The following is a 72089-nucleotide window of genomic DNA, read 5'->3' on the forward strand; positions in this document are numbered from 1 at the left end:
GTGTGTGTGTGTGTGTGTGTGTGTGTGTGTGTGTGCGTGCGTGCGCGTGCGTGCGTGCGTGCGTTGCTAAAATGAAGCTGAAAGTGACTTGGAAGGAAGGAATGACAGGCCTAATATTATTAATGCATTTTGGCTACAGTACGTGCAATAATGCAACTGCAGACATTATATTGCCTTTTGTTAGGCTATTCAGTATTTTTTTTATTTTTTTTTTATTAATATTCATTTAATTTACAATAATTCAACTGTATGGCATGCTAATGTTTTGGGACATATTGTCTTTTATTACTACAAAATAGCAAATAAATAATTCCACAGAATAAATAAATATAAGTAAATATAATATAATAAATAACTGATCTCAATATGGACCCATAGTGATTACAAGTTTTGCCATAATCATGTAGCTCTACAACAGAGGCACAGCCATGACAGCAACGGAACAAAAACATGTTTAAAAATGTATATAATCAACGACGAAAAATTGTTTTCTGCAGTTTCCGGTTGAGTGCTTGTAGATCGGCTATTTTCAAATAGCGGATGTATATAGGTTTGAAGTGCTCGTGTGGCCTCTATAGTCGCTTCTTTTGGGCTTGTTTTCATAGACCTGTTGCTTATTCCTCTCACAAACTCTGGCAACACTGATCACATGGCTTTGAAGATGAGCAGATCTACAAGCTCTCAACATGTCATGCTGCAAATCGTTGTGGGTTTGTAGATCGGCTATTTTGATTAAAATGAAACATATAGTGTGAAAAGAAAACACTAATAGTCTTAATTTTTTTTTTCACCTTCAAATCCCATGCCATCGAACTAAGCTTCGAAACTCCAAACTACTTCAGCTCTAAATATGTTTTTAAATGGCCTTCCCTATTCCCTAAATAAAAAAATATATAAAAAGAAACACTTAACGGCCACATTATAGTTTCTCTATTTTTTGCTTTATGTTAGTCAACCAATTAAACATATCCATCTCGTCCATATGAGCAAATCTTTACACGGACAAGTAACTTTAGTGCCCGAACAAGTGAATGGGAAATTTACTTCAAAAAGTTAATCTTGAGAAGGTGTCACAAAACCTCACCGACAAAACTGCTTTTCATCCCAAACAATTATGTGGCCAATTGAACAAACTGAAATCAGAGTTTATTCGTATTTTGTTCCTAATATTTATAATTCTAATATGTTTTTTGTAATATTTAGGCATTGATTATAAAACTACCAGTGTTTATTCTTATTTAAACTACTAGTCTTTGTGTGGATGTATGCACATGCATATATCTAAATATGTAAGTAACTAAATATTGAATCAAGCGCAGACAAGTTAGAGTAGACGTGAAAATGACCCCAGAAGTGTTTTAAAGTGAAACACCCCTTTATGGAGTGCCATATTTTGGGGGGACTTCCGTCTCCTATAACTCGGGCCAGGAACCAGGGGTGTTTTTTCCTGGGGGCAAGGTTAGGCGACCACCTGGGGCCTCAACAGTCAGGGGGCCTCATGAGATTTACCCAAATTACTTTTTTACCCAAATTACTTTTTCAGGCCCCTGGCGAGAACGTCACGTCACAGTCTAGGAAATAAGTGCACTGCTGGTGTGTGTAGTTGTAGAGTGGAGTGCGGAGTGGAGGGGGCCAGGGGGGCTCATTAGCTGTCCTTTTGTTATTTATGCTCTTTCAATGTCTGACTCATCACAGGTAAATAGGCCATTCACCTGACGATCAGTGTTGGAAAGTAACTAAAGTAATATCATAATATGTAACTTAAAGTAATATTATTACTTTTTTTCCAGTAACTAGTAAAGTAACAAATTACTTTCACGTTTTGAGTAAGAATATTACTTTACTTTTTTCCAAAAGTAAGTTATTACTTTTTTCACAAGCCTTGGTGGTACTCTGGGCTTGAGTGTGTTTATTTGATCCTGTGTTGTTTTTGGTCCATTGATATAATGGTAGACTGGTTGGGATCAAGTTGCTTTGCAGGCTGCTGATCCGGTCTGAGTCTACACTCTAGAGCGGATACGGAAACGTTGCGCACTTGTCTGTGTGTGAATTAGCAGCTGCGGAAGGGCGGGCCTTAAACTTTTTCAAATATTATTTGGGGTTAGGGTTAGGGTTTCATATTTCAATATACAGTAAGGCGTGTGTGACAAAATCACAAAAATTCACCTACTTCTTCCATCAGTGTCACAGCGGTGTTACGTTTAAAATGGCCCCAACTCAGTGACCAGCTTAATACAGGCCTAGATTTGAAGGCTCATAGTTGGGCTATTAAAAATTACGTTCAAATAAAATTACGTTCAAATAAAACAGAATAGCCACACCGTACCTGGTGTGGCTATTCTGATGGCAGACCCATGACCAGTGTTGGTACCAAGTTTGGTGCGGATCGGAGCAACGCTGTGCCTCGCAGGTCCGCATGTTACGTTTGTGATGTCCACCGTCCGTCGATTGACCCACTAGGCAATTTTAATATAGGATATAATATGCAGTAAAACTTAATTCAACTACCGCAGAAGTCTATTTTTTCTATATATCCACCGGCTGCAGTTGGTGCCGAGAAACACACTCTCTATTGAGATCAAATGAATGATTCAAACTCATTTTATTCTACTAGACTAGAGGTTCGGGCCGCAATGCGGCCCTCACACCAGCGATGCACCGCCGATCCGACCAAAATGAGTCATAGTGTCGGTAGCTTTGTCAGAGTACTTGTTGTACCATTCTGTCTGTGTCCCTTTTGTGCCCATTTATGGAGATGTCTTTTTCTGTTTGTCTACCTGTGACCCTTGGCCTTTTTTGCCCATATATGGATACAGGGGAGAACAGGGTAAGATGAGACACTTTTCCCTTAAGTTGTCCTGGAAGCAAGAACATTTTTATGCCAGTAAAATCTAAACTTCTACCCTTATTTCAGGATGTCTTCTATCAATTGAAATTATGAGGGAGCATCTATGACAAAGGGCCATAAAGCTTTTATGGCCCTTTGTCATAGATACTTACTAGGATCCTACTGGCCAATCTGGACTGAGGGGGCACAAAGTCTAATCAAGGTGGGTATTCCCCCCCAATGCCCCCCCCCCCCCCCCCCCCCCCATGTTGAGCCGACGCTATGACTTTAAAAAAAAAAGTGGTGATGTGGCTCAAATTGCCCCAGGCTAGGGGTAAGTTGATCCAAGTCAAGGGGTAAATTGACCCACATGATATTTTGAGTTTAAACAAATAATTGATTCACTTATCAAAAATAATTTAATAACAAATTTCCCTTTTGCAAATAGTTTATTTTCTTAACGGTTATTTAAGCAATATAAAACCAATCAAATAAAGTTTGTTATTCAGAACCTTTTAATATTCGTGTTAATACAATATTGAAAACTTCTCTTAAATTAGTGTATTCATCCAAATGAAACGTCATACAGCATAATTCGAGTAGCAAAGACATCAATCACTATTCATATATTTGCCAGACCCAGGGGGTCGGCCTACATGAGGCTTTGTCGGTCGGTCGGTCGGTCTGTCCCTCTTTTCCTCTGCACACACGTCATGCGAAGTCCGGCCATTCAGATTTCAACCACTAGGGGTCTGGCACTACCCTTGTGGTTCCCTTGTTTTATTATATTTAGGATAATTGTCTCAATTTAGCCCGGGGCATTTGGTTAATTTTACCCCACAGCCACAATTTTAGACAAAATTGTCTAGAATAATACTTCAGACAATATATGTTTTGTTTACAAGATTTAAGGTCACTTGACAACACAGTCTTCTAGTTTTCTAGATAAAGGGGTTGGTTCAACGTACCCACTGGCTCATCTTACCCCGTTCTCCCCTACTTGATATCATCAGTATGCCCATATATTGGAATGGCCATATAGGGGAGTATTGGTTGGATCGGTGGTTCTGGACAACTGGATATCAGAACGAGGCTACTCGACGGCGGGCACCGCACTCCCTCTCTATCTGTCAGTAGAGAGGGAGTGGCTTCATGCCTGATGCCATGACGACACATTGAGGTTAGACAGCACACTCCATATTTGGGCGTAGCTGTATTGGCACTACCAAATGAATCAGCCGTTTCAGCTTAACCTACGTTATCATTTTAAAGTGACGTTTTGTGATTAAATGCGTGTGCTTTCTAGTCCCGAGCAGGTCGGGTTACTGTGTGTGTCTGCGGTGTAAAGTCTGTGTGTTGTGTTTACAGCGAGGCAGCCGGTTTATCCTTTGTTGTGTCCCGTGGCAAACACAGCTGATCTACAAGCCCACAACGCGTTGCATCAGTGACGCATAGTGGATTTGTAGATCCGCTTTCGTTTGCACACGACACAGTCGTACAAATAAGTATAAACTGCTGCTTGCAGTTACAGAACTGCAAGCAGCTGTAAGGGTCCTGTAAGGGTCCATTTGGTACCCCCTCAAGCAACCCTGAGGGTCCCTGGACCTCACTTTGAGAACTAATGATCTATTTGGTAAAGATGCACCAAAGATTCAGGATAAAAGGAACAGGAAAAGTGAATCATTCTGGACAACCAGATCTCCATATATGCCTATATATGGGCGTATCGGTCGGATCGGTGATCATGGACAACCACCTATCCGTCCAAACACACCGGGCACGGCACTCCCTCGGGTCGTCTGTAACACGTGTGCAGACTTTGAGGTCAGTTTGTTGAACAGTGGTACGGCCCGACAAGCTCAATGCTTCTACTTATACCTTTTTCTGGCACTTGAACAATGTTGCAGTAGCAGCATGTGAATCACTGTCAATTAACCAAATGTAATTATGTTAGTGTCCAAAAATCTAAAGGTTTAGAGGCAATGAAGCCTGGGCATATGTTTTGTGCTGGTTACTGGACTAAAACAACGAAATGAGATCTTCTTTTTATATGTACATTATATCTTGTTCTTTGTATAACTCTGTGTACTGTAAGTAGGTGTATGTACTATGGATGTACCCATGCTACTTTGATGTTTTTCGGCACAAAAAATAATGTTAAAAGCTATGATAATAAATTATTTAAAAAAATGGTGTAGATTAGTAGAAAAGGTTTTAAGGAGAGTAGTGAGAAACTGTATTGCTAAGTTGGTGGTATATATTTATTGTCAATAGCAGCTGTAGGTGCATACGTTATTTTAACAGAAATATACAGTAATACATTTCTTTCTTCATCTTTTTTTCAGTGTGTGCATAGAGTAGGCTTTTCATTGTCTGGGTTCTATGTTAACAGCAAAACTATGGCAGAAAGACATTAAACTGTATACTTAAATATTTGTTTACTTATTGCGACTCATAACATCATCACAATATATAACAATTTTATGGCATATCACGGTTTTCCTGATTAAAGCAAAAATAAATAGTCATGACTGAAATATTTTGGTAGGCCAAGTCCTAATCGTGTGATTTGTGAAACAGCGAGACAGAAGGACAGCCACGCCACACAACACACACGCACACGCGCACACGCACACGCACACGCACACGCACACACACACACACACACACACACACACACACACACACACACACACACACACACACACACACAATCTAGAATTATGTTGTTTAGGTATTATCGTTCTAAACCTATGTTCTTGCTGTTCTACATACAGCCACACAGTTGGGAAAAAACACTGTTTTTAACCTTTGCTTTTATGAAATATCCCAGACCATTAGGGTTTAATGGAAGATGCTTCTGAACATGTATCGCTAGTTTGACCACTTCAAATACTCTTTAATCTTAAAATAACTATGGAAGCTCAACACACTTCCATAGAAGACATGCTGACTTCTATAGCATCCAAATTACTGAAATTGGTCGTGGCGACTGAGAGCTTTAATAGATGCTGTTTTCCTAATTATTGTTCAGCCCTAATAGTTACACATGCTGCCTTTCAAACTGTTTCATTACTTGAGCCCTGTTTCATACAGTACTTTCACAAATATAAAAAAAAACACCACCAGACAGACAGAGGCTCAAACTCAATGTCCAAATTCACAGACACATTGATACACATTCCCTATAAATCTGTGAAAGCTTAGACATAGTGGTCAGACAGACTGTATTGGTTTCTCTTCAGGTTCTTGGGTTTGTTGTTGTTCTTCTGTCTTTTTCAGTTGGTTCCTCTTCTGCTTGACTTGGTTCATTCCTTGTTGAACTTGTTCCACAGCCTCCTCGTCTCCTGCAGCCTGAGCCAGAGACATCGCCTCCTTATAAACACTGACCGACTCGTCTAGACGATCTGGGAACACATTAATAGCATGAATATTCATTATTACATTATCATTACAAACACTGACTCGTCTAGACCAGTGGTTCTCAACCAGTGGTCCGGGCACCACCAGTGGTCCTTGACGGGGTTCCAGGTGGTCCCCAGCTAAATGATGGAGAGTTGGTAACTTAAAGGGACCCTTACAGATCTTTAACTCTTGAGAGCGTAAAATGAAACCAAATGGACCCTTATGGGTCCATTAGGTTTCATTTTACACTCTCAAGAGTTAAATTATTGTTAAACATCTGCAATACTTAATTTACAAGAAGTCTACACAATTAGAGAATGTTGAATAATTGTTATTTTGATCAACGTTTGGCTGTTATCTCTCCTATGGCACCAACATCAATACAGCATGGAATTGTGGACAAGATATCATCCAACGACAACAAAATATTCTAAGTTTTGGGTCATCAAATGGTGGTTCCGTGGCTCAAATGCCAAATAAATAATGGACCTTGATATGAAAAAGGTTGAAAACCACTGGTCTAGACGACCTGGAAATACATTAAAAACATGAATATTCATTGTTACATTATCATTATGAACACTGACTCCTCTAGACCAGTGGTTCTCAACCTGTGGGTTGCTTTTGGGGGGGTCCCCAGGTGACAGTAAAGTGACAAATATAGGACTTAATAGACCATTTTAACCCCCCACCCCCCCCACAAAAAAAAAACTGCATCAAAATAGTAAACAAACTAGAAACTGGTCAAACATTGGTCAAATTGTAAAATAAATATAAAAAAGAGGCTAAATTTGTTAAAATTTGACGTGGGGTTTGACCAACGGGGCCAAATTGCCCATGTCAGACTATGTCCAGCGGCTACACATCAAATAGAGTAGTACCGTCTGAATACCCAAACAGCAAATAGAGTTGGGTGCGGCATGTTGTGCGGTAAGTACTGGGAGCTGATGGTAGGTGTGGCGCCCCACCTCAGCAATCCATCTGCCAGGGGTCTAGCGTATTGTGACGGGATAGAATCCTGCGTTCTCGCCTGATAAGCCTCCTACCTACTTACTTACTTATACGAACAAAATTGCCCGTGTTTGGGGGAGGGAAGCTAGACGGGGAGGGTGATAATTGTTACTGCATGTAATCCTACGGGTTAGGGTTAGGAGAAAAAAATCTATAAACACTAGATTGCCTCAGGTTCTCAGAGTAACCATTGTACCCGTTTGTCTGTCTTTCTTTCATGCCCATACAGTATATGGAGTTCTGTGTCAGACAAGCCCAAATAGGGAGACTCGGCCAGCCTAAGACGTCGTATTGATGACATCAGCATGCTCCATATATGGGCAGGTTTATCAATATTTATTTTAGATCCTCTGTTCCGTCGAGTTTGGTGTCGGTCGGTGCCATATATGGGCATGCCCATAAATGAGTTTAGGGATCGGATTGTCGGGTTGTGGACAACCACATTGACAAAAATGCCTATATATGGGCATTTTGGTCGGATCAGCACCTATCTGAACGAATCGACGCCGGGCATGGCACTCCTTTGGGTTGTCTGCGACACTCACCTCGAGATACGTGAACCACAGTTGTACACACAAGACGGACAGCTTTAGATTTTGCACATTTATAGTAGGCTTAGAAGGGCAATTCCTAAACGTATACTTGTGGTACAATGTGACGGGATGTACTTGTAAGATGATGGTCAGATATTATATTTTTTTCAATATTACATCAATTCTTCCAAAAATGTCAAACCTGTACAAATGAAAGCTGGTCCCTACTCCTCTATGTGTTGTTTGTTTGGTAGGAGAGGACACAGAACTTAGTATGTTAGTTTCATGTAAAGGTTTGGGCAACTTGTCATGTTTCAGTTCAATGTCGAATCTACAGTGAAATTGTCAAATCTACAGTGAAATTGTCAAACACCATGTTGGGTCTCAACACCCTACAGAGGAAGATATGTGTAAATGTAATACTAACAATAGAAAAACTGTCCATCTTTAAAACTTGGATGAGAAACAAAGATGACTACTAAAGCAGGCGCGCGGGAAGTACTTAATAGCCAGGGGGGCTGAGCGTCGGGGGGAATCCGCTTGACGCATGCACGCGCGCGCAGGTTTTATAAAACGGACAGGGTGTCTGTTTTTCTTTCAGAGTTAAAGCTACAATTTTAAATGGATCTTCTGGTTCATGAAATTAATGGAAATGACACCTGGGCAGATATTTTGTGGTTACTGGACTAAAACACCCAAATTGAAATATACGGTATTTTAAAATGAAGATTCTTTGTATATATGTATATATTTTTATTTGTATAACTTGTGTGTGTGTATTGTATGTACCATGGATATACCCCATTCTACTTTTATGTTTTTGGCATGTTTAAAAATAAATGGTATGTTGTAATGTAAAAATAGAATAAAAGAATGTCTGCATGTTTTTGTAAAGACTTTGATGTAGGCCTATGGGCTTAAAAACACAACATTTAATAATGTATAAATAAACTGAGTGCCAAGTGTTTAAAAAAAAAAAAAAAAAGAATACACTGGACAACGTGCTAAACAAGTAACATAACAATTCATGGGTACAGTAAATGGAACCTGTTACAACTCATCTGATGGTTAGGTCCATAGGATCTGATCTGATGCTATAGTCTGGATGGACGAGGTAACATTCTGAGTTCATCATTCAGAATAGACAACATAGTTATCATTGGTGGATGTATTATTGTCTCCGCCAGGTCGAAGGCATGGCGAGAGAGTATGTTGTGCACCTGATAAGGAATTTTACGTATGAAGTGACGAGAAGACCCACATCACATTGGCCACATCACACCCTGTCTGTCTGTCCGTCCGTCCTTCTGTCTGTGAACAGCTAATCTCCGGCACCGTTGGCCTGATCGCAGCGAAACTTTGCACATACACTCCCTGATGCCAATTCCGAACCTCTTCCCCAAATCTTTCACAACAGGTGGCCGATTCTACCTGACCTGGCGGAGACCTGTGCTCCGAGGAGCACTTTTTCTAGTTTACTCTGTTGCTGTCATGGCTGCCAGTTCCCACCTGATGTCGTGTGGGAGTTCTGACTGCTCCAGACCGTACTGAATAACTGCTAGCTTACATAACATCTTCAAACCAGGATTCAAGTCTAGCATGTACAGGACACTGGGTTTGTCTCTGAATCCTCTAAAAAGGATGATACGATCTCCCACCATGCAACAGGACATACGTCTCCTCTGAAATGGGCGTTTCCCCTTGGGCTCAACCTTCTTTCAGGAGAAGGTCTCTGGATTATATTTCCACAGATCGTTGAATCTCTGCCTCAAATGACAGTTGTATCCACCAAATATGTACAGCTCTCCATTGTAGGTAAAGGCTGAATGATTCTCGCGTCCTTCTGGAAGAAGCTGTGCAGAAGGCATGTTCAGCCAGCAGTTGGTCTCTGTGTCAAACACTCTGATGTTGTTGTCCTGGTCCAGACAGCCCCCAAATACAAACATCTTTGTCCCAATGATGGTGGCAGAGTGACGTGATGAAACAGGTGGTGGAGTGCCTGTGGTGTTAATTAAAGCCCAGACCATTGTGGTGGTGTCCAACTTGTAGATGTCATTAGTGTCTCCAGTCAGATGGTTGTATCCTCCATAGATATACATGACCTTCCCCAACACACGGGCTGAATGGTTCCTCCTCCCCTCTGGAACTGTCCCAGAAACACTGGGCTTTAACCATCTGTGGGTGTCGACATCAAATGCATAAAGCATGTTGGAGTCGTGCCCCTGGACATGTATTAAGTTGTCACGCTTCTCTATCTGAAAATTCACTACACCCCCCCAGATGTAGACGATATCTTCTATGAGCACAGCTGTGTGATCCACACAGTTGGAGGGAACCTCAGGTGGATGTTCTCCTCTTCCAGTTGTCACAGGAGGCAACTGAATCCATCTCAAAGATACTGTATTGAAGACGTGCACTGCAATCTGGTCCCTGTCATTCAAGTCACAGTACCCTCCAAAGGAGTACAGATTGTGTTCCACTGCTACAGCAGCATCATAGGATCTCTTTGTTCCTCTGTTCAGATCCAAGGTCCAGTGCAACATGTTGGACAGCAACAACAAAGTGGATGAAAGCGAAGTCTTGAAGCCTCTGTAAAACAATGCAGTGCTGTTCCTCATGCTAACACTTATATTGGTACAGCCACACAAACACGACTCTATATTTGGGCAAAACTATCATCATATTGCTGACATCAGTGTGAACAACATATTTGGACAGGACTGGGATCAGACGTACTCTGATTTGATCTCATATACCGCATGTAAGGAGTGTCTGCGGTAAGGTTGGGCGATATGCCAAAATAATCCTATCGGCCATCGTCATCCCAAAAATCGCTTAACAATATATTCGCGCTAGAAAAGCAATAATGTGAGAATATCTCCCCAGTTCTTTATGCTTGAGTTATACTCCGCCGTACAGCGGGTCGCGTGTCAAATTAGCAGAACTACAAGCTCACAACGTGTCACGGACACTCCCCTGAAAACAACTGTTTTACATTACATTTCCTGAATGGGACTAAAGCCCTCAGCTACATCTTTTTCATGTATTTTCTTTTGGTCCGTGTAAAGCAAGAAAATGTCCCCCAATATACGGTAGTTTGTTTACTTTTTTATGGCTGGGGACACTGCAGCGATGGCAGGGCAGGACAGAATTCCAAAGGTTATCATATGCAGTGCAACAGGCCACCTACTGGCCAAAATGTGAGGCAGAAAACATAATTTGATAGGTGACCATATGCGGTGCAACAGGCCACCTACTGGCCAAAAAGTGGGACAGGTAACACAATTCAATAGGTAACCAAATGCGGTGCAACAGGCTGCCTAATGGCCAAAATGTGGGGCAAAGAAAAACATTTAAAAGGTAAACTGTATAAAGTGTAAGTATATACAATGTGGGGAAAGAAGCCATTCCAATAGCCAGACCACTGAGCAGTATTTGTGATAAATTTGGACCCAGTTGGACAACCATGCACACCATGGCTAGGGGAACACACACACACACACACGCACACGCACACGCACACGCACACGCACACGCACACGCACACGCACACCTCTAATATGAGATAAGAAACAATAAATGTGTAAAATCTCTGTCCGTCCGTCCGTGTGTCTGTTGTTCACATATCTCGAGAACCGTCCGATCGGCGCACGTATTACGACGCTCCGAGGCTATATTTCTATAATAATAATAAAAAAATGATAATAACAATAATAATAACCTTGGTGTAATAATATTCCAGCCATATTTCCCAGAAGGACGTGCAGGTCAGGATGGCCTGCGGTTCGACTCAGTTCCACCGCCTGCGTCACCAACGGCAACGCGTCGTCATGGCGACCCTGCATGTCCAAGATGGTTGCCAGGTCGCTCATCAGCACCAAGGTCTGATGGGAAATAAACAACACAGGGTTACTATGGTAACCACTGACTCCACATCCCTGTCTAAACTGTTGATGTCAATCTGGCCCTGGAATAACTAACCACATAACCTAAACCAGGGGTTCTCTCACTTCATATCAAGGACCCCCAAATTGGTATTTGGCCACAGACCCCCATCTGAAAATGCTTTGTGCCAGGGACCCCCAGAAGAGAAGATTTGTGTTTTAAAAATAAATCTAAATTAATTATAAAAAAAAAAAAATAGCAGATGTACGAGCTTGCATTGTGTGCTTGTAAACAAAAAACATGCATTAACCACTTCAGCCCTGTATAAGCTATTTGAAAATAGTGGATCTACAAGCTCACAACGTGTCACTAAATCTGCCATTTTCAAAGGATTTTCTTTTACATTTCATACATATGAAAACTTGTGAATTAGGACATGCTGCGTAATGACTACTTTTACTTTGGGTACTTTAAGTATACTTTGACGCCAACACTTTTGTACTTTTACACAAGTACATTTTGAACACCGAACTTTTACTTGTAACTGCACTATTTCTACTAATGTGGTATTGCTACTTTTTCTCTAGTAAAAAACATATTGAGTACTTCTTCCACCGCAGGTTATCAGTACCTGGGGGGGTGTGTCCTAGTCAAATCTAATTCTGATCACTTCTGTAGACACAGTACTGTATTATTAACTAAATCTGATCACTTCTGTAGACACAGTAGTGTATTATTAACTAAATCTGATCACTTCTGTAGACACAGTACTGTATTACCGGACAATTACTATCACAAAATTGACAAAATTCGGTATGGGGCAAAATCATGACTCTATTCCTAACATGACATGACATGACCCCATTTCAGCTTTGTTGATGGGAGTAAAAAAAAAGGGGAATGAGCCTTTACTCACAAGTAAAACCCTGACATCCATAGTTTGGGCAAATCATGTTGTCCAAATAAAAAAAATCACAATTAAAAAAAAAGTTAATTTAGTTTTCAAATAGTTAAAATATCAGATCTACATGCTACTGTTGATGTCAATCTGGCCCTGGAATAACTAACCACATAACCTAAACCAGGGGTTCTCTCAGTTCTTCATCTCAAGGACCCCCAAATTGGTATTTGGCCACAGACCCCCCATCTGAATATGTTTAGTTTTCAAATAAAGTTAAAATATCAGATCTACATGCTCACAACGCGTCGTGATGCGACATGTTTCGAGCTTGAAGATCGGCTATTTGTAGTACGATGATGGATGATGACCGCTGGTCATCAGTACCTGGGGGTGTGTGTGTCCTTGCTCCTGGTCACAGATGAGCAGAGCCTGCTGGTAGTCCAGGGTAGCGTTGTACAGCTGCTGGGTGGAGGCGCGGTAGCGCGCACGAGAGTCCAAACACAACCCCAACAGCAGCCTGGTCTCCTTCCTGAGCGCTTCAGCCTCCTCTAGTGGACGTGACAGGACACAACAACACCCGATCAATTGAAACCAGTGGTTCTCAAGCTTTTACATGTCAACGACGCGTTATTATGGATTCCACCAACGTTATAGGATAGACCCGCCTTTACCTGTGTCTGATTGGCTTCCTGGTAGGCATAGTTAGGGTTAAGGTTATATTTGAGCATAGTTACTTAGGATAGGCTTAAGGTTAGGTCTAAGCATAGTTTTACTGAGGTTAGGGTTAGGGTTAGGTTTAGGCATAGTTTTACTGAGGTTAGGGTTAAGGTTAAGCCATGTTTTACGGAGGTTAGGGTTAAGTTTAGATTTAGGCATAGTTTTACTGAGGTTAGGATTAGGGTTAAGGTTAAGGCATAGTTTTACGGCGGTTAAGGTTAAGTTTAGATTCAGGCATAGTTTTACTGAGGTTAGGGTTATAGGTTAAGCCATAGTTTTACTGAGTTTAGGGTTAGGATAAGGATTAAGGTTAGGTTTAAGTATAGTTGCAAAAAGGCTAGGAAGGGAGAACTGTCAATCACAGCGACTACTGGCCAATCACATCGGGCCTCCCTAGAAAAGCGGTGATATCCAGAAGCACGCGTCAAAATATGTATTATGTATTTGACCTCCCGATCTGAGAATGGTTTGTGCCAGGGACCCCAATACAAGATTTATGTTGTTAAAATGTTTCAAAAACATCATTTAAAAAACAATATTTAATTTCAAGACAATGCGATGCGTTGTAGTTCTGCTATTTTCAAATAGCCGATGCACATAGGGGTTAAAGTGGTTAAAACAGATTTGAAAGCTATATTAGCCATTTTTGGACCGCCTGAAACAGTGGTTCCCAAACGTTTTAGCTCAACACCCAAAAGAGAAATTAGACCCAGGACCCCGGGACCCAAACTAGTGAAAATAGCAGAGTTGTGAGCTCTGCTATTTTCACTTTTTTTATTTGAAATGTTTTTCCTTCCTACTTCCGGTTAGTCAGATTGCCTTGAAACCTCACCCACACACTGTCTGAGGGGTGTGGAGTTCAATGGTGCAACCCGGAAGTGGATCTGTCCACCTCCGGTTTTACCAGGAAGTGGTCATGGACCCCTACCTCCCGAACACAAGGTCGCACAGGTACGACTGTGGACCTGGTTGATACAAGTGCATCGCTGCTCGTCCAGCAGTGTTGTAGCAGTGTTTAACACTTCAAATGGCATACTTCGGTGACCATTGTTCTTATCAGCGCAACATAGGACTAGGTTTGAAGGCCGCCTAGTGGCCTGAAAATCTAGTTTTATATTAATAATAATAATTGATAGTTTTGAATGGATTGAACCTATGTGTTTTTTTTAAAGGAATATTTGAACGTAAGTATTAATAGCCCAACTATGATCAGATCTAGGCCCGTATTAAGCTGATCAGTGCAATGGTCACCGAGTTAGGGCCATTTGAAGTTTTAACATTGCTGTGACACTGCTGGAGCAACGGTGTGCTTGTGGCCCCAGGGGGCCCCAGAGGGGCACACGTGGTCCCTGGTATGACTATTGTCACGGTAGACCCCTGAACACTTTGTCACATCACAGGTTTACAGGTGTAAAGAAGTAGGTGACATTTGTATTGTACGAGCTCCATCGTTTTTGTCAGACACGCCTTCCATCCATCATATGACATAAGACCAGTAAGAGTACATCTGATCCCAGTCTTTCCCAAATATGTATTTCCACGCTGATGTCATCAATATGATGTTAGTTTTGCCCAATTATGGAGTTGTGTTTGTGTGGCTGTACCAATATAAGTGTTAGCATGTGGAACATCACTGCATTGTTTTACAGACACTTGAAGACTTCTCTTTCAACCACTTTGTTGTTGCTGTCCAACATGTGGCACTGGACCTTGGATCTGAACAGAGGAACAAAGAGATCCTTAGATGCTGCTGTAGCGGTGGAACACAATCTGTACTCCTTTGGAGGGTACTGTAACTTGAATGACAGGGACCAGATTGCAGTGCATGTCTTCAATACAGTATCTTTGAGATGGATTCAGTTGCCTCCTGTGAGAACTGGAAGAGGAGAACATCCACCTGAGGTTCCCTCCAACTGTGTGAAACACACAGCTGTGCTCATAGAAGATATCGTCTACATCTGGGGGGGTGTAGTGAACTTTCAGATAGAGGAGCGTGCCGGCTTTATACGTGTCCATGGGCACGACTCCAACATTCTTTATGCATTTGATGTCAACACCCACAGATGGTTAAAGCCCAGTGTTTCTGGGACAGTTCCAGAGGGGAGGAGTAACCATTCAGCCTGTGTCTTGGGGAAGGTCATGTATATCTATGGAGGATACAACAAGCTGACTGGAGACACTAATGACATCTACAAGTTGGACACCACCACAATGGTCTGGTCTTTAATTAACACCACAGGCACTCCAGCACCTGTTTCATCACGTCACTCTGCTACCATCATTGGGACAAAGATGTTTGTATTTGGGGGATATCCGGACCACAACAACATCAGAGTGTTTGACACAGAGACCGACTGCTGGCTGAACACGCCTTCTGCACAGCTTCTTCCAGAAGGACGACGCTGGAATCATTCAGCCTTTACCTACAATGGAGAGCTGTACATATTGGGTGGATACAATAGTAATTTGAAGAAGAAATTCAACGCTCTTTGGAAATTTAATCCAGAGACCTTCTCCTGGAAGAAGGTTGAGCCCAAGGGGAAACGCCCATTTCGGATGAGTTGTATGTCCTGTTGCATGGTGGGAGATCGTATCATCCTCTTTAGAGGATACAGAGACAAACCCAATAATCTGTTCATCTTAGACTTGAGTCCAGGTCTGAAGACATTATGTAAGCTAGCAGTTATTCAGTATGGTCTGGAGCAGTCAGAACTCCCACACGACATCAGGTGGGAACTGGCAGCCATGACAGAAACAGAATAAATAATACAAGGACACAAGGTGTTGTCTTTTGTGAATTTTAAACTCAGACCATCACACTGTCCATCCAGACTATATGTCCTACGGGCTGGGGGGGGGGAGCCTGTCAGCAGGGAGTGTTGGGCGGGAGGAGTAGGACCAAGGCTCTACGTCCTCCTGGTGGGGCCTCCTCACTGGCAGGTGAGTCAGTAGGATACAACACAGAAATGTGTGTGGGGAGGAATTCATTGACATAAATACTAAATTGGGGAGAAAAGTTGTGAAAAATAAACACTAAATAGAAAACAAATAAAGATATCCGGCGCGCGCGCACACGCACACACACACACACACACACACACACACACACACGTCAAAATAAATGTGATTTTGCGACCTGTGACAGGCCAAAGTGTGAAGCGGCCTCTCATAGAACCACTGGAAGGGATTCACCCTGCCAGTGCCCTGGAATTCAGGTGCTCCAGGGCACTGGAACACCTTCATAGCACTATGAGCTTGTAGATCTGCTTTTTTTTTTAATAGCCAAAGAAATCTATAAAATGACACAGATGCGTTCCCGGTCTTAATGGATTAAAGGAGAGTTTTTCCGTTGCTGCTGTCGTCAAACCTCGCTAAATGTCAGGTCTCTGCTCTATATGTAAAGTGTCTTAAGACAACCTGTTTATATTTGGCACTACAATAGTGTCTTCCTTGCCCCATGACCAACCTTTTCACAATGTTTCATCCACATCTGATCACTTCTGTAGACACAGTACTATATTACCTAAATCTGATCACTTCTGTAGACACAGTACTGTATTACCTAACGGACAAATACTGTATCACAAAATCATGACTATTCTAAACATGCCATGACCCCATTCCAGCTTTGTTGATGGCAGTAAAAAAGGGGAATGAGCCTTTAATCACAAGTAAAACCCTGACACCCCTCGTTTGGACAAATCTTTTTACCCAAACAACATTTTCACAAGTTAAACAAAATGTTTTTTGTTTTTTTTAAATAACGTGAAAATATCAGATCTACATGCTGCCAACGCAACATGTTTTGCGCTTTGGCTATTTTCGCTATTTGTAGTACGATGATGGATAAAGGGCTGAAGTGGATAAGGTAGATAGTGTAGGTCAGTGGTTCACAACCTGTGGGTCGGGACTCAGATGACAGTGAAGTAACAATTTAAGGACTTTTTTGGTATTTTTAATACCAAGAAAGGAAGAAAACAAAAATATCATTACTGTATAAAAAGTAATCAACAAACTATACTATAAAAACAGGTTAAACATTGGCCAAATTGTCCAATAATATAAGAAAGAGGCAAAAAATTGAACATAGCAGCATAGATCTGTAGAGATACACCGATTGAAAAATCCTTGGCCGATACCGATTACCGATTTTTTAAAAGTCGGACCTGCCTATACCGGTTTTAACGATATTCTGTCTAAGAACTAAACAACTAACTAGAATTTGTTCAGGCCGAGTACAAGTACTTAATTTTGTGTATTTGCCAATATAGAGTACCAATACGATTAAACCAGGAAAAGAACACTAATGCCATATCATAATAGTACAATATCCACAATCACATACGATATCCAGTCTAATATCATGATGGCTATAATATTGATGCCGTAACTATACAACGAAAGGCCTAAAGTCAAAAACCTCCCGACCTGACGCAGATCGGCCTTTGATCGGCGAGATAATGCTCTGTGTGTGTGAAAGGCTCTGCGACCCGATGTGGCCGCGATTCTCCGCTCTGCGACGGCTTTCCGACCGTTTTCAGATATCTAAATTGTTAGATATTCATCTCTGTCTGGGACAGGACAACAGACAATATCATACACTATGAACGGGGCTGCGAGCACCTTGCGAGGAGATGCACGCTACAGCCAATGAGAGCACATTACAGCCACCGTGGCTAGGGGAGCGTCGCTGGACCTGACCACAACAAACAGTCCCTACCGCAATATTACTGTCCAGTCCTGTAATAAGTTAACATTATAAAACAAAATGAGAAAGTGAGCGAGCCTGGTGGGCTGTTTATTTTCCACACAGATCTTGAATGGGGGTCTATGTGTTGTGTTTGTGTATGTTTTCAGAAGGGGAGGTCTGCGCCTCTGTGGACAATTCATTATTATTATTAATTTGGGGGTCCTTGCCATGAAAATGTTTGAGAACAACTGGTTCAAACAACATTAGGAAACAAGGCCAAAAAAACAACTACACTTTCAAGCAACTTTACAGAAAAACAATCCCAAAGTCGCTTATAATAAGCGGACATGGCGACCCTGTCACTGACCGCTTCTGCGCTCTTGACGTGCGAGCGAGAGAGAGAGAGAGAGCGAGAGAGGGAGAGGGAGAGGGAGAGAGGCATATCACGGGATACGTCGATTAAAATGAATTGGAATAAACACAAATGTATGTATTGGGTCTGACTCTGGAGATAGCATCCTAGTGAACTATCCTACAGTGTGTCAGCCCTTGTCGGGAATCAATCGTGTTGTGAAGACCACAACGATATTATGACAGCCGATTTCAAGAAATAAACTCCTGCAGTGTGTTATGCTTAACGATCAGATGACCCCCCGACCACTTTAAGGTCCTGCAGTGTGTACCTGCCCTTACTGCCTTTAAACTCTCAGTGATGGACCGACCGACAGTCACGGCATTGACTAGGCTATAACTGCGCGCAGCATTGTGGAATATATAATATATTCCATATATTCGATATATGTATCCTTATATTTCAAAGGTAATCAGCACCATCTGTAGGCTGTCTCTTCTTGTTAATGTTTACAGAGTCGACTCGCACGATTTCATCAGCTGTTGCTGCGCAGCATGCAGTATCAATTTGACCGGCATAAAATCGTAATTTATGAGTGACCGGCCGAGCACCGATCCAGCCGGTTTGACCTAAAACCGGCTTTTTTAATCGACGGCCGATTAATCGGTGCATCTCTATAGATCTAATCTGAGTTCCCAGAAGTTTTCGCCGGCTCGGCGAGGAACTTCTGGGCCAGAGCCCTGGGATTTGTGGGCGGGATGTAATTTACGCTCTGAATCTGAGCGGACACGCCTCTTACCGGTCTGGAGCTGTACAACTCGTGTAAAAAGTCCGACAAGAGGCAAACAGCAGTACACAACAATGGCGGCCGAAATTTCTCAAGGGGAAATTGCTTCCCGTCGATCCTATTTAGATGCAACACCCACTGCATTTGGATCCCGCCCCCTTTTCTTCATTGGCTGTTGATTTGAATCACAACGCAGTGGCCGCGCCCCCGCTGTCCAACCTCCGAGGCAATGCCTCCCAGACTACTATAGATCTGCTAATTTCACAATATTTATCTGTGGAACCGAGTCAAACTAAATGTAATGCCTCAACTCATACATTCAAAGTGCTTATTGAGGTGGTGGGGGGGGGGGGTCCCAGTTCAAATATGATTACTTTGGGGGGTTGTGTCCTGAAAAGGTTGAGAACCACTGGTGTAAGTGATATAGAAGCTAGTGGAGATGAACAGTTACCAACCTGTCAGCTGGTCCTCAGGCAGGTCTTTGTGCTTCAGTAGTTTAGCTTCCAGAGAGTCGATACAGAAACTGTAACCAATGTCTGCTAGCTCCCTCCTGACAGACAGACAGACAGACAGACAGACAGAGAGAGACACACAATTATAAAGTTACATGTTTAAGCAATAACAATCATCCTTCCATAAATGTATAGACTCAGGGGGGTCACTACAGAAAGAGCAGTATGCAGAAACTCAATGTGGCTTATAATGATGGCATGAGACTGCTCCTTAAAGTGCCACGATGCAGCAGTGCAAGCCAAATGTTTGCACCCATTTCGGAGGCTGTCAATGCACTGAACATTAGCATGTTTAATCAGACTATTGATGGGTCTAAGTAGGTGAGATACTGACCTACCCCATTTAATCAGACTATTGATTGGTGAGATTACACTGACCTACCGACGGATCGATCAATCAATCAATCAATCAATCAATCAATCAATCAATCAATCGATTATCGGTATCAATGAAAACTCACTTTTAAAGGTTTTAAAGACAACACCGTCTTTTTCCCCCTACATATTCTTTTTATATATTGTTTGTTATATAATCAATAACATCTTAAAGGTAGACTAAGTGATATTTTTGGGTATTTTTTTTGTTTTGTTAAAAGTATTATATTCGTTAAAGTATTATATTGTGATAGTAATCATTGCTACAGAGCGTTTGTTCGGTCACAGGGATCTCACCAGCTCTTTAGTAGACAGAATATAAATACATTTTCAGGTAGGTGACAACATTTAAGCCAATCAGGAAGAGAGCACTGAATCAGAAAATATAGCTATTTAACACTTATTTTAACCAAGGTAATTACTTAACCTACCTTTAGAATTATTTGGGGACCCACTTGCAATGTCCTCGCGGCCCACAGGTTGAGAACCTCTGTACTAAATGACCAAATTGTAAACTGGACTCTGTACAGACAGCAGGACTTACTTGTTCTGACCTGCGTAGATAGTGGCCAGTTTCAGAGAGATTTCTACGACGCCGTTGTCATCCTTTAGAACAAGAGACAAACACACCATGAGTCCTCAAGTACTGCTGGTTCTATCTCCTACCAGGACCTCTAGTACTGCTGGTTTTATCTCCTACCAGGACCTCTAGTACTGCTGGTTTTATCTCCTACCAGGACCTCTAGTACTGCTGGTTCTATCTCCTACCAGGACCTCTAGTACTGCTGGTTTTATCTCCTACCGGGACCTCTAGTACTGCTGGTTTTATCTCCTACCAGGACCTCTAGTACTGCTGGTTTTATCTCCTACCGGGACCTCTAGTATGGCTGCTTTTATCTCCTACCAGGACCTCTAGTACTGCTGGTTTTATCTCCTACCAGGACCTCTAGTACTGCTGGTTTTATCTCCTACCAGGACCTCTAGTACTGCTGGTTGTATCTCCTACCAGGACCTCTAGTACTGCTGGTTTTATCTCCTACCAGGACCTCTAGTACTGCTGGTTTTATCTCCTACCGGGACCTCTAGTATGGCTGCTTTTATCTCCTACCAGGACATCTAGTACTGCTGGTTTTATCTCCTACCAGGACCTCTAGTATGGCTGCTTTTATCTCCTACCAGGACCTCTAGTACTGCTGGTTGTATCTCCTACCAGGACCTCTAGTACTGCTGGTTGTATCTTCTACCAGGACCTCTAGTACTGCTGGTTTTATCTCCTACCGGGACCTCTAGTATGGCTGCTTTTATCTCCTACCAGGACATCTAGTACTGCTGGTTTTATCTCCTACCAGGACCTCTAGTATGGCTGCTTTTATCTCCTACCAGGACCTCTAGTACTGCTGGTTGTATCTCCTACCAGGACCTCTAGTACTGCTGGTTTTATCTCCTACCAGAACACACACGGACACACACCTACCTGTGGTGTTCCTCCAGCCAACATGAAGCTCATGGCTGCCTTGAAGAGTTTCTCTGCCTGAGGAGAGAACAGATTAGAACTGATGATCTGCAGTGTGATAAACACCTCTCTCTCTCTCTCTCTCTCTCTCTCTCTCTCTCTCTCTCTCTCTCTCTCTCTCTCTCTCTCTCTCTCTCTCTCTCTCTCTCTCTCTCTCTCTCTCTCTCTCTCTCTCTCTCTCTCTCTCTCTCTCTCTCTCTCTCTCTCTCTCTCTCTCTCTCTCTCTCTCTCTCTCTCTCTCTCTCTCTCTCTCTCTCTCTCTCTCTCTCTCTCTCTCTCTCAATCATTTCAACTAAATGATCTTACTTGGTCCAGTTGTCCCTGCACATACGCCAGGTTAGCCATCTGCAGATATGACACAATACATTCATCAGTCATACATAACACAGTATTTATCACACATGCATTAATCAATCGTATAATAGTCATCGCTCATCACATATTTATAATATATTTATTACACATGACTCAATACTCATACTATGTACAATACATTTACCAGACAGTATGTATACATATATATACGTGATATACACGTACGCACACACATGTGTGTGCGTGTGTGTAAATGATAATGTATTTATTTAGGACAAAACATCATATTGTACCTTTATTCTACCCCCCCCCCCCCTTTTCTTTTTGCTATTTTGTTAGTATTTTGTCCATGCACTTTTATGTTATAAAATCAATACAACATTGCTCACAGAAAACATATATATTTATGATATTTATGTAACTATGAATATATCATAATAGATGGATATATTTACCAGACTGTAGAAATAAATGATAATACATTTTATATATTTACCAGGCTGTATGTATAGATGATAGCTTGGTTGTTGTGTGTCCGGTGCGCTAGCGCCACCGCCTGGTGAAGAAAGTCTGATGCTACCTTGAGCTGACCTCTGTACATACTCAACTACACACACGCGCACACACGCACACACACACACACACACACACACACACACACACACACACACACACACACACACACACACACACAACAATTACTTTAGCTTTCTTCAGCAGCAGTCTGATCTCATCAATATATGAATACTTTAAAGGAGTAGTTCACCCAAAAAAATTATTATTTTCTATCAATAACACACCCCATGAATTCATGGAGATTTTTTCGTTCCTGTCACATTCCTAAGCCAATAATTGTATTACCGGCGGAAAGATGCTAATGTATCCGGTAGGAGACTCAAAGGAGTCTCTTTGAGTCTCCTACCGGAAATGCTCCCAGTCATCAAATTATTGGCTCAGGAATAAGTCAAAAACTAAAAGATGGCCATGGATTCAAGGCGTCATGGGGGGTGTAATTGATAGAAAATAAGTAATTTTCTGGGTGAACTATGCTTTTAACATCATATAACATATCATTAATAATTCATACTTTAGCTTTCTTCAGCAGTAGTACAATCTCTTCCTCCTGCTTTTCAGCATCGGTCCGTTTGTCTTCCTCCTCAAACAAGTTGAACAGAGAGAACGCTGGAATAAGAAAAGAAAATGCAATTCATTAGAAGGACTCAGTCACCAGAAGCAGAAAGTGTGTTTTCAATGAGTCTAACATTCATTAGAAGGACAATATCAGTCACCAGAAGCAGGGACGTGTGTTTTCAATGAGTCTAACATTCATTAGAAGGACAATATCAGTCACCAGAAGCAGAGACGTGTGTCTTAATGAGTCTAACATTCATTAGAAGGACAATATCAGTCACCAGAAGCAGAGACGTGTGTCTTAATGAGTCTAACATTCATTAGAAGGACAATATCAGTCACCAGAAGCAGAGACGTGTGTTTTCAAGGAGTGTGACATTCATTAGAAGGACACTATCATATCAGTCACCAGCAGGGACGTGTCTTCAATGAATGTCTAACATGGTTACAATGGAGCTTAAATGGGTTTATATAGGAGGGGGGCGTGTCAATAGGAGGAGATCTGCTATTTTCAAAAGATTTGTATCCATTTGAAAACTTGTGTAATGACATTCTGCACAATGAGTATGTTTTGCTTTAGGTACTTTACTTTAATTGATACCAATACTTTTGTACTTTTACTCCAGTAAATTTAGAATTCCGGACTTTTCCGGAGTGTCTTCTACATTGCTAAATTGATACTTTTACTTAAGCAAAAAATGTGAGTACTTTTCCCCCACCACTGGCCATTACTAGGAACGGCAGGCTGAACGAGAACCTGGAAGTGAGCTTCAATTTCCAGGGAAGGGGGTTTGCCCCCTGGCATATTAACTCACCCATGGCTCCCAGTCCAGCACTGGTCCACTTGGTTTGGTTAGACTGGTTTCTGCTGCCAGAATAAACCACGCAACACTCTGTCCTTCTGGAAGCATCTTCTTCCCAGTTGTGCCGGTCATTGTTTAAACTGCTCACCGGACTCCTGTCCGCACTATTAAATAATGTGCGCGTGAGTGTGCGTGTGAGAGTCGTCCTGGGAGATTTAAGGACGCGACGCAGCGCACCGGACAACATGGACGTCGCCATGTTGGAATGGGCGGGAGTCGGGTCACGTGACGTGTTGTATGTTACACAAATGCGTGCGTTGACTTTCAAAATAAAAGCTCGTCATACTTTTTTATTTCTCTTTCTTTATACATTTATTTCTGTCCAATTTGAGCACACATGTGCTTGATTAATACAAGATGTATTTTTCTTGTATTTATGCTACAAGAATTCCTGTACACATTATACAGTGGCAATACAATAAGGGGGGGGGGGAGACGTTGTAAACACTATTTGATATTGTTGCCGAAACTTAAATACATTTTTTTGTTTATGTATTTATTCATCTATTCTGTTTGTTTATTTATTTCATATAGTTATAATTTATTTACTTACTTACTTAATTACTTACTTACTTGCCTACCTACCATTTTCTTTCTGGGCCCAATTTGGGGAATAATGAATGCGAACATTTTCAAACTTATTTACCACTTAAATACTTATTTAAGTGGTTAAAGTAGCAAAAGTAAAATACTCAGTCATTATGCAGAATGTCCATTTCAATATCATGTTTATTGTACTATAATTATTGGTCATTCATGTTTTCATCACTACTGGTAAAGGTGGAGTTCATGTTAATGACTTCATTGGCTGCATACCGCATACCGCTGTGTAACTTTACTGAAAATGTGATGCAGATGTATGCATTAATAATAGAGTAACTTGTAACCAAGCTGTCAGATAAATGTAGTGGAATAAAGGGTATATTTCCCTATGAAAATAAAGTAGCATGAAATGGATAAGCATACTTTAGTACAGGACTTCAGTATGTAACATGATTTTAAAAGCTTCACGTTTAATCTTGCTAAATGAGAAACTATGCCACCTGCTGTTGTCAAATGTCCCTGCATTAAGCAGAAATTTCTTTATTTAAATGTAGGGTAAGTGATTTTCTTTTGTTAAAATAAGTGTTAAATAGCTCTATATTCTAATAGAACTCATTGCTATAGAGTGTTTGTTCAGTAACAGGAGTCTCCATGTCTCTCCAGCTCTTTATTAAACAGAAAATGCATTTTCAGGTTAGGATACCAATGTTATCCAATCAGGATAGAGAACTCAGGTAGGAAACAGATTAAACAAGTGAAATTAAAATCGATGACACAAAGACTGAACAAATTGGAACTGGTATAGAAATAAAGCTGATAATTGGGTACTCTGTCCTCCTGATTGGCTGATATTGTGTCACCTACCTGAAAATGTATTTTCTGTTTATTACAGAGCTGGAGAGACAGGGAGACTCCTGTTACTGAACAAACACTCCATAGCAATGATTACTATCGCAATATAGTGCTATAACCTTTTTGTTTTAACCAAATAAATGCAGACTGTTACAATGATGATTGTGGTGGAATCTCTTGAGGAGTAAGGCACTTTGAGCAAAAGATGACAGACCAGTCTGCATGTTCAGTATTTATTCAACACAAAGTAGGCTACATCATTTACAACATTGGTTCTAGGCAGAGGTGGAAAGTAACTAAGTACATGTACTCAAGTAGGCCTAGCCTACTCATTTTATTTAGGCAAATATTATGCTTTTACTCCACTACAATTATTTGAAAACTTTAGTTACTAGTTAGTTACTTTGTAGATTTGGATTATTATGACAAAGCATACATTACCCACTTCAACCCTATATACATTTCGGCCATTTGAAAATAGCAGATCTACAAGCTCACAATGCGTAGCGGTGCGACGCATTGTGAGCTGGTAGATCTGCTATTTTCAAAAGATTTTTGTATACGTTTGAAAACTTGAAATGGGACATTCTGCATAAGGAGTACTTTTACTTTTGACACTTTAAGTACATTTTGATGCCAATACTTTTGTACTTTTACTCAAGTACATTTTGAACGCCGGACTTTTACTTGTAACAGAGTATTTCTACATTGCAGTATTGATACTTTTACTTAAGTAAAAACAAAGACTTTTTCCACCACTGGTTCTAGGTCTAATCTGCAAGCACAAGAGCAGGTGGTGGAAGCAGCTCCCATGTAGTTCCTGGGTAACCTCGCGTCACCAGTCTTTCCACCTCGGAGGAAAAGTTCCTGGGTGCTCATATACCATCTTTCTTTCCCTATAAGGCAGACATAATCAGATCTATTCTTACCAACCAATCACAGGGTGTTTTAATCCAATGAGCATCCTGCATTCAGCATCCATGTTTCTGTCCTAGTATATCCTATCTCCTTCTCATCTGTATTTAAACAGTGACCAGTTACACACATGTGTCCAGTAGCTGGTCAGTGTGACCCTTCTAGATATCATGTGTGACGTCATGTTTCATCATTCTTAATATAGCACTTAAAGCAGACAATGATGACGCAATCTACCAGTGGTGTAAAGTAACTAAGTACATTTACTCAAGTACTGTACAGTCAGCATGACCACATGACATATTCGGGTGTAGCTGCAGTGGAAGAAGAGGCTTCATGGGGTGTGTAATTGATAGAAAACAAGTACTTGTTTGGGTGTACTACTTTAAATAAACAGTGATGATTTTACAGTGTAGATTGGGGTCCCAGAGATCAAAATCATATCAAACCTAGGGGTGCTTCATATGAAAAAGCAGACATTGCCGGGTATACGTTTTATTCATGTTGGTTAGCAGTAAGACATGGTACAGTATTTACAGTATTTAGTACAGTACGGTACAGCAACCTCAGCAGCATTACTCATGTGTTTTAAACAACAGAATATACAGGATTAATTCAACATCGTTAACAGCCAAACCGCTCAGTTCGGCGAGTTCATTAAAGTGTCCATTCATTAAGCCTGCAAATCTGGGACTTATTGCAACGTGATTTAAAACCAATGTGTATGGTAGAGTATGTTAATACTCGATTGGATAAAACATGTATCAACCAGCATGTTACTCGACATTGGAAAAACAAAAAGAATCCTGTAAATTAGATTGGAGGCTATATCATATGTCAGTATGTAGTGACTAAACTTTTGCATTGTTTTGCTAGTTGTACGCGTTGAGAATCATAACGGTTATACAACCCCAGCCTCCGTATTCTGGGAAAAACCTTTGCAGAATGCAGAGTGCTGGGATGCGTTGTGAGCTTGTCGATCTGCTATTTTCAGCGAAGATATTTAATGTGGAGCAAAAACTGAAAGGTTACTAGTATAGAGCCCTGAGGGAACTCAGCTCAACAACATGATGGGGTTTAAGTGGTTAACACGCTCTAAGAAATGGATGTCATGGCTCTATTCACAGCAGCCATACTATGAAGACATTCACAGGTGTTACCAATGATACTAATGAAGGCTCTGTTCCATTCTGGTCAAACAGAGTCAGGGTGCTGATATTGTGCATGTTGGCTCACTGGAAACACTCCAGGGACCCTCATAGGCTTCCAAATGGCCCCTTACAGGTGTGCAAGTGCAACTCTGAGAGTGTACAAAAGGAACCGTAAGGGTCCATTTGGTTCCATTTGTACACTCTCAGAGTTATGGGGGTCGTGGAAACCACTGTGCTACACTAAATGGAACAGAGCCTTCATTAGTATCATTGGTAACACCTGTGAAGGAAGTGATAATATGGCTGCTGCGCATAGAGCCTATTTTGAATACTTGATGAGCGTCAACAGACACACAGCAGTACCGTTATAGCCATCAGTGGACAGTAGAGGGCGCTCAACCACTATGAATGCAGTTTCCTTGAATCTCCCTGTCATGTCCGCCAATGTAAAAACGTAAGGATTGCAGCGTCATCACAGTGGTCATGTCATCTTTATCTGGATTACATTTAATCAATGCACTATATTAAAAAGGAGCACTTCACTCGTTTTCAACCTTATCTTCATAAAATTGGTCCTCACTGATGCTCATTATTAGATTGGCACCATTTTTGTCTACGCACTCTGTCTCGCTGGTGGGCTGTGGGGCGGTTCAGAAACCTGCCTACCAGTGACATCATTGCGGGTTTGGTCATTAAAAAAAAAGATTTCAATGGAACCTCCATCGATGTCATGAGTGTGATGACGTTCCACACGCTCATGGAAATGAAAACCGCTGGGCTCACTGAAATCACACAACTATTCACCTTGTTGAATAAAGAAATAAATAAAATCACCCTCGTCCATCGACAGTGGGTTCAAATCCAATTTTCCAGTACAGGTACAAAACAAATGTCACATAACTGTTTTACAAAGTCAAAAATAATTAGTGAGGACCAATAATATGACACGGTTGAAAATGGATGAAATGCTCCCTCACTGCATAACGTAGTGTATGCTACACAAAGGTGATTTATGCAGTGGAATCTGCATCAACTCTTTAAAATCACATGAATATCCATATTGTGGGACACTCGTTCGCCAAATATAGTAGATACATTCAGCATAGAGATTGGGTGTAGAGGGGGGGCCTCCGGGAGCCTCCGGTCAACAAAGAATACAATGCAAAACATAATAATGAGGGAATTTTCTCGAAACAGAGTGGTGGAATGTTCCTTTAACCATCCTTCAATGAACACAACTTTATTGGTCCGAATACGTGGAGCAACGCTCCAGGAATTTATTACTGAAGACAGCATGCACACAGACAGACAGCCAGCCAGACAGACAGACAGACAGGCAGACAGACAGACATAGTGTAGTGGGATTACTATTAATATTTGTGCATTGCTATAGAGTGTTTGTTCAGTAACAGGGGTCCCCACGTCTCTCCAGCTCTTTAATAAACGCAAAATACATTTTGGAGGTGGGTTGCCAATTCCAGCCAATCAGAAGAGAGAACGCATGGATCAGCTTCAGCCTATAATGACCAAAATAGGGATGATGAAGTTGTAAGTGATTAAACGGAGAAAGGTGATTAAACGGGGAAAAAGGTTCAAAAGTCAATGAAAAGTCTCTATATATATATTTTTTTTTTTTAACTCAATACGTTGATAGACGTCATTGATCACAATATATCATCCGTTTCTAAACAAAATAAAAAATAATCTCATTCACCTCATGAGTCTGCTTGTGAGAAAATCGGAATATTTTCCCAACTCTTCTGAAGCATTTGTTATTCTTTTGGAAGTTCCTATTTATAATGTAACTGAATCGGGTATTCAGTCGTCTTTGGGCACACCTCTTGTGCGTGTGTACACGCACATAGTCGCACAAACACACACACACACACACACACACACACACGTTTGTATTACTGTACTTGTGAGGACATCAACATTTTAGCACTGTAATTTTACAAATGTCATTTTTTAGCACTTTTCGCCATTTTTTAACCCTAACCCTAAGGTCAGAGTTCAATTGCGTGCCGGTGTCGCCTACACAACATAGCCAAGTACAATTCTGGAGTATTTCCAATAGTCTATACTTTTACTCCACTACATCTCAGAGGCAAATATTCAACTTTTACTCTACTACAATTATTTGAAAACTTTAGTTACTTTGCAGATATAAACTATTTCATTATAAAGCATACATGAACTACTTTAGCCCTATTTTATACCTAGGCTATTTGAAAATAGCCGATCTACAAGCTCACAACGCGTCGCATCGCGACGCGTTGTGAGCTTGTAGAGCTGCTATTTTCAAACATTTTAGCACTTTTACTCTTGCCACTTTAAGTACATTTTGATACCAATACCTTTGTACTTTCACTCAAGTCGATTTTGAATTCCAGACTTCCACTCGTAACGGAGCATTTCTACAATGCAAGTATTGATACTTTTACTTAAGTAAGAAAAGTGAGTACGTTTTCCACCACTGGTCCTCACAAAGTATAGTAACACAAGTCCACACACACGCACACGCACGCACACGCACACAGTGTTACGTAGCAGCGCGGTGGTCGGCGAACCTCTTCAGGTGGCACCGGAGTTCTGATTTGGTCTTGAAGGCCTTGCTGCATTCGCAGGCGTGCGGCCTCTCTCCCGTGTGCTTCATCATGTGCGTCCGGAGGATGGAGTTGGACAGGAAGAAGTCCCCGCAGGTCACGCAGTAGTAGTTGCGCTCGCCCGTGTGCTTGACCTTCTCGTGGTTGCGCAGCGAGCCCGACGTGATGAACCGGGCGCCGCACTCCGACTCCTGGCAGACGAAGGGCTTCTCTCCCGTGTGGATCCTCTCGTGAGACCTCCAGGAGTTGTGGTAGGAGAAGTCCTTTAAAAAAAAAGACAGCATGGGAGGGGGGGGGGGGGGGGGGGGGGTTGCGACGGTTAAATCAAAACTATGGATCAGGGGGGTCTGCTGGGACCCCTAGGGCAAGGGTTTCCCCAAGCTTTTCAGGCTGTGACCCTCCAAAATAATCATATTGGAACTGGGGCCCTGACAAGCAACTGACAAGTTTGACTCGGTTCCACAGATAATAAACATTGTGAAAATAGGAAGATAGGATTTTCTTTATTACATTAAACACTTGAACCCTAGCATCCCTTTTCTGAGGAGAACTTTAGCCAAAAATAGCCGACCTACAAGCTCGCAGTGCGAGGCGTTGTGAGCTTGTAGGTCGGCTATTTTTGGCAAAGAGTTATATAGGTGTAGAGGGAAAAAAGAGCAGCAAAAGTTTATCTGAAACACAATTTTATACAATATGGAGGGGTCCCTGCTTCAGCTCCCTCTCAGCTAGGGGGTCCTTGGCCTGAAAACGTTGAAGACCTCTGCTGTATACTACTCTACGTTGGTTTGTTTACTGGTGAGTTAGAACACAATGTTGCACATTAAGCTATCGTCTGGGCACCCCAAAAAATTATTTAGGGACCCCCAGTTTTTTTGAGAACCACTGCCCTAGGGGATGATCCTCAGAGTTACTACAGGGGGGCCGCCAAATTTTGTGATAGGAACGTTCTTATTTCTCAACCATTTGAACACCTGCAGCGACCCTATTATAGGAGGAACTTTTGCCGAAAATGACATGTAGTTCATCTCTCTCTGAGCTAAAGGGTCCTTGGCCTGAAAAAACATTGAAGACCCCGGAGCTAGTCAATTTTATCGATTCTAAAAAATAATCGCTAATCAATGTTTTAATAAAATAATCAGTCCCTATTTTGGGTATTAAAGGTGAAAAGTTTCCAAAAAATGTCCATGTTCAAGATCACAACACGTTGCATCACGGACGCGTTGCGAGCTTGTACATTGGCTATATTTCCTAGTTTCCCTAGAGTTGAGTGACTGTGTATAAAATAACGCTTAACTCTATAACTGCCAGAGTGTATACATTAAAAACACTCACCCACTGCCAGAGATTTTCTTAATTTTTCAAGTAGTCACAGAATATTTATCTCCAGTATGACCGATCCCCTGGTGGTTGCTAATCACTGAGGGTTTCACTGTGTGGTTTCACAAATGTCAACGAGGTCATCGCGATCTCGTTGGCATTTGCTGTCCGCCTTTGAAAATAGCATGTCTCGACCAAAAATACATAGTAAAAAAAAAAAATACAAGGTAATACTCAATTCAGTTGAGTTGCTCAATTCAATATTTTGATATTGATTTGAGCAGACACGCCCCCTTCCTATATGAACCCATCGAACTGCAAACTCAAAACTCCTGCAAAAACACACGTCCCGGCTTCTGGTGACCGATATTGTCCTTCTAATGGATGTTAGACTCACTGAAAACACACATCCCTGCTGAAGAAAATGAACCCAGAAGGGATTTAAGTGAAGCGATTCGATGATATTAAAAATGATATAGACAAAAACACACTTCCTGAGTATTCAAATCATTACATTTCTACCTTGTTGCAGTAGGAGCACTGGTAGAACTTCTCCTTGGTGTGGGATCTCATGTGCATCTTCAGGTAGTGGGCGATGGTGAAGCTCTTCCCACAGTCTGCACACGTGAACGGCTTCTTCCCCACGTGGAACAGGATGTTGTGAGACCTCATGTGAGACGACTGCGTGAACCTCTTCCCGCACGTGAGACAAACGAAGGGACGCTCCCCCGTGTGGGTGACCTGGTGATGGGGGGCAACAATAAGGTTTTTTGCTATAAAGGTTAGTACTATATTCTAATAGTAATCATTGCTATAGAGTGTTTGTTCAGTAACAGGAGTCTCCCTGTCTCTCCAACTCTTTTTTTTTTCAGGAAGGCTACAGAATTTCAGCCAATCAGGAGAGTATGCATTTATTAGCTTAACTCATTGAGTGCCAGAATTGCCAGAATTATTTCTGGCTATGTTGTCCCAGTGCCAGAGATTTTTTCAAGGTAAAAAAAAAGTGCTTAAGAAGCGAGATACAGCGTTTTTCAGTTATAAGTTAAACAAGGAGTGGATGGAGCTGCACATCTTCAGATAATGATATCTTGGGTTCTGAACATGTTTTTCAAAAAAAAAAAATATATATATATATATATATATATTTTTGACACATTTTTCAAAAACACGTCAAACACGCCATTGGCACGTTGCGCCATAGCGGTAAAAACACGTTAATGGCACTCAATGAGTTAATTTTTGTAGTGTTCCAGTTCCAATTTTGTCACCTAATTGTGTCATCACTTCCAATTTCACTTGTCTAATCTGTATCCTGTCTGAGTTCTCTTATCCTGTGTGGATCAAATTGGTATCCTGACTTGAAAATGCTAGTATATCGCAGGGACTTACAGGGTCCCATTTGTATAGTCCTTGGCATGACCCGGATGGGGAATCGAACCCCCGACCACATCTCAGAGCGAACACTCTAACCACAAGGCCACTGAGCTGGTGGGCTTTGAGGTGAGGTTACTGGGTGAATCTTTAGTACCTGGTGGGACTTTAGGTGAGGTGACTGGGTGAATCTTTTTCCACAGTCTTGGCACTCGTACGGTTTGGACCCGGTGTGAAGGCGGTTGTGGAGCTTCAGGCCCTGCAGGCTGGAGAACACCTGGACAGAGGCGCCAGAGGCAGCACAGCGGTTAAATGACAGATATAGAGTAGAATAAGTACGGTAAGATATACTGTAAGATATGGCCAAGAGTAGCTACACAATAGCCGGGAGTCAAAAAGAAGAAACAGCATCACAAAAACAGCATCACCAATGAACGATAGCATACTTCTGAAACAGTAACCTGCACTATTTTAGACTTTAGTTTAAAAAACGGCATATTTTATAAAATGCAAACGGCCTGCGTTTCTCCCTTATTAGGTTATTCACGGTAGTATCTACGGCAAGCCGGGAGCTCATACTTCAGTTTAACCCAGGGGCGGCAGTGGCTCAGGGGTAGAGTGGCCGAATGGGAACCGAAAGGTTCCCAGTTCGATCCCCCAGAGTTAGTGTTGAAGTGTCCTTGAGCAAGACACTGAACCCCTAATTGCTCCCGATCAGCAGGTTGGTGCCTTGCATGGTTTCCTCCGCCATCGGTGTGTGAATGTGTGTGTGAATGGGTGAATGTAATGCACAATCTATATAAAGCGCTTTGGATAAAAGCGCTATATAAATGCACCATTTACCATTTAACCCCAACAGCTGCAGAGCATCAACAATCAGCGCCATGCGATATGAAGTATATAACATCATAATGGATTAAGCGGGTCGCCTATGATGCCTATTGTTTGTTTTTTTACAGTATAATAGATGAGAAAAGTACAACAAGTTCAACCTGTTGCAGCATATCTACCAAGTTGTTAAATACAGAGTGTCTGGATGAAGAAAACGGACACACAACATTAATATTAATCTGCATTCATGGGTCTAATGTTTTCTTCTATGAAATCAACACTAAAGAGGACTTTTGGAAGGAGATCGTCAGGTCTGTCACTCTCGTCAACAAAGTCGTTAACAGACATGTCTGTTGTAACATGCACTGTATTTGTTAGACAATGTAAATGCTGTTCAGTTATCTAGTGCCAATAGCCTACATTTTGAGAGAGGAATTTATAGACGTCAACTAGGGTCCTAGAAATGCAGTTTGAATGTGGCGGTAGCCTGGCACTGCAGGAACTTGGTAGATCAGCTGTGTCCAGCCCCATGCAATGTGTTTTGGATTTGCTTTTTCAACTGTATTACAACAGAAAACTCTTAATATTCATGCAGTGTCAACAGTGTTATGATCATACTCTACGTCATTGGATCTCAAAGTGGGGTCCTTGAGGGAGTTCCAGGGGGTCCCCAGCTAAATGATGGATAGTTAGGAACCAAATGGACCCTTATGGGTCTGTAACTCAGAGTGTACAAATGGAACCAAATGGTAGTGTACAAATGGAACCAAATGGACCCTAACGGTTCCATTTGTACACTCTCAGAGTTAAATTAACATTGATTTTACTATATAAATTGGGGTCCCAAAGATAGAAATGTCATTGAATAGGGGTCTGTAGCCTAATGCATGTCTAACTGGGGGGGTTCTTGAAATTAGAATGGTTGAAAAGCACTGCTAGAGCCGTAAAAAATCTTCTCTTATGTGGTCCCTGGCATATCTTTTCAAATGGGGGTCTGCGGGGTAGTAAGTGTCAATTTGGGGGTCCTCAATATGAAAACGTTTGAGAACCACTGCTCAACGTGTTATTGAGGAATAGAATACACTGATATTAGGGTCACCATGCAGTGAGTAGAGTTAGCACAGAATGAGAAACAAAGTGTGTGCATTGTGTCAGAGTTGGAACATAAGAAAACAAAGTGCATGCTCATCCAACGGTCCTGTGCTGTCCAGGTACAGGACAAATAAAGTAGAACATGAGAAAATAAATGGCGTCCCGCACACTGGAATACAGTGCCTTGTTCAGTTGTTTGTCTATCAATTCACAATCATTATCCAGAGTCGGTCGCTGGGGGCAATAGTTTCCGCAGAGAGCTACAACGTTGGATCATTACACATCAAGGTGTGTCATGATGACCCAAACGTTGTTCCAATAAACAACTGAAAAGAGGAACTGTATTTCAGTGTGCGGGCGCCACTTGTTTTCTCAGAGTCAGAACATATCAGAACATCCGGTACCACACGTCCCAAAATCTTCTCCCTTCTGGCTCCCAAACTGTGGAACAAACAGTTAGACCTAACCTCGTCAAACTCCACCTTGGCCCGTAGCACTTGACCTCGCTTTGACGACCATGCAGTCTTATGCAAAGGTTAAAATGTAATGTAGATATCATGTTATTTAAACAGATGGCAGGTTCATGTGTTGACCTGGCATCCTATAGTTTCTATAGCTTCAATGTAGAGATTATTATTAATATGTTTTGTTATTATACTGTTTAGACCAGTGTTGATTTCATCAACTAAAACTATGACTACTTTGTTTCACTGACGAAAACAAAATAAAAACGAAATAAAAATCAAGCTATGAAAACTAAAACTGAGACAAAATATATTGACAATTTCATCAACAAATTAAAACTAGACTAACATGTTAGGGAGGGACTAGTGGAGAGGAGATCCAGTAGAACTAAAATACAAGTCATTTTATGCTTGTTTGCGCTCGGGTGTTGTGCTCTGAAAATAGCAGATCTACAAGCTCACAATGTGTCGCAGCGCGACACGTTGTGAGCTTGTAGATCGGCTATTTTCAGCATGCAACCAAGTGTAAAATCAGCCATTACGACACAAGATACATTTTAGTCGACTAAATCAACTGTAGATTTAGTCGACAAAAATCTTATATTTAGACGACTAAAACTAGACTAAAACTACAACTTTTCAGATGACTAAAATATGACTAAAACTAAATGAAATTGTATTCAAAAGACTATTACTAAAACGAAATCAAAATGTGCTGTCAACATCAACACTGGTTTAGACTACACCGTCTCTATGCATTTGAGGTATGCGTTTACCTCGCTATACTGTAAGTCGCTCTGGAGAAAGAGTGTCTGCTAAATTCCTAAATTGCAACATTACCTTCTCACACTCGTTGCATTCGTAGTTCTTCTCCTGCTCGTGCGTTCTCTCGTGGCTCTTCAGTCCTCCCTGGATCTTGAAGCCCTTGCCGCACACGGTGCATTTGAAGGGTTTCCTGTTGGAGTGCGTGGCCTGGTGCAGCTTCAGGCTCTGCGGGTTGGCGAAGGCCTTCTTGCACTTCGAGCACGGCAGCATCTTGCGCTGCCTGTGCGTGTTCTCGTGGAAACGACAGCCCTGCTGCGACACGAACATCTTGCCGCACACCTGTTAAGGGGCGAAACGATTGCATCACACTCGGTTCCATCACATTTGGAACCGTTTTCCGGGACCGTTTTTTCATCACACTGTAAATGGTAACTGGTGCATTTATACAGTATAGCGCTTTTATCCAAAGCGCTTTACATAGATTGTGCATTACATTCACACACACATTCATACACCGATGGCGGAGGAAACCATGCAAGGCACCAACCTGCTCATCGGGAGCGATAGGCTCTATTCACAGCAGCCATATTATGAAGACATTCACAGGTGTTACCAATGATACTAATGAAGGCTCAGTTCCATTCATGGGCAAACAGAGTCAGGGTGCTGATATTGTGCATGTTGGCTCACTGGAAAAGTTGGGGTCCAGGGACCCTCATGGGCTTCCAAATGGCCCCTTACGGGTGTGTAACTCTGAGAGTGTACAAATGGATCCATTGGTTCCATTTGTACACTCTGAGAGTTATGGGGGTTGTGGAAACCATTGTGCTACACTGAGGCCTTGGCTACACGTACATGGATATTTTACTAAACGGATATTTTAGTCCTCCGTTTTTAAAAAGAATCCCTGGCCACATGACAAAGATAAACAAAAATCCCTGCCCACACGTAGACGCAGAAACGCATCGATCAGCTGCAAGTTTCAATTTTATATCAGATTTTATATTTACATTTATTTTATAATTATATATACGAGGGGCCAAATACAAATACATTTGTAATCACATGTTAAGGCCCAATACTGCAATAGCTGCATTATTTTAATAGCATACGTGAACAGCATACGTGAACATAAACGAAAACAACATTCGCAACCATCGCCGGCCATTTTCATTTTTTTTGGTAATGTATCAGAGTGCAATACACCTCCCAACCATTGGTGTCGCATGGTTGAAAGCATCGGAAAATGGCCGGCGATCGGATTAAAATGCTTTTTATTGAACAATACGGGAGATACGGGTACTTATCGCGGTCCGGATCGCCTTGTAACGTCCGTGGCTCGGGGGTAAGCACTTTATGTTTGAAATCTGAACGTTTATGTACATGTGAGAGTTGGCAATGTAAAAACATCGAACACCACTATAAAGCAGGGACTCTCGGCACCATGCCTGTCATGGTATGACAGTCATGTTTCAGGGCTGAGTTTTACTTCATCGATTCATTCCATGGGCGGTCGTCTCAAAACTCCCCGCCCCACGCACCTTTTGAGCGGGGCACCCGCGGCCGCTCCATGGTCGCTGGATTTTGACCCGGGGCGATTGTGTTTTAGGCCGACAGTCTACAGACCCCACATTCAATCTGTGTGCGCGCCGTGTGCGCTACTCGGCGCAGAGAAAGAGGGTTTTCGTCACACAGTGAATGAGCTACTTTTCCCCACCACTGTCTTATTATTAATTATGACATTATTTTGCCATAAATGAGCGTGCCTTGTTTCATAGACTGTAAGTGTTGCTCTCTCTCTCTTCATGTATTATTATAATGACCATGAGCGGTCCGGTGTTTATGTATTATTATATTATTTATTATTATAATGACCATGAGCGGTCCGGTGTTTATGTATTATTATATTATTTATTATTATAATGACCATGTGCGAATGCGCGATGACGTCATCGTTTCTCAAAATCTCCGGATTACATGTCCACACAGATCCACTGAAACGCATGTTTTGGAAAACCTTCACTTATTTATCCGTTTACAAAAATATCCGTTTTAGCAGCCAAAAACACCGTTTGCGTGTGGCTGAAAGGCCCAAACGCACACCAAAATGTGCGTTTAGAAAAAGATCCATGTACGTGTAGCCAAGGCCTAAATGGAACAGAGCCTTCATTAGTGTCATTGGTAACACCTGTGAAGGAAGTGATAATATGGCTGCTGTGCATAGAGCCTATTAGGGGTTCAGCGTCTTGGGAGCCCGGGGATCGAACTGGGAACCTCGCGGTTCCCATCCGTCCGCTCTACCCGTGAGTGGAGCCACGGCCGCCCACACTGTCACAGCTGGCATGTGGACTTCACGTCTGCTATACAATTACAATGAAAGTGTTCCTCAAACTTTTAAAAATTCCATAACTCTGAGAGTGTACAAATGGAACCAATTGGACGCACAGAAGGGTCCATTTGGTTCCATTTGTACACTCTCAAGAGTGACAGACCTGGGCCTCTTCCTTCCTTCATTGGTGTTACCCATTATGCTAATGAAGGGTCTGTTCCATTCTGGTCAAACAGAGTCAGGGTGCTGATATTGTGCATGTTGGCTCACTGGAAACACTCTGCTGCACCAGTGAGTCTCAAAGTGAGGTTCAGGGACCCTCATGGTTCCTCGAGGGGGTTCCAAAAGGCCCCTTCCGGTGTGTAACTCTTACGGGTCCATTTGGTTCCATTTGTAAACTCTCAGAGTTGCGGGGGTTCTTGAAATTAAAAAGGTTTGAGCACCACTGTGCTACACTAAATGGAACAGAGCCTTCATTAGTATAATCGGTAAGACCAGTGAAGGAAGTAAGGAAGAGGCCCAATTTATTTCCAATAGGGCTGCATGCTGTGAATAGAGCCTATGGAATATAGTCTAAGAGGCCTAAATGTGATTTCCGATCCAAATTGGAATGGGACTGGTTCGATGCAGTCTGAACAAGGCTCAGCAAGGCGGTTCAAACCGGATTTACATAAATCCCTTTCCATGTGGTTTTCTGCTGTCCAGACCTGATAAACAATGTGATTACAGTCTGCATGAAGGCCAAATAATATGGTTTGGGCTGACCATGTGAACATAGCCTAAAGGATAACTATAACGGTATAACTACTGTAACTAACTATACTTATGTGAGCGTCCACACAGATGAACGATAACATTCTGTAAACATTGGCCACAAACATGCTGTGCAGTCCAGCTGTAACAGAGAGTGAGAGAGTATAGTTTGAACTGTGTGCACACACCTTGCAGTGGAAGGACTTCTCTCCATCGTGGGAGAGGACATGCTCCTTCAGTTCCTGCTGCGACAGGAAGCCGTCTCCGCAGAAGAAGCACATGAAGGGTTTGGCGCCGCTGTGCGTCCGATGGTGGGTCTTCCAGTCTCGCTTCAGGGCGAAGGTTTTGGGACAGTAGTTGCAGGCGTAAGGCTCGGAGCGTTGATGCACGTTCAGGTGTTGAACCTGTGGATGAGACGGAGATAACGTCACGTTACATTCGGACAGCGGAGAAAGAAGTACTCACAGGGTGGGGTACGCGCCGACATGAATGGCGTGCGGTAGATCTATAATAGATGTGTACGCACTGGTGTAAAAAGTACTCACATGTTTTAGAAATACTCTGTTACAAGTAAAAAACCTGAATCCAAAATTGACTTGAGTAAAAGTACAAAAGTATCAACATCAAAATGTACTTAAAGTACCAAAGGTTAAAGTACTTGTTATGAAGAATGTCCCATTTCACAAGTTTTCAAAAAGAAGTAAACAAGTAAAGTAAAAATACCTCAAAATTGTACTTAACTCATTCACTGCTAGACTTATTTCTGGCTGCGTTTGCCCACTGCCAGAGATTTTTCATAGTAAAAATAAAAGTGTACAGGATATGCAGACTTTTTAAGTAATAAGTTAACCAGGAAGTGGATAGGAGTCTAGATCTTCGAAAAATGATATCTCCTGGGTCTGTGGGTCAAATAAAAAAATATAAAAAAATTACAAAAAGAAAAAGATGGAAGAATTAAAATTAAGTTTTTTACGTTCTTGGCAGTATTGGTAATTGGAAATAATTACGTTTTTTACGTTCTTGACAGGGAACGAGTTAAGTAAATGCAATTATTTAATTGACATCACCGGTAGAGAGCAATTGTATTTTATTTATTTATATATAAGGCCTTGTGTGGTAAGCTTCCTTTGTACCCATCCTCGCTTTTAGACCCAAAGGCTACTGGACATTCAACACGTTCACAAACACACATTAGATATACCAGTCCACCTAAGAGCAGTGAACAAGAAAAGTCTGCTTTCATGTATTAACACATTGACTGCCTAGATCGAATTAATTCGATATTAGCTTATCATCACTTGCCTGCCAAGATCGAATTAATTCGATTTTAGCAAAAAAATAATTTTTCAAAAAATGTTCAATTTTTTTTATTTTTTTTTGACCCAAAGACCAAGGAGACATGAATTTTCGAAGATCTTTACTCTCATCCACTTCCTTGTTAACTTAAAAATTAAAAATGTTGTATCTCGGCTCCTGAGTACTTTTTTTTTTCCCATTGAAAACTCTCTGGCATGAATAACAACAGGCAGTGAAAATAATTCAGGCAGTCAATGTGTTAAGGCCTCTGCAGACAGGGTGCGATTTTTCGCACGGAAAAAACGGACAATATCATTTTTTAAATGAACACATGGTTCTCAATGACTTCATGCACACCGGCTCCGAATTTACCGTGCGGCGATGCGATGCGGCGATGTGTTTTTTTTCCAATCGAGCCCAGTTTGATTAGCGCGTCTTTTCGCATGCGGTAAAATCTGATTGACTAATCGCACCCTGTCTGCAAAGGCCTTTATGCTCCACACAAACGGAACAAACTTCAGGACTCTCTGAAACTGGAGCGATTGGTCTCAAGAGAGATATTTAGGGTGATTCTTGAGGACACACTACATAGTGACCGCACCCGTTTCATGTAACACTATGTTTATTTGCATCCGTGACATTGTAATGTGAACGTCAAACGTTTGTTATTGTTTTTTATTATGTATGTGTTTTATATGCTGTTATCAGGGCGTCCTTTAACCCATTAAGACCTCTGTGTCATCTGTGTCACTTTAGATTTCTTTGGCTATTCAAAAATAGCAGATACACAAGCTCATAGCGCGGCACCGAGTGCCGCGGTATGAGCTTGTAGATCTGCTATTTTTGAAAAATCTTGAAAACATTTTTTGTTTTTTCAAAAAACTGTTAGGATTTAGAAACCATTTTTAAGAATCGCCTCAGGTCTTAATGGGTTAAAAAGAGAGCTTGCTGGGCTTCCCTCAATAAATAAAGGAAGAAGAAAGAAGAACAGACTAAACAGTGGAGGGTAGATCTCCAGGGTGGGATATAGGGTATATAGGGTACTCACCAGACTAAACAGTGTCGGGTAGATCTTTCCACAGATCCAGCAGTGGTTGGGTTTCTCTCCGTGGTGCGTTCTCCTGTGAGCCTCCAGGTGGGAGGTCTTGTAGAAGCCCCGGCAACACTCGGGACAGTAGAGCATCTTGCGTCCGTTGTTCGTACAGCGCCGGACTGGCCGCGGCTCCTCTTTAACAGGAACCCGGGCGCGCAGCTGGGGATGGTCCGCTGGAATGACACGGTAAATATTTACATCTGAGTGTGTGTGTGTGTGTGTGTGTGTGTGTGTGTGTGTAGGGCTGTCACGATTACAAATTTAATTGATTGATTAATTGTCACTCAAATAATTGCAATTAACGATTTAATTGCGTGTTTGGCATTGAACATCGGAACATATATATATTTTTTTGCTTCGTAATCTAGGCTTAGAAATATAAAATTCCACAGGGCAGATATGACATATAACTTAAATATGCAAAGAAATCATTAACATATTTAATAATTCTATACACGTTTTTAAAAAAAAGGAGAAATAAAAATAAAACGCGTCACTTCGTGACACGTTGTAAACTTGTAGATCAGCTATTTGTGCTTTTTTTACATTCGGAAATGTGTGAGGATTTTTCAACATGGGAACCATTATGACGATTATGCAAAGATAATTGCTATTATCTCAAATAATTGCGATTAGACGATTATTATGTAATAATTGTGACAGGCCTAGTGTGTGTGTGCGCGCTGATTCTGGTGAGTTCTCTCTCCTGATTGGAAGAAACGTGTAACCCAAACGAAAATGTATTTTCTGTTTACTAAAAAGCTGGAGAGATCCCCGTTAACTGAATTCTCTCCGTCTCTCTCTCTTCCCCCTTGACACGGTTGAGACAGATGGCCGCCCAACCTAGATCCTGTCTAGTTCTGCCTGACGAGTCTTACAGTTAAGGTTTTGTTTCGTTGCCATTGTCCGAAAAAAAATGCTTGGTCAGGGTGGGACAGTGTTGGGTCTCTGTAAAAGTGTCTTGAGACAACTTGTTGGAATTTGGCTTTAATAAAATGTAATTGAATTGAAAACTAGGCTTGCAGATAATGTGCAGTCAGTCTCATTAAAGGTGGGCAGACATTCTTGTACCTATCATCATACACCAAATATCTGACTATGTGTATACTATGCTTTTTGTCAATAAAAACAGAAAATCAATCAATCAAAGAGAGTATCTGTAAATGTGAATATTCACTGAACTGAGAAACTCAATGTTGTGCACTTAAGAAAATACATCTAACAGCAACTTAGATGTTTTCATTTGTTTTATAAAAAAATAAAAAACAAATGTGTATATATATATTCCCCCCCCCCAAAGATTTGTACACATTTTCAGGATTTTTAAAAGAAATATCCAAAGAATTTTGAAATGACACAGATTTAATGGGTAAGCAGGTTTTTTTGTTAAGTATTGAAATATAACTTAAAACTATATGATGACTTACACACATACAGCCAGTCCTGGTTGCCTAGCAGCTTCCTGCAGTCAGTCAGTCGGACTGACAGCTGTCCGGACGGCAGGAACTCCGGGTCCCACTCTGGTTCTGATTTCGATCTGGACCACGCCCTGCTGGAGGACTGCAGGAACTCCGGGTCCCAGTCTGGTTCTGACTTGATCTGGACCGAGCCCTGATGGTTTCAAAAAGAATACACCCAGCAGGATTAACCCATTAACCAATACTGCCACTGACGTAAAAAACGTATTTTTTTTCCTCCAATATATATATATATATATATATATATATATATATATATATATATATATATATTTCCAAATTTGACCCAAAGACCAAGGAGATATGATTTTTTTTGAATATCTAGACTCCCATCCACTTCCTTGTTAACTTAAAAATTCTGTATCTCGGCTCCTGAGTACTTTTTTTTCAATGAAAAATCTCTGGCCGTGGGCAAACGCGGCCAGCAATAATTATGGCAGTGAATGAGTTAAGACCTGGCATCTGTGTCACTTTTTCATTTCAGCTAAAAAGCATTGTTTTACACTTTGGCTATTCAAAAAATAGCAGATCTACAAGATCTGCTATTTTTTGAAAAAAATTGAAAATGTGTGCAAATCTTTGAATATATGTATTATTTTAAAGCAAACATTAACTCAAATCTTTGCTTCTGGGTGTCCCTGCAACAAAATATTTTGAGATGGGGGTCCGCGGCCAAATTCATATCATTTTGGGGTCCTTGACATGAAAAAGTTTGAAAACCACTAATATAGAAACATACGTTTTTCAGAAAACCGTTAGAAGACATTTTGCAGAATCGGAACCGCAGGCCTCAATGGGTTAAAGCTAAATAACATCTCAAGACTGAAAAAAACCTGAAAGGCCAAGTCCTATTATGCGATTTGTCAATCAGTGTGAAAGGAGCCCCACTCACTGTTTCCTAAGCAATTAACTAGGCATGTAATGATTTATCGTAATCGTTTAAAAAACACTAAAACTGGTGACAGTTCAAATCTATTTAATTAAAAAAAGAAAATGCGATGCAAACAGCAGAGGGCGCAATCTGGCTGACATACAGGATCTTTGTAAGAGAATTGATTTTTTTAAAAGAGTTTGTTATTTGCTACTGTGTTGAAAAGAGGATAAGAGAAAACAGTATTGTAAAAAAAATGTTTTAAAGAAATACTGGATTTGTGTATTAAGAGAAATACAAATAAAGAATAAAGCTGTTATTAGGCTAACTAGTGTAATGATGCTATGAATGGATGATGAGGCAATTTTTCACCCATTAAGACCGGGACCGCATCTGTGTTATTTTTAGATTTCTTTAGGCTATTCAAAAATAGCAGATATACAAGCTCATAGCGCGGCACAGTGGGTAGAGTGGTGTGTAAGTGGTACTAAACTGGTGCCTAAAAAGTACCCAGTCCTGGGTAGGTCTGAGCTAGGCCAAGCGGGGCCAAACACTTCATAATGACTGATCACTTACCGACTTTTTTATTTAGAACAGGATATAGTTGTAAAACATTATAAAACCTTATAGATTATTAAACTAACAGTTATAATCTATTATAGTGTATTATAATAGTTGTAAAACATTATACTACTTTATAGTGTATTATAATCACAGTTGTAATCTATGATAGTGCGTTATAATTATCATAGTTGTAATAAATTATAATCATTTATATTGTATTATAATCAGTTATAATCCATTATAGTGTAGCCTATTATAATTATCATAGTTGTAATACATTACAATTTATATTGTATTATAATCACAGTTATAAGGATCCATTTGGTTCATACCGAACCAAATGGTTCACCCGCACGTGCACAGGTGATTTGCATTTGTATACAGGACAGTTGGCCACTCACCTAGATTACATTGTTAGACTAAAAGCAATGACCTCCACCTATGTTTACATTACAAATGAGTGTCAATGACCGGAGTCTGCTACTCGCATACCTGTGGATTTGAGCGGGGGTACTTTTGTGTAATGGAAACAGTAGATATTTTGATGCGTTGTGGTGTGGTGTAGTGTAGTGTGGTGTGGTGCTTAAGCTGCAATTGGAAAGGGGGCTTTAACTGTAGCCATAACATGTCCAGTCCAACAATCCATGTTCAGGTGTTTGGACAGAGATACTGTGATATTTAGATTTTGACACCACATGTCACATCCCTCATGAAGCCTGTAGCACTGATCTAGGATCTGATCCTTTGTACTGCTTACTATTGGTTGGTTGTCACTGACCTATAGGATCTCGGTCTCGATGGGAGACAGTTTTTTTTTTTGGCAGTGATGTACGTTCTGGTGAGGTCTGTCTGTCTGTCTGTCTGTCTGTCTGTCTGTCTGTGAAAATAACTGTTTGTCTGTCTTACAGAGAAAAAACTGTCTGTCTGTCTGTGAAATTAACTGTCTGTCTGAGAAAATAGCTGTCTGTCTGTCTGTCTTACAGAAAAAAAAATGTCTGTCTGTCTGTCTGTCTGTACTACAGAGACAAAACTGTCTGTCTGCCTGTCTGTACTACAGAGACAAAATTGTCTGTCTGTCTGTCTGTCTGTAGAGACCAAAACTGTCTGTCTGTCTGTCTGTCTGTCTGTCTGTCTGCCTACAGAGACAAAACTGTCTGTCTGTCCTATTAAGACAAAACCCTGTCTGTCTGTAACGTGGTACATGGTGCATTAGAAGTATCTCGCACTGTTTACAGTCCTGACTCCTGTGTAAACAAACAGTCAAACTAAACAAACATTAAAACATGACAACAATCTTATTCACCTGCAGATGCGACCGTGTCTCCATCATGTTGTTCCCTTTGGTTCCTCTACTGTTATTAACAATAACTCATACTAATAATGATCATAGTTCACAGAGGATTCATCATCTGTTTCTTAAGGGTGCTGCTAACGTTAGCCACGCAGCCACTGTTGCCAGATTGTGTGAGAGAAATAAGGAACCATGGGTCTGGGGAAACAAGCCCAAAAGAAGAAACTATAAGGCCACATGAGCACTTTAAACCTATATAGTACTATTATACTTCGGCTATTTGAAAATAGGAGATCTACAAGCTCAGAACGCAACACGTTGTGAGCTTGTAGATCTGCTATTTTCAGCCATTTTTCTGCTATACATCTGTGATTTTTTTTTTATATCTTGAAATAGAATCATCAAATACATGTTAATTTGGGGGTCCATGACATGAAAATATTTGAGAACCACTGCTTTAAATGATAATTATATATATTTTTGGAAACAAGCCCAAATACGAGACAACACTTGTTTAGAAACAAGGCTAAAAAAACTAAAGACAGGCCGAAATTCGCTTATAATAAGCCGACATGGCAACGCTGACTACACCACCCTTCACTTCCGGGTTAAGACCAAGGAAGATTTTGAAAGGAAAGGACAGAGTCCGTCCGTTCTCCAGATATATGACGTGACACTCACGGGTGGCAAAATCACACCGGAAGTTTGATGAATAACATTGCAGTGGATGGAGCCGGCTGGAGCAGCTCATGAACAAACATTATTTCTGAATGATTGAGACCATTGTAAAATAATCGCTTCAGGAAAATAAAAGAAAACATATCACACTTTTTTTCTGCTGTCTTGTTTTTCCATGTACACTCTACATAAATGTATTTAGGTATCCAAAGAGCAGAGAGAGTAAGATTCTCACTGGGCAGCCAGACTGATTGACAGTCACTGATTGACAGCTGTCTGCCAAACAATCAGTCAACACCTGTTGACAGCTCACACACGAAAATACCAAAAGTAAAAGTACTCATTATACAAAATATCCCAATTCGAGTTTTAAAATGTATAAAAATCTTTTGAAAATAGCAGATCTACAAGCTCACAATGCATCAAATCGGGATTTGTGATGCATTGTGAGCTTGTAGATCGGCTATTTTCTTACTGTGTGTTTTGTAATAATAATCAAATCAATGTAATACTCAATAATCAAATAATAATTAAAAAGTAATTAAGTACATGTACTCAAGTACTGTATTTAAGTACAATTTTGAGGCATTAGTACTTTACTCAAGTATTTCCAATTTCCAATACTTTTACTTCTACTCCACTACATCTCATACTTTTACTCCACTACAATTATTTGAAACATATATGTATGTATGTATGTATGTATGTATGTCAGACATTTTTTATAATAAAAAACCCCCGAATATATTATCAAACATCTACAATGTGAACTATAGTGTTAACAGAGTGACAATGACATCACATGAGTCATTGTGAAACAATTATGATTCATGGTCACACACTATTTCAGTAATATAATTAAATTGATATATTGTATTTATTTCATTTTATTTGAATGCAGGGTCATTAAATGAGTCCATATAAAACAAAATATGTGTTGAATTAACTGTGGAAAAAGTCATTGGTTAAAGATTGGAGTCATTGGACTAACAGCTATATCACAAAACTTGAAGAACAAGGCACTGGATTAATTAGGCTTGGCTGTTAGCCTGGTCCGGACCACTTTGTAGATTTTGATTATTATTATAACAAAACATACATTAAGAAGATAGCCGATCTACAAGGTCACAATGCATGGGGGGGGGGGGGGTTGCAGGGGGAGGGGGGGGGGGGACGTGTGTGAGCTGTCAACAGGTGTTGACTGATTGTTTGGCAGACAGCTGTCAATCAGTGACTGTCAATCAGTCTGGCTGCCCAGTGTGAATCTTACTCTCTCTGCTCTTTGGATACCTAAATACATTTATGTAGAGTGTACATGGAAAAACAAGAGAGCAGAAAAAATGTGTGATATGTTTTCTTTTCTTTTCCTGAAGCGATTATTTTACAATGGTCTCAATCATTCAGAAATAATGTTTGTTCATGAGCTGCTCCAGCCGGCTCCATCCACTGCAATGTTATTCATCAACTTCCGGTGCGAGTTTTGCCACCCGTCATATATCTAGAGAACGGAATTACTTTCTGTCCTTTCCTTTCAAAATCTTCCTTGGTTAAGACGGATTTACACTTCGCCTTATGACGGTGCCGCGCGCCGAAAATCGCAGCAATTTAAAGGGATAGTTCACCCAAACAATTACTTTCTATCGATTAGTTAGAAAGGAGTTTAAAACAAAGCAATGAATTTGAAGCAAACTTTAGCATATGATACCAATTATATATATATATATATATATATATATATATATATATATATATATATATATATATATATATATATATATATATAGGCCATTTGAAAATAGCCTATCTACAAGCTCACAATGCGAATGCATTGCAGTGAGCTTGTAGATAGGCTATTTTCAAATGATTTTATTGGGAGAACTTGTGAAATGGGACATTCTGCATAATGGGTACTTTTAGCAAATTTTTATACCAATACTTTTGTACTTTTACTCAAGTCAATTTTGAATTCCGGACTTTTACTTGGAACAGAGTATTTCATACATTGCGGTATTGATACTTTTACTTAAGTAAAAATTGTGAGTACTTTTTTCCACCACTGCAAAACATACATTAACCACTTCAGGGGTAGCTGATCCTGTTGTGTCTCCACCGCTGCTGCTGCTCGTCTCTCCATCAATAGGAGAAGAGGGGTTAGAAGTAGAACTAGCAGGCAATGGACTTGCAGGTCTTGAAGATGTGTCTGTCAAAATGAAAACAGTGTCAAATTTAAACCAGCAGGGAAAAATTTGGCCTACAGAAAAATCAGCGCTGCTTATAATATATAAATGCAGCTGAGCTTGTAGATCTGCTATTTTCAAATATTTAAGTACTTTTACTTTTGGTACTTTAAGTATATTATGATGCCAATGCTTTTGTACTTTTACTCAACAGTAGCTTAACACAGGACTTTAACTTATAACAGAGTATTTCTATATAGTGTGGTATTTTGCTACTTAAGTAAAATATCGGAGTAGTGGTAACACTTTACTTAAAAAGGTTGCATCTATAATGCATTATAATGCACTTATACGGCATTACAACACCCGTTATAACATGTTTAATATCATACAACTAAGGTAAGTGCTGGTCATAAAGCATTATAAGCTCAGTAGAATAGCACATTATAGCTACCTTAACTTAGTTAGTTATAAAGTGTCTTTGTTAGAAGGTGTTAACTTATGCATACTTATAAACATTTATAACAAGTGTTATGAAGCATAATAAGTGCATTGTTATAATACTTCATAACCCTTGTTATAAGTTGTTAATTATAAACATATATAACAAGTGTTATTATAATGCGTTATAAATGTGATTATAATGTATTATAGACGCAAACTTTAAGCAAAGTGTTACTTAATTGACGTCAATTCACCTAAATAATACAACGTAACTACTGTCCATTTTAAATGCTTTGCCCCCCCACCTTGTAGCATGTCGATGGGGGTGTCGTTGGCTATCGCCTGCAGGAACGCCGTCGCGGATTCCATCACGTTGCTTGAACCCGCGTACACCGGGCGAGGGCCTAGAATAGCGTCCACCGCGTCGAACCATTTGGACGTTTTCCGGTCATTTTTGGCACCGCTTTTATTGCTGCAGCTACGGTCTCGAACTTTCTTGTAGTCCTGCTTCATTTTCTGTATTTTCTCACGGCACTGCTTGCCCGTGCGCTCGACGCCCAACGTGGACAGACGAATGGCGATTTTCGTATAAACCTTTCCGTTTCGAATGGACCCTTCCAGCTCCTTCTGGATGGTTCCTTCTCCCCAGACGCAAATAAGAGCCTGGACGTCGTCGTTTGACCAATTTGTGGTCTCGTCCGTCGTGTCCATGGTGTTTCTGTGTGCTTTTCCAGGTTGTTTTTCTGTGTGCGACTGTCCGCGTCGCTAATAGTATGGGTCATATCACTCCTATGGGAGTAGACTGGGATCAAGTTGCTTTAGTTTGCAACGTTGCTGATCCGGTCCGGGTCTATACCGGATACGGAAACGCTTCTGTCATGTAATGTGGGCTTTCAAAGGACCGGATACAGTAGGCGGGCTCTAGACCGGAACACACTGGTTGATTCACAATAGAAACCGGGCTTCCCCCACAGACTGAGTGCCGCGTGAAGCGAGGTTACTATGGGGGGGAGTTTTAAAAATGGCGGTGTTGTGTTGCGGGAGCTCCTCCTCCGGTGTCGTCACCTCAGCTCGACCAATTGAGAGCAGCAAGTGCTGCTGGCCCCGCCCATGGGTTCCCATAACTCATGTTTAGTCAGAAGTACATTTACTCAATGTAGCCCCTAGATGGAGGCAGAGATGAAGTGATGGCATAAGTGACACAGGTATTTAAAGGCCTTTCTGAACAGACAGGTCGCAGATCAATAAACTGTGTGTACCACACCGCTTTCATGTGAGACAAATCATCACAGCTAAATATAGCATCTAACCGATCCCATAATCATGTCACTTTTTTTTTCATGGGTTAGTACTCTATTTGTTGATGCTTTTTATCTAATTAAATATTTGCCTATTATTGCATCACAAGAACTGCTCTCCATCCATCCAAAATAGCCTCATCACAACTGCTGTGTATTGTGTGTTGTGTGTTTGGAATGTTAGACCAGTCACTGCTGTGTATTGTGTGTTGTGTGTTGTGTGTTTGGAATGTCAGTCAATCACAATAAATGTTCTTGTTTTGTTTTCTTGTCATGATTTATGACCTTTATCTGCTTGACCCAGTACACACATGTGCATCTACGTAAGCATATTGATATCCGTGATACGATGACCATCAACTACTTTATCAGAGAGTCTGACGTCTGTGCACACTGACACAAGATGCATGTTCTATTCCTATCCATTCTGTTCTTGTTCTTCTGGTCACATCATGTGTCCACTGTACAATACTGTATATATTCTCTGTGTGTGTATTAAACTTCAGAGCTTGTCGTGTGATACTACCTGGTGTCATCATGTTCTCCGCGCGTGCGACTCAACTGAAACCATCACTCATTACCCTTAGTTAGAGAGAGACTCTTAGGGAATGCACTTCTGCAAGAATATCCTGACCAGCCAGATACATTTTGCAGGTCACACCCACCTAGGGATTATAGATCCCCCCTCTCTCTTTCTAAGCAGATGATTACCCCATGTCGCCTGCAAACATCAGCTGGGGGACCTTATCTGGAGAGGGTCTTACTGACAGACGTATACAAACTGACGTTAAGGTATGAAGGTATTAAAAAGTTAGTCATGGAGGAAAAAGAACAGAGGGTAGGACAGAACAAATGTGACACCGAACTCAAAACGAGCACTGTTTTTGTACGCAAGTTTGAAGTGGGCGATAATCAAGAGGTGCAGCGCATCTTCTACGAGGGACTGATGGAGATGATACCGGACACGGCCTTCAGGGGGCTGAGACACCACCCTGAGAGTATTTTGCTCTATGCTGTTATAACAAGTAAGATTTAATTTCATATTTTTTAAAAAAAAAAGAGAATTTTATAGTCATTGTATAATCTTAACAGAATAGACACTTTTCTCCTCAGATAGTCAATTTATCTTCCTGTTATTGTTAAGTTATTGACTCATACTTTGTTGTTAGGGTTTATTGTCTCAGCCAGGCCGAAAGGCATGGCGAGAGTATGTTTCACCCCCTGTCCGTCCGTCCGTGTGTCCGTCCGTCCGTCCGTCAGTCATTCTGTCATTTTGTGTACAGCTAATCTCTGGCACTGTTGGCTTGATCGCAGCGAAACTGTGCACACACACTCCCTGGATGCCAGAGCAGAATCTCTACCCCAATTTTTTCACATGGGCCTGTTATAGCGCCACCAGGAGGCCGCTTTTTGCAAAACACATTTTTTGACAGTACTCCTACAGATTTTATCCAAACACCACCCAAATCAGTACACAGTATCTCTTAGTCATGTGATCAACACGGATCAGTCCAATTTTCTATATTCTATCCTGATTGGCTAAGAATGGCTTCCAAAGTTTGCAGGATTACTCCGTTTTCAACAAAATGCCTCAAATCATGAACGCGATTTCCGTGAGATTTCACACGCACATTCCCACTAGGCCGAGGAATAAATGTTTATTACGGAATAAATGGGATCCGTAATAAACAATAAGCAACTTAGAAAGACCCCCCCCAGGCCTGTGAAATTTGGAAGGCAGTCATAGCCAATTGGAGTGGAATCTGTTAAATTTTACTGATACATCTTGATCACATGGCTCCAAAGATAATATGTACCAATTTGTGTGAGTTTTGGACAATATTTGTGGGAGTAGGAATAAGTGTCACAGAAAACATGAAAATGGTCAAAAATACCAGGGATGGCAGCAAGTTACCAATGATCTTTCCGGGTGTTCTCACAGTCCTGTTAGGCTGTGTTCTCTCGTCAGCTGTGCTGTTACCGTACCGGGTGAAACAGTAGGTGAGAAGGCTCTTAATGGTACCTCTGTAAAACATGGTCAGGGCTAGAATGGGAAGGTCAACTCTCTTCAGCTGACAGAAAGGTTAGAGACGCTGTTTCTTTGTGATGCCTGGTGTTGCTACTCGGGGCCAGTTGCTACTCATCAGCCAACTTTATTATGTGGTTGCTTTTAAACATGGCCGAGCAGTTGTGCGTATATAGAGTGAACAATAAGGGACTCAGAACACAGCCCTGAGGAGATCCTGTGTTCACTTCAACGGGTTTAGATGTGTTGTTTTCAACTCTGACTGTTTGACTCCTCTGTGTCAGGAAGTACAGACAAATGGACAGACTCACACTGAGTGAAAATGATCCTCGCCTTTGGCCCTTCCAGCCTCCGGGAGGGGATAATAAACATTTGGAGGGCTTAAGTATGTGTACAAACACGTACACCCTCGGTGGGGCTGGCAAGGATAGCAATTGTGTGTATAGACACTAGAGACACAGATATTCTTATTCACGGCACACAAGGAGTAATGCTACGAAACAGGCCTGTGTGCACACATTTTTGCTATTCTCATAAACACGTGCTTACTCACTAACAAGGGTATGTGCAAAACCTGCATACACATGTATCCATGTTTGCATAGAGTAGAGAAGAGTAGAGATCCTGTCCCTATACACTTTATACTCTATATACCCCTTTATACTCGCTGTGTGATGCATAGTGAGTTTGTAGATCTGCTATTTTTGCTATTTAAAAAAAAAATTGCAATCAATTTTAACTTTTCCGTTTGCAGTTGTGTGCTTTGTCATCACCATGTCATGGTTGATGACAGGACTCATTCCACCTGCTGTCCTGTGTGCGAGGTATTTCTGCAGCAGACGGGTTGCCCATCGTTACCTGGAGCACGCCAGGAAGGGAGATATGGCTGACATTGAGGGGTTCTACATCAAATCAGCAGGTAACCAGGTTGTTGTACATCAATAGCCACTGAACACACATTTTTTACATTATATTTACTGTAGCTTAAACAGGGTAGACTTGTTAGCTGAAATATAATTTAGTGTAGTTTAGTTCCATTCAATTACCTAACTATACTGACCAATACTGACCAGGTAAAAAAACACAAGGAGGATCTTTTACAGCTCCTACAATTTGGAATTCCCTGCCTGAGGAGATTAGTTTTGCTGAATGTTGCCTTGCTTTAAATCCCTTCTTAAAACACACACTTACAAAGTTGCTTAAAATAATAATTGAAAAATGAAGGGTGCTTCATACATTATAAGGACAATAACAGTCACCAGAAGCACCATGGTTTGGCCTAACGTCTGCCACCTCTCCATGCGTTGTGAACCACAGAAATCATGAGTTTACTACTACATTTCGGTCTTCTTCATCTCTTCAGCTGCTGTACTAACTCCGTTTTCCCCACTTCAGACTCCTGTATGTGGGTAGCAGTACAGGAGGACAGAGTTGTGGGTACTGTTGCAGCTGTAGGCGATCTGAAGAGGAGTGGTGATCTGGAGCTGTGTCGTATGTCTGTGGACCGGCAACATCGGCACCGTGGAGTTGGCAGGGCACTGGGACGCAAGGTTTTGGAGTTCGCTGTAGCTCGTGGGTACTCGTCTGTGGTCTTAGGAACCACGGCATATTCACTGTCTGCACACAAGCTCTACCAGCGGTTGGGCTTCCAATGTGTTGGTGAGACCAAGGGACATGTTAACCCTTATGACAGACAGTTCTTACTGGAAAAGATGTTCTACCGTGTCTGTCATCACCTATATTCTCTAGATGTGCTAGCCATACAGTAGCTCCTGATAAGAGTGGGCCCTAGCCTTTTAGTAGCCCTAGAAAAGATATGCGGATATACAGATGGCTGGCTAGTCAACTTAATGACACTGCTTGGTCACGTTCTGTTTCTCTTCCTTGCTTAGTAATTTAGATGATGACTAGCACTGGTAACGTTAACATTCCATGATAACACTTATCATGGAATGTTAAATCAATGAACAACCCAGTTAAGAGGTCAAGGGTCTTTTCCCATTTGAAAAAATGTAGTATTTCTACAAGAGACCCACTTGCGTATTAAAGATCACTTAAGATTACAAAACTCCCAGTTTCGCAAGGTTTTCCATTCAGACTTTAACAATAAAGCCAGAGGGGTTGCAATTTTGTTTAGTAAAAGGATACAAGTTTCTAGCACTAATGTTATTTCAGACAAAAATGGGAGATACTTAATAATCACTGGTAACCTGTGTCACACGCCTGTATTACTGGTCAACATATACTGTACACACCCAACTCTGATGATGCTGGATTTGCCAGGAAGGTGCTGGGGAGCATTCCGCCATGAAACACTCACCGGTTAATATTTGGAGGGAACTTAAACTGTGCAATTCACTCGGTCTTGGACCGTTCTAGCTCCGAACATAGGTCTCCATCATCATCATGTCCAAAACATTCTCAGACTTTATTATTATTTGTTTTAATACGTTTTACCCCCTTTTCTCCCCAATTTAGTCATTATGCCTATAGACAGGTTTCCGAGCGACGTCATCACAGAGCAGAATGCGCAATCTGCGCATGCCTGGGGGTAAGGCGCGTTCGAAAATACAGCCCTGAGCGGCAGTGAGCGCACTGGCCAATACAAACTAATAGGCGAGTGTGCTCCGGTGCGTAATTTCCAAACGCACCCATAGGCTTCCCCCGCATCTGCGCGGTCATATTCCTCTCATGTTTACTAACAGGAAACCTGTCTATTGATTCCTCCCCACACACATTTCAGCCCGTAGGAGTATGTGTAATGACCAATATCACCCTCCCCGCCCGGCTTCCTTCCCACCGAACACGGGCCAATTGTGTTTGTGTAGACGCTCGACAAAGCCGGATGCACCGGCTTACCCTTAAATAACATGGTCTCTGACCCCACAGAGATTAATAACATTTTCAAATCATTTTACTGGAGAACTGGAGACACACTTGTTGGATTCCCATGATGCAAATGACCTTGATTCCCCACTCAGTATCAAGGAGGTTACCCAGTCCATCATGTCTCTACAAAGCGATAAGGCCCCGGGATCTGATGGATTAAAAAAAAAAAGAAATTCCACGTTAAGTTAGCCCCTTTACTTTTACTCATGGATAACGAGTCATTGGAATGTGGTTCGCTACCTTCCACCTTAACCCAGTTATACTCTACCATCATGTCACTGGAAAAACACTCCACCAACAAAACAAGGGCCTGGGAGCAGGAACTGGGTGTTGAACTAGCTCAGAAATGGTGGGATGTAGCAATCGACAAGGTAAGCTCCACCACCTCCTGTGCTCGTCTATGGCCTCATCCAGTTTAAGGTCACTGAGTCCACTTCTCCAAATCCAGATTGTGGGTGCAAAACAATAAATACATTTACACATTACATATTTTTGTGGGCCACACAAAGCGCGCGTGCAAATGTTTTACATTTAATTAATTATAGACGCACGCATGCCGTGCGTGTGGGAGGCAGGGAATAATCATAGTATACCTTCAAGAAAAAACTAGAACACAACACTGACCGGTAGTGTGTTGTGAGAGCAGTGGTGGAAAAAGTACTCAAATTCTTTACTTAAGTAAAAGTATCTATGCTGCAATTTCGAAATACTCTGTTACAAGTAAAAGTCCAGAATTAAAAATGTACTTTGAGTAAAAGTACTAAAATATTGGTATCGCAATGTACTTAAAGTACCAAAATTAAAAGTACTAAAATGTTTGAAAATAGCCTAGGTATAAAATAGGGCTAAAGTAGTTAATGTATGTTTCATAATATCATAATTTATATCTGCAAAGTAACTAGTAACTAAAGTTTTCAAATAATTGTAGTGGAGTAGAAGTATAAAGTATTGGAAATGAGTAAAGTAAAGTACAAATACCTCAATTGTACTTAAGTAAATGTACTTCGTTACTTTCCACCACTGTGCGAGCGGGAGTGTTTGGGTGCAGCTGCTGATCTGGTAATTGGTAAACCTGTTTGCTTGTTTTGTATCGTATCCTCGCATTTACTGTTGTATTGATTTATATGGTCTACAATGAGTAAATGTTTTTATATTGTCAGGTCTGTCAGTGGTGTGGCCTCTTCAGTAAAGTAGGCATTTAAACTGAAGAAATGTGAGTTATGTACAGTATGTGCAAAGTTGAACAAGAGGTGATATATGTTCTGTAGTTTTATATGATTTTTTGTAGCATTGTGTGTAACCTATGTATGACATTGATGTCATTGTTATAACAGCTACAGGTGGAGACAGGGGGCTTGTGCTGCTGTGTGAAACCTTGAGAGGCATCCTGTGTGTAAACTTATTAAGAGCTCTCTGGTAAGGTAATCCTTGTATCGGTTTGCCTATTGTATTACCTGTGACATTTGGTAGATGGTGTGGTGCATTATATTGTGTTGATGACATGCTGTGTGCTTTGTGCCATGTCCATATTGTAAACTATGTCTGCTTTGTTGTTGGTTGTAGTTCCATGTGGAACAAGCGGCACCTGTATAGTACTGCTGTTCCTTTCCCTTTATTATTTAATTTATTGGGGGTAGCATTTCTGATGATAGACTTGAATGTTTTACAGGGGCCAGTTCCGAATAGGCTCTATGCACAGCAGCCATATTATCACTTCCTTCACAGGTGTTACCAATGATACTAATGAAGGCTCTGTTCCATTTAGTCTAGCACAGTGGTTTCCACGACCCCCATAACTCTGAGAGTGTACAAATGGAACCAAATGGACCCTTACGGGTCCATTTGGTTCCATTTGTACACTCTCAGAGTTACACACCTGTAAGGGGCCATTTGGAAGCCCATGAGGGTCCCTGGACCCCAACTTTAGACCCACTGGTGTAGCAGAGTGTTTCCAGTGAGCCAACATGCACAACATCAGCGCTCTGACTATGTTTGACCAGAATGGAACAGAGCCTTCATTAGTATCATTGGTAACACCTGTGAATGTCTTTATAATATGGCTGCTGTGAATAGAGCCTATAGACCATATTCACAAGGCGGCCATTTTGGAATTTAACATTGAAAGTGCCACCTCGTTGCTGTGGCAACGGGGTGGCACTTCATTGACTTAATAGAAACATGGCCGCCGTGTCAATATGGTCTATTGCAGCCACCTGTGTGCTATTTTAGAGCGGTTTTGAAGGAGAGTAAAGGGACCCGCATGCTACCAAATGAGGTGATCACCCTATCACCTTTTAGGTGATAGAGCACTCTCTACGATAGAGAGAGCTCTTTCTATCGGGTGCAGTACGTTAGTCCGACAGCGCATTCCTCCGACAGCGCAGCGCTCCGACGTTTCCAATACTAAACCCGAACCAAACCCACACCCTAACCCTAACCGCACGCGGATGCCACATAGTCAGAGAAAAGGTCTGTCGGATTAACGCATGCCTCCCCTTTCTATCACCCTATCACCACCGCGGTGATAAGGTGACCACCGAAAATGGTAGCATGCGCCCCACTTAAGGATTCACACTTTTTTATGTCTGTTGCAGTGGTGTGTTTTCGTTTTTTATCCCGGAGGTATACGGTAATCATTCCCTGCACGACATGTGCGTGGTCGTGGTATGGATTAAATGGTTAGTAGACTGTATACGCTTTTTTCCAAAACAAATCTGCACTGTACACTACGTAACACGGTAGAACACACCACTAGGGCATTCCACATTGTGGTGGCATAGCAGTAGAATGAATTTATCCCCTTGTTTGAGCCATATCTGCAGTTTCTATTGTATTCAACGTCGATGATTTTGGTCAATGCTTTCTTTAAAGTCAATTCCAATTGAAAATCTAATTACGCTAAGATCCCAATACCCTCACAAGGCTTCGGAGATCTATGCAACACCGCTGTATGGCTTGGGGAAGTCATGTATATCTATGGAGGATACAACCAGCTGGATCGACGAACTAATGACATCTATAAGTTGGACACCACCACAATGGTCTGGTATTTAATCAACACCACAGGCACTCCGCCACGTTTTTCACGGTTGCCATACTCTGCAACCGTCATTGGGAAAAGATGTTTGTATTTGGGGGTCATGCGGTAAAGGACAACATCATCAGAGTGTTTGACACAGGGACCAACTGCTGGCTGTTGCGATAGCGTCTTCCAGAAAGACACAGGAGTCATTCAGCCTTTTCCTACAATAGAGAGCTATACATATTTGGTGGCAACAACTTGAACGAGGACTTCACTTATGTGTGGAAATTAAATCCAGAGACCTTCTCCTGGAAGAAGGTTGAGCCCAAGGGGAAATGCCTGTCATGGATGTCTCATACAGTATGTCCTGTTGCATGGTGGGAGATCGTATCATCCTCTTTAGAGGATACAGAGACAAACCCAGTGACCTTTACATGCTAGACTTGAATCCTGGTTTGAAGATGTTATGTAAGCTAGCAGTTATTCAGTATGGTCTGGACCAGTCTGAACTCCCACACAACATCAGATGGGAACTGGCAGCCATGACAGCAACTGAATAAGTAATTTAACACCAGTTGAACCAATTATAACACCAGTTGAACCAATTATAACACCAGTCGGTTTTCAGACTGACAGGTGTCAATGTCTCTTGATGTAATAGAAGTGCAGAGACAGAGGACGTTCGTCTTTGGTAGCTTGTTTGTAAAGGATTCATACATTTTTGCCAGGAAGTATATGGCATGTTGCTCAGTCTATATGAACTCCACACCTTCAATTGCTTGTTAAACACTTTGATATAACAATTCTCATCTTCCTCCCTACAGTACACTTTGCAGTCAGTTGACCCCCATTAATTTTTTTCTAACTGCACAAAAACCTTTTTTTCTCAGTTTTCAATTATTTGTAACCCTTTTTTTCCTCCCAACGTAGTCGTCATGTCAATTAATTCCTCCCACTGCTTACCATTGCCGTTGTAAACTACTTTTTCACCTGCCAGTGAGGGGCCCCCAACGGGAGGACATAGCCTCCCATCCTACTCCTCCCGTGAAACACATTCCCCACTGACAGACGCCGGCCCCAGCCTGGATAGTGCAGTGACAAAGATCACCCTCCCTGCCCGGCTTCCCTCCACTACTAGACTATACTGTATAAATCAAATAGTCTTTCTGTCCTCCATGCTGATGAGTCCAGTTTGAGGCGACTCTGTAGCTCACACCAAGATGAAAATACAAACGCATTAAAAGAACTTTCACCAAAGACTATACGATGTTGAGAAATAAAGAACTTTCCATCTGATCTCAGGTTAAAAACACCAGTCGGCCTAGGAGTCAATAAGGAACACATTATAAGAAGGCATTTCGTGCAACACAGCTTAATTTATAATGAATAAAAATATAGTAATGCTCCATTCTGTGATTTTGCCGGGAAGATCAACCAACCTTCTCATCCAACATGCAGTGGTGTGTACGAAAACCTTTTTGTTTTATCGTAGAGTATGATAAACATAATCTAACATTCTAAAGGAGGATGTGTTTGCATAGAATATCACCATAATGAATAACTGATAAAAAAGTTGCGAAGCAAATCCTTCTTTGTCAACAAAGAAAGAATATTTGTATTTCCAAAAACGAAATCCAGCTTCACCCTGAGCTTTGTCTAAGACCCTAAATTCTGTAAACTTAGTATCAGTGAGGATTGATATGAAGTTTACAATTTAATCATCATTGTTTAACTGAACACTGCTACATAATGCATATTCTGTTGTAGGTTGCATTTTACTATTAATTGGATGAAGCCTAATCCTCCCATAATTGATCATTTGTTACGAAAAGTGAAACAGGTATATTATGGGATGTAACTAAAATTAAAGCTTTCTATTTTATTTAATTATTTTACAGAGATGGACATCAGTGATGGAACATTTGGAGTCTATACAGTATGTGGGTGGATCTGTGTGTCAGTGTTCTATACCCATAGAGCAGGGGTGGGCAACTTTGATGATGGAAAGGGCCACTATATTTCCACACTAGCAGCAAAAGTAGCAAAACTTCGCGTTTTGAGCTTGTAGATCTGCTATTTTTGCTACTTTTGAATTGGAATCCAGATTTATTTTTTGCTATTTTTGAATTGGAATCCTGAAAAGTAACATTTTTATTTAATTTCAAATGCATTTAGTTATTTATGTTAACCTTTTGAACTTAAAATACAAATACATTGGACATAAAAACGTCAATATAATTTTAATACTAGTCATTAAGCTACCAATATACGGTAGACTGAAGTAACTAAAGCGGTTCATGTTTGCATGTTTGGAATTGTAACAGCTGAAATCAATAGTATATTTAGTATTCCGAGATTAACCTGCGGGCCGCATTAAGTGAAGGTGGGGGCCGCATGTGCCCCTGACAAGAGTCAGACCTGGGAGGTAATGAAGAGATTAGGTTGAAATTGGACGAGTTGGATGAGACAATGGAGAACACCACACCATTCATTAGACACGTCTCTTCTCTCCCTCTCTCTCCTCCCTCCGTATTGTCAAGTATAAAACCAAACGTAACCAATCAATACTTACAAAATGTCAAAAAGACCAGAGGGCTTCAATGTGACTGTCTGAAATCATGTTTGTCATACAAATATGGTTCACGGAATGTGAAAAATAGTCACGCAAAAAAAAAGTAAAAAAATATACGGCAGTTTGCACAAGACATCTGGCTCTGATCAGCGTAGTGAGTTGCCAAATTAGCCCCGGACGGACGGACAGACGGACGTTATTTCAGTTCTTCAGTTTGTAACATATATTTTCTTTCCTCATTTACTTACTCTTCCTTACTTTCCTAACTGTTCACTGTTCCAGGAAAGAACAGAAAGAAAGAAAAACGGTGTAAGTTTGGTGTGTGCTGGAGCCTTGCAGGTCGAGGTTAGAGTACTTAGGGCACTAGGACCCTGCAGGTGGAGGGTCAGTCAAAGGAGATCAGCTGCGCCTCTGTCTGGGGGGTTTGCTGCTGCTGCTGTGGCTGCCGGTGGCCACCAGAGGGAGCTTCTTTCTCCACGCACGTAAGGTGCTGTGAGCCCGGGCCCATTGCCATCATCACATTGGCATCGTGCCCTGGCAAGGCTGACCTCATGCCCTGTATGACGGCGTCGTGCCCTGGCAAGGCTGACCTCATGCCCTGCATGCCGAACGGCTGGTATCCCATGTAGCCTGTGCCATCTGCGGGGGCTGCCGCCTGGGGCATGGAGGTAAGCCTCTGGCCCTCGGAGACCAGGTAGCCCTGTGGAGGGGCGGGCTGGTAGCCGGAGGAGGCAGGGTTAACGGTTGGGGGAGGGGCCAGACTCGGAGGAGCAGGCTGCCCATTGGTGGCGCCTGCAGTGTGGCGCATGTAGGCGTCAACCATGTTGGCATCTGTAGCCTGGTACTGTCCGCCGGGCACGCCGGTCTGGCCAGGCTGGACCATGTACCCACCAAGCTCTCTGCACACCACAGCCGGCATGGCGGTGGCGTAAGATGGGTACGCCACCCCGCCACCCTGCATCGGGCCGTAGGACTGAGTGAAGGCGGGCATCTGGGCTCTCATCTGGACGGCGTGCTTCTGCATCTCCAGGCGGATCCGGCTCTCGTTCTCCTCCTCCTGCATACGCTGGATGGCCTGCTGCCGCTGCATATCCAGGTACTCCTGCTTCTTCTGCCTCATGATCTCCAGCTTGTGTGCCAGCTGGATCTTCCTCTGCCTGTCGGCCTCCTCCGCGGCGCGCCGCACCTTCTCCCTGTGTTCGTCCCGCAGGGCGTTGAGAGCCGCCTGCGCGTCAAACACCTGGCTCAGCTTGTCCTGCAGGCCCTCGTAGTACAGCCGCTTCTCCTCCAGCTGGTTGAGCAGGTCCCGCAGCCGTGGGTGCACGTCGTCGATGGACCGGAAGAGCGACAGCACGGCGCTGTCGTTGGTGATGCTGCGTCCGCGGTTCTGGTTGCTCCGGATGCGGTTGAGGAAGGTGGTGACGTTGTTCTGCAGGGCCTTCAGGAACTGCTGGTGGTTCTCCTCGGACGCCCCGTCGTCGTTCCGCCGGTACTGCTGCTGCCCCGCCACGTTGTCGGACTGATGAGGGACGCGACCGTCCACTGGCGGCAAGAGCTCGGCCAGTGGCGTAGGAGCGGGGGCGGAGGGGGTGGGACCCCGGCAGGCGTCTTCTTGTTTTTTCTCCCAGTAGGTCCTGTTCAGGTAGCGAGCCAGCTCTGGGTGAGCGTCCTCATCCGACGGAGCCGAGGCATTCGCAGGGGACGAGTAGAGGGTGCTGACCGCTAGGGATGATGTGGGCTCAGCTTTAGGATAGTACGAGTACTTGTGCCTCATCCTCTCTTTCTCCTCCGCCTCACTTTGGGACAGAGCAATGGCCAGTTGAAGCTCCTCCTCGGCCTGTAGCTGCTCGTCTCTTCTCTGGGAGGAGGGCGCCGACGGCGCAGTTTCCCCCTGAGACTGCGTGGGGCTCAAATCCGGGCCTTTGCCCCTGGCAGCTTTCGTTTTGCTTTTTCTTTTGGGGGAGTTCAGAAGCTCGTGGCAGGGATCGCACACGCGCACTTCCTTGTCGGCGGCGACCTTTGTAACGATGGTTGTTTTAGAGGAACACTTGGCACAGAAGACCTGACCACAGTTACGGCAGTGGTGCTTCTTGTTTATAAGGAGACCAAACTGGTCTCTGCACCTGTGGCAGGTTTCGCCGTCGGACCAGCACGGGACCTTCTCTGCTGAAAAGAACATTGCATCGCTATCCTTAAACTCGGGGAAGACGTGACCGTCGCTCTTCAGGTTCTGGTAAGTGTCTTGGACCACTTTGCACTTGGGCTCAGTGCGGAAGGCCTGTGCCCAGGCCTGGATGAGGTACAGGATCTTAAACTTGACGTTGGGGTCTGTTGTCTGCTTCTTGAGTAGATCCTTCAGCTCCTCCATGGTCTGTCTACTGGCCACCTCATCGCGGATCGTCTGGCCACAGTTCTTCACCACAGACTCCAGGACCTCTAGTGCATAGAGGGCCACATGTGGATTGTTGTCCTTCAGTTTCTTCTTGATGGCACCAATTGCATATTTGGCTTGCGTGTCTCCTTGCTGAACTAAATCGCAGATCTGCAGGATGGCCTCCCAGTCTGTGTCCAACAGAAGTTGACTGGTGGCTTTATCGAGAAGCAGATCAAAGGTGGCTCCAGCTTTGGCCATAGTCATTGGACTCTCAAACAAGCGGCGTCTGTTCTTCAGGACAAAATGGACATCCAGAGTTCCTCTCCCCGCAGCATCTTAAATAGGCTGAACAGAGCTGGTGTCTGACGTCATACATGATATATGCCCATATATGGAGATCCCTGATGTCATCAATGTGATGTCATAGTACTGACGTCACAGACTGGCCTCCAAGTACTGTGATAATAGAGTACCGAAGTCCTGACGTCACTCGCTCAGCCCCTGGATCACAGAAGTATTTTCTCTATGGAAAATAGCATTGGGTCACCTTAGAATCGCCTCATAAGAATTGTGGTCTTGAAATAAACAAATTGTCCCGGCGATATTGTCAGTATCGTTTACGATAGTCAGTCACTGATATTTTATACCGTCTGTTTCAGCCGAAAAAGTGATTAATTTGGAGGCGGTAACGTTTTCTCGCCGTCAGCTGATGCTTCATATCCATATGAGTCAAGCCGTCGGGCTCATTTGCTTATTTTTGGAATACAGTTCTTATATGCCGCGATATTAAACACGTCTATGGGAATTCAGAATGGAGGGGGGGGGGGGGGGTGACCCAGGTAGGATGCGTACTACGCCAGACTTCAGTGCTCTATGGGTACTGCACTAAGTACTATGGCAACGGGTATTGTTTAACAGGAGGTGCATGCGTTCACAACGGTCATCATTCCCAGCGGGCATCAGCGTAGTAAATATAACTCCAAAATGTGTTTAAAGGTCAAATAATCACATTTTCACAGCATGTGTCCATGGAAACGATGAACACACCACATCAGTGCAGAACTCATTTTTCAACCTTAACTTCATATCACTAATGCTCATTATGAGACGGCACAATTTCCGTCTACTCACCGCGTGTCTCATTGGTGGGCTGTGGACAGTTTAGAAGCCTACCAACCAATGACAGCTAAAAACAGAGGCTACACCTAATTTGATTTTTTTTTTCATCACTGGAACCCTAATTTACATAGCAAAATTCTCCATGATAATTGAATTCTGACTGAGAGTTACAGACCCCTAAGAGTCCATGTGGTTCTTAAATATCAATCATTTAGCTGGGGACCCCAACCCCCTCAAGGACTAAAGGGGTGGAGTTTCCAGTTGTATCAATCATTTAGCTGGGGACCCCCTGGAACCATAGACATATAAAGGTAGACGCCTCCTCTGGCTCTAAAGTGTGTGTATGGTGGACGCACTTCCACTTCTGGGGGGCAGCTGGAAATTTCCGCGTATGTCACAGAAGGGGGCGTTCAGTAGGCCAATGAGAAGGTGGGGGCGGGACAACTAGATTCTGACAAGTCCTGGAAAAGACGCGCTGTGATTGGCCAGTAGTCAACGCGCTGTGATTGTCCAGTGCCCGTGCCCCCCGGAAATATGGCAGCCACCATACCAAGCACGTAGCTCCAATGAACTGCAGAGGCCAATGAGGTATCTAGGTTTCTATATCTGTGCCTGGAACACCCTCAAGGACTAAAGGGGTGGAGTTTCCAGTTGTGGCATGTTGATCAGTGTTGCCAGGTCTTCTTATTATAAGTGACTTTTATATCGGTAGTGACGGGCTTTGTCCCTTTTTTATGAATTATTATAATATAATTCAAAAATGTCTCCCTTTTTTTGTTTTAATCTTGATGATTATGGGATACAGCTCATGGAAATCAAAAATCCATATCTCAAAACATTAGAATATTACATGAGACTACAAAAAGATTTATAATACAGAAATGTCGACCATCTGAAAAGAGGCGTGGCATGGAGGTGATCAGCCTGTGGTACTGCTGAGGTGTTATGGAAGCCCAGGTTTGCTTGCAGCCGTAAGCTCATTTGTATTGTTGGTCTATGTCTCACACCTTCCTCTTGACAATACAACAGGTCAGGTCAGGGTTCAGGTCAGGCCAGTTGGCTGGTCACTCAGTTAAGCGCAGTAATACCATGGTCAGTACACCAATTACTAGCAGTTCTGGCACTGTGGGCAGGTCCTGCTGGAAAAGGATGTCCAATCCAATCCACTTTATTTATAAAATAAAGAAAGTCAGCATCTCCATAAAGCTTTTCAATACACGGAAGCACAAAGTGCTCCAAAATATCCTGATAGATGGCAGTGTAGCCATACCCGTTTTTTTTTTTAGCGGTGTAGCCGCTCCTATAAGTGGAGACTGTCGTGAAAAGACCGCCGTGAAAATGTGTCTTTCGCTGTACTGTGATTGGCTGACTCTATTCACACCCTTTGCTCAGTACTGTGATTGGCTAGCGAGACGCATGATGAAATGAATAACCTATAAATAATACCACGCACTTCAAAAAAATTACTTTTTTTTTTAAGTGAGCTTCCATCACTGTGATGACCACTGTTGTTGCTAAATATCACCGCTCACTTCTCACTTCACACTTAGCCATTGACCATTACCATGTGCACGGAACACCGAAGCCCGTTTTTTGCTTTCCCCAAATGTCAGCTCTTTATTAGCGTTTTTGTGTTCGCTGGCTCCCGGGTTGCCAAATCATGTGCGTGAAACAAGTGCCGGTGTTGCCACAGCCATGAAACAAGCGTGGGTGCTCTTATCCCCCCACGGCTACAGTATGGTCTAGTTTTAACTTTTCTAATAAAAGGGTTATTCTGTTATTTGGTAAAAGAAAAAAGTCAACTCTGTGGAATGAATCTCTCTCTCTCTATTACTTATTTGAAATAAGAAGTTGTTTTTTGATTTGATTTGATCTTCATTTATCTTGAACAATTTAAAAGTACAGAACATACATCATCATAACAATTTCAAAACATTTGTTCAAGAAGGGACAGAAAGAAGCAAATGCTTATCTAGTCCGGCCCCCTTCTTACCATGACAAATAACCTATTGTAAAACAATATGATTTAATACAAATTGATATACCATAAAATGAGTACACAATTTACATATAATATATAAATCGATCCTACTAAAAGTAATAAAAGATCATATAAAGTAAAGAAAATAGGTCAGGGGATCTTAGTATAATCTTACATTTCAGTCCAATTCACTTTTTAAAAAAATATTTTACTGATTTTCCTTTCAGACCCCAAATTAGATATTGCTCAATTTTTCAAATATTCACTTCCAATTTGAAGCTCAGATTATACTAAAATCCCATAAGCCTGTGAAGGAATCTTAGTATAATCTGAGATTCAATTCGAATTCACTTCTCAAGTCTATTTTACTGATTTTCGTTTCAGAACCTAGATAAAACTTTGCTTCATTTTTTAAATTTTCTATCCCACCAAAAAATCAGGAAAATGCTCCATTTTTCTGATATTCTGCTTAGTATTTTGTCTTGTTTTGATTTGGGACTGACACTGAGAAAAGCTCAAAATAGGGTTTTTTTCAAATCTTTCATCCCAGAATAAAAATCAAAGAATGTCTTCATTTTTCCAATTTTCTAGCCTACCCAAAAATCAGGAAAATGCTCAATTTTTCTGATATTCTGCTTAGTATTTTGGCTTCTTTTGATTTGGGACTGACACTGAAAAAATCTCTTAAAAACGGCTTTTGCCATTTTTTCATCCCAGAACAAAAATCAAAGAATGGCTTCAATTTTCCAAATTTCTAGCCTACCCAAAAATCAGGAAAATGCTCCATTTTTCTGATATTCTGATTAGTCTTTTGGCATCTTTTGATTTGGGACTGACACTGAAAAAAGCTCTTAAAAACGGGTTTTGACATTTTTTTATCCCAGAGCAAAAATCAAAGAATGGCTTCATTTTTCCAAATTTGTCGCCTACCCAAAAATCAGGAAAATGCTCCATTTTTCTAATATTCTGATTAGTATTTTGGCGTATTTTGATTTGGGACTGACAAAGGAAAACATGTTTTTTTGTCTTTGTTTTTCAAAATGTCAGTCATCTTTAAATCTACATTTTTCATCAAAACAAAGAAGTCACGTGACTATGTGTTAAATCACATGGTCTTTGTCCTTCAAAGTAAAAGTTGTAGTCTAACATGTAAGCAATAGGATCTACAGACAGTCATTAACACCACATGTAATGACTGTACGATGTTGTTTTTAATGCCTTTTCTTTTTGTTTTTTTTAGATCAAAGCTACGGCTCACAAAAGTATGTTGCAAGACTATCAAACCTTTGTGGGACATAAAACCGTAAACCCCTTAGAATTATATACTTGTGGTGAGGAAGCTCCACCAGCAGGGGTCATTCATTTTCCCCTTGTGCCTCCCAACTTCACAGCACCTTCATAGTTTTACTGAGGTGCTGTCAACCAAACAATCTTTTTGTTCTTCTATACTAATATTTTTCTTTCACATCAGGATTGACGAGTTCACCCATTTTCAACCTGTCTTCATCTTATACTATATAATTGACAAAAGCTCCGAAAGTTCGTGCGGGGTAAGCAAGCACAGGATCACTCCATTTGCCCCGAGATTTGCCACAGACTGTTGATCAGAGCTATGGCTATGTTTTAGGCAACTTACCCTACCTCGATCTATGATTGGACTCTCGGTTTGATTGATTATCTGATTTGCCTATCAGACCCTCAGCCTGATCTGGCAGGTTGCCATAGCAACCAGATACAGGAAGTCTGACCTCTTTATAACATGACCGAGGTTGGGAGGTTGGGAGGATGTGACTAGAGGCTATGGCCGCAAAGCAAATCGGGGAGGGAGGAGAGGGGAGGAGAGGAGCCGGGAGGAGAGGGGAGGCCAGAGAAGCCGGACTTCGCATGACGTGTGTGCAGACCTGGCCTATATATTAGGCCTATGATGATTGTATCAGACTGTTAGCCACACCATTGAAGGATGAGGAGGAAATTGACTATTTAGAAGGGATGACAGAGGAAATGTTTGGAGAGTTTGAAGCGGCCCTGACATCTGATGAGTTTTGGACCTCGGATCTAGGGGGTCATAGGCCATATAGGCCAGGTCTGACGTGTGTGCAGACATGGCTAGAGGTTAGGGCCGCAAAGCAAAGCAAAGCGGGGAGCCGAGGGAAGACGGACTTCGCATGACGTGTGTGCAGAGCTATAATTAGCCGTCATGGTTCATAAATATCTCTTACAGAGCATCTTACAGAGCCACGTCACATGTCATTATTGTCTCCGCCAGGAGACATTGTTTTCAATTTCCACATGTCAAGCTAACATTGGTCAAGCCTCACGTGACACGTGACAATACGGTGAAATAGTGTGATCTGATTGGCTAGTGACGTATAGCGGCCTATAAATACATGTGTCACTTTGAAAGAGTCTTAGCCTCTTTCAAAGTGAGGTAAGACAGGAATAATCACGAAATGGCGGATACTGTAACAATTGGATAGGACACTTACACAGACAGGACAGATAGGACACTTATACAGACAGGACGGATAAGACACTTATACAGACAGGACACTTACACAGACAGGACGGATAGAACACTTACATAGACAGGATGGATAGGACACTTATACAGACAGGACGGATAGGACACTTATACAGACAGGACACTTATACAGACAGGACGGATAGGACAGTTATACAGACGGATAGGACACTTGTGTCATGTTACTTTGACACAGTAACATGTTCTATTTTTTTGAAAGAATTAGAACATAAGAATTAGAACATTCCCAACATTCCCAACACAAGTCTGCTGGCGGAGACTTGTGCTCCGAGGAGCACTTTTTCTAGTTATTATTATTATTATTTTGTTTCGTAATGATGTGTTTTTGGGGCGGTGTAACCGCCCCCTATAAGTGAGGTTTGGACACTGACCAATCCTGCACCGTGATTGGCCAATAGTCTACAACGCAGTCTACAACCCTAACCCTTCCACAGTCAATGCAAATCAATACTTTTGCAAAGTTAGCCAATCACATTACATCTTGTGTCATCACCACTAGCTGTAATGTGTTTGGCTGACTTTGCAAACTCGGGACTGTGATTGGATAGCGAAACACATGACGCATGTGCAGCCCTATGAATAGTAGTATGGACTTAAAAAAAACACTTTTATGTTTTTTTTTAAGTGAATCACTTCCATCACTGTGATGACCACTGTGACCACACCGCCCACTTCACACTGGGTGTGATTTTTTATTTGTTAAACTAGATGTGAGGGCCGCACATCTAAGTTATTTAAACAACAGACAAATTGTGCAATGAAATAATTTGTCGTGTGTCGGTGAAATTAAGAGCAGACAAGACAAGTTCAAATTAAATGTATTTATTAATCAAGCATTAAGTTAAAAGTTAGAGAAATGTACTTAACAGAGATCTCTGGGCTCACACTAGCTTTCCTTATCATCAACAAATTGCATCGAGGTCACCTCACAAAGTCTGAGCCCTCCTATCTGTCACTAGAGCCCCTATATACTGAAATGTGTGATGGTCTTCAGGTTGGTAGAGACACCTCCTTCGTCTGCCCTTCGCCACCTGACTCAGCATTTCTCTTCAAACAATGTGGGGGGGGGGGGGGGCATTTCTCTCCAACCTGCATCTTTCTAAGATTAGGGAAGGACATAATGAACAGAAACCACAAATGCAAACACATTTACAGACAGATGACCTCTCATCACTCCAACTGCCGGCCCATCTGACAGTTTTTATTTTTTCATTAGGACAGCAATTAAACAATAGTCATTCAAGCAATCGCATATCTTATTATAATACAAACTAGTAATAACTAAAGCTTTAAAAGGATATCGTTTGGGTATGGGTATCTCCATTTGGGAAGGCTGTGATCGAATAGGTCACTAAAGTCGGGACTGATGTCAGGATGTCATTTGTATATGTGAGGGAACTTAATTTAACAGACTAAACATCTTTTTTATTTTAAAAGAAAAACCTCTCTGTCACACTTATGCCAGTGTGCCAGCGGTGATCACCCTGGCCTCCCCTGTGCCAATGTTGGCAACCGTGCCTAAGGTTGCCTAACCCTGTGTTCAGCTAACCTCACAAAAATGTGCGTTTCATCAGAGAAAAATAAATTCTCCACAGCAGGATTCGAATCCGGAGGGCTAAATAGAAAGTGCTAGGTGTTTGAAATGTTGAATAAACATTCGATTTCCAACCATAACTGACACTCTGTTGTATCTTCTTAAATGTTCTGAGCTGTAGAAAATGTGACCTGAAGAGACTTAATGTGAAGTTTTCCCTGTTCACTTAGGGCAAAGTATGGTCTGGTCTAGTCAAGTCTGTAATCATCCAGGGGGAGTGGAGGGAACGGTGGAGCATCTTTGTGATGCAGTACTGTATGTGCAGTGCTTTCACTGGGGGCTTTTGGTAGGACAGAACACTTCCAGCCTGGACAGGTCCAAAGCGGGAGTCAACCAAGGGTTTATGCAGACATTCCCATGGTGCAGACTAATGGCCTGGACAGGGGGGTCAAAGTTCTTGTATGCCTCTTCAACCTCGAGCACCGAAAGGTCATGGAGAGGTCCAGCAAGAGCCTTGTACTGCAGAGTGTCATTCTGTAACACAGATGAGTGACACTAGTTGGTATACTCCACATGTTTTATACTTAATAACTCAACATGTAATAACATTGGGACATTATAATTTCAATATCACAATAATAATATTTGTTAGTGTTTATCATTTTAGAGTACAGTAGTACTAAAACAGTAGTACATATTTACATACCTAATTCATCCTTCTAAAGTTCTTGTCTTCGATGACTTGGTGATGGTCATTTGCCCGACTGGACCAGGTTTCAGCCCCTATGACTCTCAGGTCATGGACCTGGTGAGATGAAGGAGGAGCCCGGCCAGGAGGCCACCCACAGAGCCTAGTCCCTCCACGTGCCAGAGCCTCCCCGTGTTCAGGCAGAGTAGTTCCGGAGAAGCGGACTGAGTGGCCCTGTCTTTACCTATAGGACTGACCGTGGGTAGCTACCTGGGATGTAAGTTGGGGCTTGATCAACCCCGGCTGGGTCACCTGGGCGAGGGTGTATGTTGCGAGACCCAAAACACCCTATGACCCCAGGCTACAACACTGATGATACATCCCAGGTGCATCCATGTGATGTATTCTTAATTGTATGCACTTAATTTAGGAGAGAATATCTCAACTGTTCTTGGCTAATATGACCCCTGGGAACAACTTAGGAACTGTGACTAATTCTCTATCCGGGATGAAATACCCGAAAATGACCTCGCCCTCTTTTTAAATGACCATAACCGGTGCACTATACGTTTGAACCACATTTTGAGCTATGAATGCAAACTTGGTGTCTAAATCCTGTTTTTTGACAATTAGAAACATGTTTGAATGCTTATTTTTATGATTTAATCTATCTAGAGGACACTAATTTGATTATCACAAATATGGCTACTATGTTATGAAACAACCAATGTATCTTACGATGTAATTTTATTGAAACAAGAATGATTTAACAGTAGAACTAATTCCTATGATGATAGGCCTACAGCTACAGCTAATACAGTATGTTCAACAATGCTCAGCATAAAGTGTAATACTATATAGTATACTATTCTATACACCATTGACTAGTATGATATCATACAGTACTAGTCACTAGCCACTGTCAGGATTCATCTACTCTGCTGTGGAAACCACGGCTCTTGCCGGCGTACAATATATGATGATGATAATATACAGTACTCCAATCTTTGGAAAATCCATCTTTTCAGGCTCCAAAGTAAGGGTGACCAGAGTTTCTTTGAGATACCTGCACTCCTTTTCCCATAGTCAGGGGAGGCTGATGTTGGTCAAATAGTACCAGGTCCCTTGAGAACCTTCCTCCCACCCAAGCTGCACTGATTGAGCATATCAGAACCTGGGAACCTTACTGGACCCATCTTGCAGATGCCAGTAAATCTTGCGCCATCCTCCTCCACTGTGGCTGCAAAAGTCATGTAGTGGACACAGCAAATGCTGCAAAACTGGAGTCTGCTGCATCTCTATATGTAGATGTTGTGTGATTAGGACATTAAAAACAGTCATCACCC

At 41.8% G+C, this 72089-nt stretch overlaps 5 protein-coding genes across 7 annotated transcripts; 2 read left to right on the plus strand and 3 right to left on the minus strand.

The window, feature by feature from the left end:
* Positions 1 to 5089: 5089 nt before the first annotated feature.
* On the minus strand, positions 5090 to 24015 carry ttc19 (tetratricopeptide repeat domain 19). Of its 2 annotated transcripts, XM_084057259.1 has the most exons (10): positions 23770 to 24015; positions 22911 to 23005; positions 22320 to 22430; positions 21815 to 21853; positions 21470 to 21526; positions 20540 to 20601; positions 19564 to 19658; positions 12947 to 13110; positions 11498 to 11660; positions 5090 to 6234 (listed from the first exon to the last, which is right to left on the minus strand). In XM_084057259.1, exons 1-10 carry the CDS (start codon positions 24002 to 24004, stop codon positions 6044 to 6046), a joined length of 1212 nt encoding a protein of 403 aa, XP_083913385.1. In that variant the 5' UTR covers positions 24005 to 24015; the 3' UTR covers positions 5090 to 6043. The 2 variants fall into 2 exon arrangements, with proteins under 2 accessions (XP_083913385.1, XP_083913386.1); XM_084057260.1 differs by lacking the exons at positions 22911 to 23005; positions 23770 to 24015 and adding an exon at positions 22526 to 22537.
* LOC311045909 (kelch domain-containing protein 3-like) lies at positions 14975 to 16042 on the plus strand (the record flags this gene model as incomplete). The annotated part of the gene is made up of 1 exon (XM_084057983.1): positions 14975 to 16042. The coding sequence occupies one exon, from the start codon at positions 14975 to 14977 to the stop codon at positions 16040 to 16042; it is 1068 nt and encodes a 355-aa protein (XP_083914109.1).
* Positions 24016 to 26606: 2591 nt separating the features above from the next.
* On the minus strand, positions 26607 to 49572 carry LOC311045407 (uncharacterized protein). Of its 2 annotated transcripts, XM_084057257.1 has the most exons (9): positions 49004 to 49572; positions 48147 to 48277; positions 42623 to 42806; positions 41151 to 41368; positions 38995 to 39210; positions 35800 to 36063; positions 32730 to 32849; positions 31724 to 31942; positions 26607 to 30147 (listed from the first exon to the last, which is right to left on the minus strand). In XM_084057257.1, the coding sequence occupies exons 1-9, from the start codon at positions 49407 to 49409 to the stop codon at positions 29821 to 29823; spliced, it is 2085 nt and encodes a 694-aa protein (XP_083913383.1). In that variant the 5' UTR covers positions 49410 to 49572; the 3' UTR covers positions 26607 to 29820. The 2 variants fall into 2 exon arrangements, with proteins under 2 accessions (XP_083913383.1, XP_083913384.1); XM_084057258.1 differs by lacking the exons at positions 48147 to 48277; positions 49004 to 49572 and adding an exon at positions 45412 to 45553.
* A 1241-nt stretch (positions 49573 to 50813) lies between these two features.
* LOC311044878 (N-acetylaspartate synthetase-like) lies at positions 50814 to 53791 on the plus strand (the record flags this gene model as incomplete). Its single annotated transcript, XM_084056689.1, has 4 exons — positions 50814 to 51021; positions 52816 to 52941; positions 53418 to 53681; positions 53772 to 53791. The coding sequence occupies 4 exons, from the start codon at positions 50814 to 50816 to the stop codon at positions 53789 to 53791; spliced, it is 618 nt and encodes a 205-aa protein (XP_083912815.1).
* A 7099-nt stretch (positions 53792 to 60890) lies between these two features.
* Positions 60891 to 63137, minus strand: LOC311044879 (hepatocyte growth factor-regulated tyrosine kinase substrate-like; the record flags this gene model as incomplete). Its single annotated transcript, XM_084056690.1, has 1 exon — positions 60891 to 63137. The coding sequence occupies one exon, from the start codon at positions 63135 to 63137 to the stop codon at positions 60891 to 60893; it is 2247 nt and encodes a 748-aa protein (XP_083912816.1).
* Between the last annotated feature and the right edge of the window lie 8952 nt (positions 63138 to 72089).

This window comes from Gymnoscopelus microlampas (genome assembly GCF_963454915.1).
Source record: "Gymnoscopelus microlampas genome assembly, chromosome: 5".
Lineage (NCBI taxonomy): Eukaryota > Metazoa > Chordata > Actinopteri > Myctophiformes > Myctophidae > Gymnoscopelus > Gymnoscopelus microlampas.

What these genes read in the sequence shown, in the direction of transcription:
- ttc19 (XM_084057259.1), bottom strand. Translation starts at nt 24,004, where the DNA reads ATGTTGTCCGGTGCGCTGCGTCGCGTCCTTAAATCTCCCAGGACGACT. An exon ending in TGCTGGACTGGGAGCCATGG is followed by an intron (nt 23,006 to 23,769) that starts GTGAGTTAATAT and finishes TTCTTATTCCAG; the next exon opens with CGTTCTCTCTGTTCAACTTG. An exon ending in TGCAGGGACAACTGGACCAA is followed by an intron (nt 21,527 to 21,814) that starts GTAAGATCATTT and finishes TTCTCTCCTCAG; the next exon opens with GCAGAGAAACTCTTCAAGGC.
- LOC311045407 (XM_084057257.1), bottom strand. Translation starts at nt 49,409, where the DNA reads ATGGACACGACGGACGAGACCACAAATTGGTCAAACGACGACGTCCAG. An exon ending in AATGCAACGAGTGTGAGAAG is followed by an intron (nt 32,850 to 35,799) that starts GTAATGTTGCAA and finishes GCCTCTGTCCAG; the next exon opens with GTGTTCTCCAGCCTGCAGGG. An exon ending in CTCACCTAAAGTCCCACCAG is followed by an intron (nt 31,943 to 32,729) that starts GTACTAAAGATT and finishes CCCCATCACCAG; the next exon opens with GTCACCCACACGGGGGAGCG.